Source organism: Manihot esculenta, chromosome 1 (genome assembly GCF_001659605.2).
Source record: "Manihot esculenta cultivar AM560-2 chromosome 1, M.esculenta_v8, whole genome shotgun sequence".
Lineage (NCBI taxonomy): Eukaryota > Viridiplantae > Streptophyta > Magnoliopsida > Malpighiales > Euphorbiaceae > Manihot > Manihot esculenta.
The window spans coordinates 28388264-28452249 of NC_035161.2; the positions used below are offsets into that span (position 1 = coordinate 28388264).

Below are 63986 nucleotides of genomic sequence, written 5' to 3' on the forward strand. Positions count from 1 at the left end.
TCACCAGACAGATAAGTGTGATTTTATTCCAATTTCAATCATCATTGTTCCAATATTGAGCGACCACAGCTTGTTCATATGAACTTGGAAGGGCCTTGATTAAAAACTCCCAATGAGGCCCATTCCCAACTTAGTTATCATTTCAGAAGGGTGTACTTATGCCATTATCTACAGCCATATATAGACCTTTTTGCAATAATGCAGACCTGTTAACAATACCTCTCCAAACAAAAGAGTTAATAGGCGCAACTACATGACCTACACAAAAATGCCACCGTCAACCATCTCCCTCTCCTTGATTGAAGCGAACATTGGAGCCCCCAAAGAGAAAATCTCAAATCTATAAAGAAAAGAATACACAAACCCAAAAATAGAGAGGAAAAAATATTGGTATATCAAAAAAGCTTCCATACAAGGATCATTGTCAACCCAAAGAAAAAACAGCTCCACCTGACAGTGGAGAGGTGACCCACGCCTGACCAAAGGAAGGTTTCCTTCCATCAAATGGGACAAAAAGAAACCTCCAAGCAAGAAACAGAACTAATGTAACCTAGAAAACAAAGAGGTGAAATTCTCACAGAGAAAATCTCCTCAAACAAAATTGTTACTCATATGAAAAAGTAAGATTTCATATCATATTACTATTAGTTTTCTAATAAAATATAAATTAAAATAAATTAAAATTTTAGTTTTCTCAATTTATTTTTTTAACGTGAAAAAAAAAGAGATTTTAAACTTTTATACCTAAATATTTTTACGGGTAAAGATAAAAAAGAATTTAATAACACAAATTTATTTGAGATTTTTTCTTTTTGTTTTTTCACTTTCTTATATTTATGCGTAGTTGTTGGTATTTTCAAATGCTCGAAGAATATAATTTGAAAAATACAAATACGACATTAAAAGTATTCACCACCTTTATGATCCAACCTTTGTTGTTCTTGTTCTGAGCAGCTATCTCATGATTCATATGTTGTAGTTGGTAAATTTTCATTTATATCTATATACTTTTTAAAAATTCTCATTTTGGCTCCCCAATTTTATAAAAATTGTATATATACTTTTATATTTTTCTTTTTTTTTTGTTAATATATATTTAGCCTTTTAAATTTTTTTTTTTGAACTGGAGCCTTTTAAAATTTTGAAATGCTATTTTAAGCATTAACATCATTTAAATTTTTTTATTATTAGATTTAATTATAATCTTTTTAAATTTAATTTTCAATTGACTTGTGAAATTTTTAAAAATTATAGTTATTTGTAATTTTTAAAATTAAACAGCTTTTTAACTTTTTAAATATGTATATTTTTTACTGCCACTATTATTTTTTACCCTTAATTTAAATGTTTTAATTTCAACCTTACTTTAAATCTATTTTTATAATAGTATTATTTTATATCGATTATTAATTATATTTTAAATAAATTAGTTTCATTTAATAACTATTTATGTTTACTCCCTCCCACCTTTCAATTCTGAATTGGTCCCTCTCCATATGTCTCTTTTTGTCATTGGGCCGTGTAATCGGTCAGTTCGGTTTCGAATCAAACCGAACTGAAAAAATTGAAAATCAAATAGTAGAAATATTAAAAATTGAAAAAATCGATTTATGAAAATATAATCAAACCGAATCGAATTGATAAAAATCGGTTCGGTTACTTCAAACGAAAATCTATAATTTTTTTTTTTATTTTCTACTTCTAATTTCAGTAGAATAATTTAATAAACATTTCATATAAATTTACCAATAAATATTATATGAATACATAATAATAACACTTAAAAAATCCGTATAAATACATGTAAAATTTAAAAGTAGTTTTTCATGTATAAAATCGGTTATTCGGTTTATCGGTTATTTAACACGCTTAAACTGAATAAAAAATCGAATAAACTGAAAAATACTAACCAAACTGAACCGAATATTTTGATTAACCGAATCATTAAACAGAAATTAATCGGTTCGATTCGATTTTTCGGTTCAAACCGATATATGCTCTCCCCTATTTGTCATAATTATGAAATGCATGAGTTGCTAGTCTTAATCTTCCTTTCTAATGCTAAATTATCTTAAATAAAACATATAATATATATTGAAAAATCACACATTCACATAAAATTCATAGTTTCAGCATGTAATAGAATTTTGCTCAATTTGATTCCGGAAAGTCTCTATTAAAACCACAGGAAAGCAACCTCTCTCTTTTTTAATTTTCTTTACAAGAGTTGGAAAAAAAATGTATTAGAAAAGCAGGAGCTTATAATTAATATATATACATTACATTTACATTTTCTGAGCTTGGTTTCATGATTCATATTCAGAACAAGACCAGTGAACTGGTCTTCTTGTAGTAAACTTCATAATTCAAATACTTTTCCAGTGTCTTCCCACTTGTTATGAACCTTCTAGTTATAGTGGCCTATCGACGAAACAAAGTACAAATCTATCAGAATAATGACACTGTTAACTTAACAGAGCCTTCTTCGTATCTAACTCACTTTCCCCATCAAGGTATCCTTCTTTCCCCTTCGCCCATAGCACGAAATACAGACCAGTAAACATTAGCAGCATAGCACCTAGGCTGCAATTCATATAACACTTTGCATATGAGTTTTAAGCATTCAAATATTCAAAAATTAATGCAATGGTTGAGTGCCTTGAAAAATACCTAGTTTAAAAACAACATACCCCTAGCGTAATTGTATGAAATTCTAGTGGATCCCATAATGCATATTGAAATTTCATGTGGATTTTTTTATTACGGATCCATGTAGATTCGTAATATAAATATATAAAATTTTATGAGGATTCACTGTGTTTTTTCATTATAGAGTATATATATCCATACATATGTAACCATAGTGTAAATGTATGAAATTTCAAGCGGATTTCGTCAAATATTTTTACTAATGAATCCAACTTAGATAAGTATTACTGAGTTATTAGTAGAAATAGATAAAAATGAGAGCTCAAGCTCTTATGAAATTTCAAGTGGATTCCGTCAAATATTTTTATTATGAATCGATATGAACAAAACTTAGATAAGTATTATCGAGTTATTAGTAGAAATAGGTAAAGAGTAAAGGGAGCTCTAAGATCCAATGAGAATGAGCTCGCTACCGGAGATTACAGGGTAATTTACGTACCTTCCTATTGCAATGCTTTCGCCGAAGGTAATAACAGAGAGAATAACTGAGATGACTGTTCCAATGGGACTAAACATGGAGACTAGAACTGGTCCTCTCTTCTTCATTGCCCATCCATTGAAGCTCACACATGCTCCAGACAGACCCCCTGACTGTGCATAATCATTTAGTAATATACTTTAGATTTATACATTGCGAAAAGCAAATGAAGGACTGCAGTTCGGACCCAAGAGAAGCCGATTAACTAAAATACATTAATAATTACCAGTAAGGAGTAGCCAATGAGGTCCCCAAATTTCATGAAAGGCCAAGTAATTCTAAAATTGGGATCTTGAAACCACTGAACAATTGCAGTTATAATAACACCAATCAAGGATGTTATAGCACACAGAGACATTGGAGCAGGAAAATCACCCAAAGTAGAAGCCTGCAACAACAGCTTAAACCATTCAATCAATATGCAATTGTTCAATATTCTTCAGATAATGGTTCAACAGAAAACTTAACCTGCAAAACGACATTGGTGGAAAGAACAAAAACAGCAGCCATGAGATAAAAGCAACCGATCATCTTTTGCTTATCAAAAATCACATCCGATGTGGAAACAAGCAGAAAGTTGGCATCTTTTGTTGATTTAGAGCTGTGCAATAAACTCATTAACACGGCTCCTGCTACACACAGAAATGTGCCTACAATCTTCACTTTGCTGTAAACGCAGCTTAGCCTGATTTTCTCTAGCCTGAATAAGTATTGAATATGATCATTAGAGACAAACAAATCTATGGAATTAATAAGTTAGTGGGGAATTAATTCAGATGTTTAATTAATCAGACCCTGCAGTCCAAGCTATAAGGAAAATAAGTGCTGGAGTAAGGTTTGGCATGGCCGTGGCGAGTGCTGGTGAGGTTAGCTTAATCCCTTTTAGGAATAACGATTGACATAAAGTTACCCTGCAAATGAAAATTCATGGGTTAGTTCTGTTAAATAAATAGTAGAAAAGTTGGAGACAGGAGAAATTATACTATTTGAAAACAGAAACTTTTTATATGGATCCGCGTAAAAACCCGTGCATTTTCACTGTGGGTCCCTGTTTAGATAAGTTGTTTTGCCTGGATGGGATATGGATGCATAGAACTTGGTATTTACAAATTCAAATAACAAACGGAAATCATTAGGTGAACTCATGGGGTTCTCTTTCACCGTGATTAAAAAAATTATATATGGAAATAAGAGGGAGGAAAAAACAACAAAAGAAGAAAAGTTCAGCAAGCAAATGTTCTGTTTATATCTATTCCCAGAATTTGAAACTCATGACGAAAATTCACGTAATTCTTTTTTTACAAAAAATGGAAAATCGAAAGCATATATTTTTCTCAAAAGCACAAGGCTTCGAACTACCCAAAAACATTTATTGGATCCCTCTTTACATATAATTAATGAAGTTTGCTTACCCTGCAAAAGAGATCAAAACAAGCTGGATCATCAACCTGAAACTGAGTTCTTTGGGCCATTTCCTCCTGCAAAATGAACATGCATCAATATTTATCATCAACCTCTCATATAATTGAGAGAGAGAGAGAGAGAGACCTTTCAAAATAAACAGCAAGAGGAGAGGTGATGAGGAAGGTGGCAAAAGTAGAGAAGATAACAATGGTAGAAGGTGTAAAGCCAAGAGACATTAGATAGCTCGAGAAAACTGAATTCCCTGCATACACAAATTGTACCCCTATCAAACCTCCAACAATGGCTAAATCTTCAACCATCTCCTTCTTAATGTACCCAACTATTTTTCTTCTCCAACCAAAAACGATCAAGACCCTCAGATCGGATCAATCTTTAAGCCTTTTCCTTAAAAGTTTATTGTTTTTTCTCCTTTTAAAGATCAGAAAAAGCTTCTCTTTCTCCCCTTGTATTCGTCTGCAACAATCTTTTTTCTTACAGAACAAACAGAAAGGAAGCATAGGTGATGAACCCAGATCCCCCAACACCAAAATAAAAAGTGAAAAGAGAGGAGAAACGTCCAGCAACTGCTGTCTTCAGTTGTTGTTGGGGTTGATGTTTTTTTTTTTTTTTTCTCCCTCCCTCTTTTTGTATTAATCGTTTTTAGTACAAAGCTATCCTTTCGTGAGACTTCCTTTCTCTACCAGTCTTTCGTTCCCGGTTATTCGCTAGAAAGAAAACATTTGTTGTCCTTTTTTAAGGTAAATTGTTGTGTAGACCTAACCCTTTAACAACCTCTCTCACTAGATTTTCTCGACAATATGAAACTATTTTACTTTTCCTGGATTATTTTTCGCATTTTCTTTTTTTCTTCTCTTTTTCTTAATTTCAGCTTTATTCTTTTTAGATATTGTTGAGAGTAGTTTCATCCCATTATATATTTAAGGGTTGTTTATTTATTCCAAAAGTTGATGTATTTATATCTCTGGAGTACCAAATTATACCTTTAATTCAGGTGTTAATATATGATTAGTTAAATGAGAATATCTTTCATGTAGTAGAGTCAATAAAATAATTATATAAATCAAATGCTGAATAGATTTTACTTATATCCAAATGTACATAATACAATACGTGAATTTTATTTTAGATTATGATAAGACATGCATATTAGACATATATGTTGTATTTGTAAAAAAAAAAAATCTTTACTAAATATATTTTTACACTTAATTAAATTTTCTAAATGAATCAGACACTGCTAATTTTGAAAACATTCTATGATATAATTGAAAGTTAGAGCGTGATCTTTTTTCTCATCAATAAATTTCACTAAATTTTTTCTTCGTCTATGGCACGTGGGCTGCCAAACGGACACGAGAGACTAAGATTCATGGAAGAAGTGATTCATAATAGGCTTGGCTCTCTATGGATTACATCTGGTGTTTAGACTTGTTTGACATTACTTGGGAAAATGTCCAAAAAATTTTCACTCATAAATTTTTTAATAAATATATGCCCTATATTTTAGACATTAAAACAATTAAACCCTACCATTAATTGCCGCGTTAAGTGCTAACCTATGTGGCCTCTGGTTGCAATTGATTTTTTTTTTTTACTTTGCTATTTGTTGGTAAATGAAGCTTTAATTCTAAGAGAACAATTAAAAAAAAAACTTCTTGTCATCATCTCCATACATCAAGTCTTCTTGTTATCGACTCTCTATGACACGACGAAGGCACTAGGCTAAAGGAAGAGAGGGACGACGACTGGCTAGCTAGAGAAAGCAGATGCTAAGTGTGGAGATTGGAGATTAACGTAGTAACGTTTTAGGCAATTCAACATATATCAGTAGTATTAAGCAAGGAAATTCTTACGCTAACTTTCTATTTTATGAAGTAAAGTTTACTTTATCAATAACTACGAACAAATTTTAATCTAAGAGGGAAAGAGAACAAGTACAAACAAAAGTAAAATAAAAACAAAAAAACATAAAAGACACTATTAAGCAATTGCAATTAATCGCTCCATCTCAGAAGATAGGTTCTATCCGTCATGAAGAATCAAAATCACCTTCACTCACTGCTTTAAAGGTTCAGCAGCATTTGATAAACTGACAAAAGTCTTCCAATTGAAAAGCTACAAGGCTTTGCTGCTTCGATCATGCCGATGAAATCACCCACCAAAATGAATTCCTCGTAACAGGTCACCTTGGAACTGATAGACCAATCTCTGAAAAAAAAACAAAGAAATAATAATCAGAGAAAAGATGAGCGAAATGCACTCCATAACTAAAGAGTAATACATGGATAACCGTATTCCAGTATAACTTAACAACAGTACTCCTTTTTTCTGCAATCTTCAGCAATCCTGAGAATGCTTTTAACGATAAATGATTCACGGAACTATATTTTTCCCAATGCCACAAACTTGGTTCTAAAATATTGCATCAACGTCTAGAAGCTACAATTAATGACATTAAACCAGTCATGTGGTCAATGTTATTTAAGTAGTTTTCTGCATAGTTGCATGTCATAACTGTATAGTTGATGACAGGACCCACCTCCAAAAAACAATACACATGTTACCTGCCGTCAACTCCATCTGGAAAAAGGAGCAAAGTTGTGACACCATTATCCATTGCCAAAAAAAAAAATTAGTTCAAGTCCAAATATTTGTAATTCAAGGAAAAAAAATAGATGATTAATTATGCCATAGAGCATTGTCTTAATCTCACTCTATCTCCCTTCTTGCTTTATTTATTGTTTTTATATGTACAAGTGTTAAAATAAGAACTGAGAAGGGTTGCAAATAGAAGTGTCAGGACTTGTAGCATAACAGGGGCCATATGTTTATCTGCTATAAAATTTTATGGATCTTAAAAAAAAGACAAAAAAAAAAGGCAATGCATTAGACCTATGGAATAAATTGCCATTTATTGGGGAGGAAAAAGCCAATGAATTACAATAATCCACTCTTTGGAGACAGGTGAGCCACAAATCACAACAGCATATGCAGTGAAGGGAAACAATTGAATTCACAAATTAAAATTTATTGGGCTCACACATATGACACGAACATTGATTCATATGCAGGGCCATTTTTTTTTAACCAACCAAAATATTCATGCTATAGTGATTCTACGATTGAATAATTTTCCTTGAAAACTTTATAATTACTAATCCAGCAGCATAAAACAACTGCTTCCTAAACAAGTCAGCATGATTAATTAACAATGGTTTAGGAACAAAATCATGACACAACATTATACTTCCATTTCCATGCAGCAAATAAATTCTCTCTTGAAACAAATTACTGATAGCAGAGTAGCGTATGAGCATCTAAGTTAATGCCAAACATTAAAACAGAGGTTGTGATTCTGATGTAACCGGTCATTTTTAAGATTACTAAGAAAGCAACTGTAGTTTCATACTTGATAAAGATGCAGTGGGCCATAATTGACAGTCCCCAGTTTATTTCTTTTCAAATTATGTGCCTGCAGGAACCAAATATTCCAGTCAGATGGTGTTAAACCTCATTAAAGCACTCTCCTCCCTCTGAAGTGCCCCAATTTATTTAACCACGGAACGTGAGCTCACTCAACAAAGAGTGAACCAAATAAGATCTATCAAGGAAAAAACTCGATATAGGATCTCAAGTCCACTGCTAAATTCTGACTCTGGCATTGAAAAGTTTAAGCATAACCTTTAAGCTTGCATTAGCTCAAGGGCCAAGGAACCAAGCACATCACTAATGAAAATTCTAAATTGTCTAAGGGCCAACTCCAAAATCACTTTCAAAACTATCTTCTCTTTCTCTGTCGCTACTCTCATGATTACATCAATCGTAATCTTAATAATTCCACTATCTAATTCGAGTTGCTATGCCAGCAAAATATTCAAATAACCAAAGCAAAAAAAAAATAATAATAAAATCAATCCAACAGAAACAGCCAAAATGAAAAATTTTAAATTAAAAAAAAAGAGCAAATTCAACCACTAATAATCGTAAATTCAAGTGCTTGGAACCATAATACGCAGGAATTCAGAGGTACAGTAGAGGAGAAGCGGTTATCGGGGGGAAAAAGCTACTCACACTCTAAAACAGAGTAGTGATAAATTATTAGAGGCCGGGAGAAGTGCAGCAGAGTGTACCCTGTGAGAGCGCTCGGCAACTCCTCGATGTAGTGCTCAAGCATGACATCATCCTTGACGTCGCCACCGCGCTGTGAAGCGGCAAGAGCGACTGCACGCATCCAAGCTCAGATGGAGTCCTTGAAAATAAAAAAAGTCAATCACATATACGAACTACTAAGTTTATGTAGGAACAGGGATAAGAATACGTATGTGCTTGAGCGTACCTATAAGAGAAAGAGAAGCGGCGAAGGGAAGAGGATGGGGAATGAGGAGAAGAAGAGGGAGAAATGGGAGGTCTGGCGATCGGAGATTTTGAAGCGTTGGATCTGATGGCTGATTTGATCGACGATATGGATGATCTGCACATGAATCTGTAACAAGAAGCGGCCATGCTGATCGGAGATGAGGAAAGAAGGGAAGCAGATCCGGAACTAGAAGTGAGGGTTTAGGGTTTGGTTGCAGATTTCGATTTCGGAGGCAAAGTTGCACGGAGGAGGTTTTGGTAGGGCTGGGCTTTCATGGGTTCGTATGGGATTGGGTTTATAGTGGGCAAAGAGTCCAAATTAGCTCATAAATCATATTAAAGTCTAAAATAAGATCCATTTAATTTTCTTTAATAATTAAATTTTTATTTATTTATAAAAAATAATTTATATTTATAAAATATTTAAAAAAAACATTTATCATAATATAACTTAATTTCTATTTTTAATTTTAATTTTAAAAATAAAATATAATAATCAATTTACATATAAATATTTTAATAAAATCTATAAAATATGAAAAATTATTTTATATTTTTTAAAAAAATTATTTTCTTTAAAATGATTTAATTATTTTTTATTAAAAAATATTTTTCATTAATTAAAATTTTTTTATCTTCTAAACATCAGAAAATATAAAATAAATAAAATTTAAAACTCTAAACTTTATTTAAAAGTAAAATAAAATCTGATAAATGAAATATTACTTTTCTAACTATAAAATATTATTTTTATAATTTTAAAATGTTAAAATTTATTTTTTATTATTAATTTAAATAATTAAAGAATACAAAATCCAAAAATAAAATAATATATAAAATTTAAAATTATACTTTATTATTATAAAAAAATAATTCAATAAATCAAGACTTATCCATAAATAAAGTTTATAGTTTATTTAACAAAAAAAATAAATTGAAGTTATTTAATTTTAATAAAAAAAATCAACTGATTTCAACATTTTTCTGTTTATATCATGTTATACATAAATATAAAGCTATGGAGTGGATTGAACTATTCTAGCATCCTCAATTTGGAAAAAAAATTTGTTAATTATATTTTACTTACGCATATTTTAAACTTTTAAGAACCGAATAATTATATTTTATAAAAAATAAAACTTAAATAGTTAAATTTTTATAAAATTTAGACGTTAAAAATTAATAATAAAAAATTAAAATATTGATAAAATTTTTTTTTCTTATTTCATCAAATGGATTTCACATAATGTGATTTTAAAATGAGACATGCAAAATGGAGAAAAAAATCAAAATTTTACTAGAGATATCTTTTAATAAAAATTATTCCATGCTAAAGTTAGATTTAATAAATTTTAAAATAAAAATTTATTTCATACAAATTGCGAAAAAAATAAAAGGAGGAAAAGGAAATAAGGGGTGGAAGAAGATAGATAGAAGAGGACGTGAGCCGGAAAAGTAGAAGGGTACTCTTTTCCACCTATTTTGTTTTTTTTCAGTGATATATGAAAATATATATCCTAATATTTTTAGGAGCTTATTTTTTAATTAAAAAAATATTATAATTTTTATATATTATTAAATATTGACTTATTTTTTAAGTAAAAGTTAGAGATTAAAATTATATATTCAAAGTATATTATAAAAGAAAAAAATGTTAAACAGTGTTTAGCACAACCATATGAGAGGGTGGTAAGACAGTGTTGTGAGACTAAAATAAATTCTATAAATCAATTTTACATAAATTTGTATATAAATATTTAATTAACTGTTATTTTTATTTAAAATTGGGTTTATATTAAATGAATATTAAATATATTATAAATACCATGTTCCCTCTAAGATGGATAATGATAGTGATATGATTTTACTGGTCCCCCTTCTAGCTGTGACGAATAGCAATTAAGCTTAATTGATAAAAACTGCAAAATTAGACGTGGAAACTTTCTAATATTATCTCAGCAATCGCTTTAAAAAATTAATGATCAAGTCCTCACTCAATATCTTAATCAATACCCTATAATTTAATTATTGTTTTAAATCGCATTTATTTTTTATGTGATTGAAAAATAAATTAAAATATAATTAATCAATTTATAAAAAAAATGAGGTCTCGACCTTCGTGAACTATCACTCTAATACTTAAATCAGTAATTTATTAAATATATAAACAGCAATGAATATATTAAATTTAAAATAAGTGTATAAAAATATATATTTTAATTATGTATGTTTTACTTTTATATTATAAAAATATGAAATTAATTATGAAATTTTTTCGTAAACATTATAAAAATATGAAGTTAATTATTAAATTTTCTGTAAATTCGATTGAATTAAGAGATGTTTCAAATTCTATAAAATATTATCAGTGATTTATTTATATATATATTTTAAATGTGACTCATTTATATGTATACTTTAAACAAATATTATAGCGTATCAATTTTCACATAGATTTTTATAATATATATTTATATTTTAATTAGACTATAGTATAGGAAGTAAATTTCAAAACTTTATTTGACTAAATAAAATGAAAAGAAATCAAAGACCGTGTCACTGAGTTAATAGGTTTTTGTTTTTCGGGTGACATGGTAAATATTTTAATCGAAATTTTCAATTTGTAATTTTTTTAAAAAAGGTTGGAGTTGAAATCTTAATTAGTGCTTCTGAAATTCAAGCTAAAAACAAGAGTGCCTAACAGCGCAAAAAGCACTTCGGAATTAACATATACGAAATTAATGCACTGATTTCATTGTGAAAAAAGCAATTTGTTTTCAGAAACTTATTAGAGAATTTATACCTGAATTAAATTATTTATGATCTATTTAAGATTTAAATTAAATTTGACTTTATCAATATAGCTCAAATTTGTAATCAGTGAGATTTAAGTATGATTCGAACTTTAAGAAAAAAATAAAAAGTAAGATAAAAAAATAAACCTATTTAAACCTTACACTTTGTTTGGATAACTTTATGAGGAAAGGAAAATAAACTGTAGAAAATAAGGAAGTAAAATAAAAGTAATAGCAAAGTTATTTTTCTTCCATTATTGGGATGTTAGGAAAGGAAATACAAAAGTTCCCTTTGGACGTTAGGAAAGGAAACAAGAGAGGGAAGTAACTTTTTGAGTAGTAAAATAACTATTTTATTTATTATAATTATAATAAAAATCAAGAGTAGGTGGTTGATTAGATTTAATTTAAATCGAATAAATTGAATATTAAAATTTTAATATTTATAAAAATTAAACTTTAAATAATTATAAAAAGAAATTAATTTGAATTAAATTCATCGTATTCGATTCAATTTTTAATATATTTTTTTATATTTTATTTTAATATTTTAAATTTTAATTGAAATATTTTAATATTGATTATGATCTAATCTTTTCATATTATTAAAAATAATATATTATTATCATTAATCAATATAGTTTGAATTTATTTTTTTTTCGATCAAAACGAATAAAAAAATAATAAAAATTTAAAAAAATTAAATTAAAAAAATAAAAAATTAAATTAAAAATTTGAATTAATTCAATTCGATCAATTTTTTATTTAAATCAAATAATACTGAATCCTAATAAAAATAAATAATTCTAAGGATAAAAAAAATAATTACTTTTATTTTTCACCTACTCTCTCTAATTCAGATTGAAAGTGAATAATAAATTAATTGATTATTTTCTACCTTTATTTTTTTTCATCCTTATTTTTCTTCATCCAAACAATATAAGGGGAAAACATTTTTTGATTTTCCTTCTTATTTTCCTCCTATCCAAACACAGCATTAATGAATTATTGAACTATATGGCCGTTATTTGATTTAGTTGTGAAGACTGATAGCTAATTATTGTTATTTTAACTAATTTTTAGACTTTATATATTTTTTTTTCAAATATAATCCGATGTTAAGATGCTAATGCAATGGCCATGTTAGCATGGAATGTTAATTCAATTGAAGTAGTTGGTACAATCGAATTATAATTGATCAATCTGCAAAAGAAAAAATATGAGATGTCGGTGTATATAGACAGTCATTTTAATATTTAAGTCAATAAACTAGCAAAATGAGTGAATGTAATTAACTGTTTTGAACTTATATTGATTGTGTAAAAATATGTACATTGATCTCTTCGCATATTAATTTTTATATGGAGTTTATTATCAAATTTTTTGAAAATTTAACTGATAAATAAGAGATTCTGTAATTATAGATATAGTGAGAATTTATTGAATTATAATCGTACGATAATTTTTGTGAATCATCTTGTTTAAAAAAATGTAAGTTTTGGTGAAGAATCAAGTGTATGATGTTTGGGTCTTCCATTAAAAAAGACCACATATCATATTAGTTTATCAAATCTTTTTCATATTATTCTGTCTTACAATGACAACTCATAAATTATTTTCTATGATTATTATATCGCATCAAATATAATCGCAAATTTTAAACTTCACAAGTTAATTGGTAATTTTTTTAATAAAATTTAGAGTAAAAAAAAAAATTTTGATGTTGGGAGTTTTCTTAGTCATTTTCCCATAATGTTTGGCAGGAAAAATTTTCCTCAAAATGAAATTTACTGGTCTTTTCATATTATAAAGATAAATAATTTTTCATGATTAATTTATTATAAATTAACTTTTTTATAAACTTATTTTATTTTATTAATAACTTAGAGATAACAATTTGTCCCAATTTCATCCTATTCTAGCCATTTTCTTAATATTATTTTTTTAACGAATCAAATATAATATTTCTTCAAGATTCATAGAGCTAAATGGTAAAAAGAGATAAAAATTACACTAAAGGTTCAATTCAAACAAAAAAAATATAAAATTCAAAAAATAAAATATATCAAACCGAATGAAATAAAACCAATATAAATAAAATCAAACCAAAACACTAACAATGAAAAACACCGCTCCACCTATTACATACCGCTATCAGAACCAAAGACAGTGCTTATTTATGGGTTGGGTTGATTCTGTATATAAGCTGCTTCTCCTCTTGCTTGTTGCATCCGGCGTTAGTATGGTGATTGTTGCTTGTGGAACTGAGTCTTAAAAAATGTGAATGGATGATTGCAGATCACATCTCCATCCCCTTTATTCGCGTGTACTGATGCGATTTTCAAAGTTATCTGCTTTCGCGATGGTACCATCTCGACTGGCAGTTAGAGTTTCTTTGTTTATGCTCTAGATCTTTGCTTTCGGGGTTTTTATTTGCACGTGTCCCTTTCACTCTCTTTGAGCTCCAATAAGTTATTTTATTGCCTTTTAAGACTAACGTTGATGGAGTTCTCGACAACACCACTTTGATGCTTCATGGCTGTCAGATCGGATCCAAGTCAAGGCTGACTTCTAATGTTGGGCTTTATTTGGTTTTTATTTTCTTGGGCCTAAAAATTTTTATTTGTAATCCGTAGGTTTTTTCGGCCCTCTTCAATAAAATATTAACTTTGGTAAAAAATTATAATTAATTTTAAATAAATTAATATTATTCTTTACTTAAAAAAAAATCCATCAATTCAATTAAAATGAAGAAAAGACTAAAATGTACTTGGATAATTATATATGTCTATATATATGTATATTGTTTTTTTTCAGAAACAGAAAAACCACATCGGAGGACTTCAGAGTGATAGCCAGTCATTCATAATAAAAGGCTTTTGGAAGGGTGAATCAAAATTTAAAAAAAAAAAAAAAAAAAAAAAAAACTTCTCGCCTCTTCTGATAAGTTCCACTCTCGTCTCTCTTCTTCAACAGTGATTCCACAACACCCCCCCCACCCCCCGATTTTTTAGGGTTTTCAAATTAATTTCAGCATTCTCATTATTTACTCATTTGCATCTCTCTGACACTGTTTTTGTTTCAGTCTCTGATTTGAGAAAGTTTGAAAAGGGAGCGAGAGCTCCCTGCATTTTCTGTTTTCTCGGCCGTCGAGTATTGAGGTGCGGTGGTTGCATTTTCACTAAATAAAGGATGATAAAAGGGGCAGGATTGGGAATCTATGGGAGTGGCCAAAGCGTGGAGTTTTAGCGAGATATCGGCGAACCTGGCACTTTTACACCAACAAAACGGTAACCAAAGCCCCAGCAGAATCGCCGGAGGCGAGAGCAAGCATCACCACCACCATCACTACCGCCATCATAGACATAATGACTGGTGGCGGAGGTGGAGATCCCTTGCCACGCAGCAACGCAAGAAGATCCCGTGGTCGCTAGTTTGCGGGTTAATGCTGTTCATTTTGGGATTGATTTCGCTTTTCGCTGGACATGTGGCCTCTGATCTTGAGTGGTACTCTCAAAGATTGGTCACACACAGCTTGGGCCGACTGGTAGACTTTAGGAACTTCTTCTCATTACTGTTCCAAAATCCTTCTTTTTATTTATTTATTTTTTTTTGTAGTGACCTTTTTTAAGTGAAAAAAAGTTAAGATTTGAACTCTTAGTTGACATGTGAAAATAAATATTCGCTTGAGGTATAGTATCTATCATTGCAAATCTGATATTTGCAGGGTGGGAATCGGCGTGAACCGATTGATATATGGAAATCGAAGTACTCTAAGTTCTTCTATGGATGCAGTGAAAGAGGACGTAATTTTGCTCGTAAGTTAACTCATATATAATCACTATTTTCTTTTATTGCTACGGATTATGCAATGGATGCTTGCTCATTTCCCCCCCTCTCTCTTCGTTCTGTTTTGCTGACAACAAAGACATAACTAGAAAGAGAAAATGTTTTTCTTTTGTTTTTCTGCTAAGCAGTAGCTGCTAGACCAAATGTTTCATAGGGAGGTTGTGTAATATGGAGACTAGGGTGACGACAAAGAGTAGCATTATGCTCTTGCTCTCACTTTTTCTCTGCTAGTCTGGGTCTCAAAAAGTCTTTTATATGACTAAGCATGGATGCTATTCTTTTCATCAAGCTATTTATTTGCGACTTCTGTAGTAGGACTGTACAATTAGCCGCATTTGTTGATTATGTAAAATATGAAAATCATCTTCCTAAGCCTACAAATTGCAGAAGCATTATTCATTCAGTGTTTTTTTTTTTTTTTTTAATTTTCATTTGGCCTATTGGATAAAGAATACCACAACTTTATAGATTCACATTTATACCCAAAACTTTTAATTTTGGATCAAAAAGTTCAACTTTCAAATTTGTTGTAATTGTAATAACTTTTTAAATTAATTTTGACCGGATTTAAATTAACTCGGATGGCATACTACATTTCATTATTTTTACCATATAAGTATAAGTTGATTAACTTAAATTAAACTTTACTTAAGACTTTAAGTCACTAATTACCTAAAATCCTCAAATAAGATTTTTATTTAAGAGAATTAAGTATTTCACTTATATAATTTGAGAATTTCATATAATTAAGAGTTTAGGATCTTAACTATCAAGTTGCATATGTGATAAAAATAATGATATGTAGCATACTGTGTAAGTTAATTTAAATATGGTTTAAATTAATTTAAGAAGTTGCTACAATTACAACAAATTCGGAAGTTGGGGATTTTTAATCCAAAATTAAAAATTTTGGCTATAAATGTGAAAAATCGCGAAGTTGTGGTCTTTTTGAGCCAATAAGCCTTTTCATTTTAATGTTGTTTTTCCTGTCTAGTTCTTCTCTTGAGGAATGAGTATATCCCCTTATTTGGTGTTTTGGCATCTGGAATCTGACCTATTCACAATGGTTGGCTAGTTTTGCTCGTGTATATTTGTGATTCGTGAGTACTTCTGTTGCAATAATTTATAATGTGATGTTTGAAGGTTTTACTGTCTTCAAGTTTGCCTGTAGTTTTTTCTTGAGAATAATGGTGATAAAGAATTTTGAGTTTTCCTTGAAAGAGTTGTTGCAATAGAAGAACTATCGAAATTGATATTGGTAACAATGATGGTGCTGATTTGATTTTGTTAAACCTTTATAAGTCCAATTGACCTAAAAAAGCCAAACCTTTGCGAGTTATTGCGATTTTATCCCAATGTTTTAATTTTAGCAATTTTAGCCAAAATTAAAAGTTTTGCAAAAATTTTATTCTTGATTTGGGGGGCATGTGTCATTACTAACTTTTATTGTTAAAAGTGGGTCCCATCAGGACACATAAGCAGACCTTGGTTACTTATTAACCATAAGATACATAGGTAATTTCCATTATGGTTAAAAGAAATTCTAAATTAAAACAGTTGAAACCAAAGGTATTTTGACTTCACTGCTGATGTTTCCTTTCCCCAACAACTGCTGCTGGTGATGATTCAATCTTCTGCAATGTGTGCGCCGAGGTTATTAGGGTAGAGAGAAATATAGAGACTGAGGCAAGTATAAATCAGATTTAAGAATCAGCAGCCACGCCCTCTCCTCCTAAACAGTTAAAACAGACAATTTTCTTCCCTTCCTTTCCTTTTCTTTTCTTTTCTTATCTCTCTTAATTAATTTGTAATCACAGCTGCCATGATTTTCCCTGCAATCAATCATCCAAGGTTTAGCGGTCCCCAATCAGATGTGAACACATCACGTTCAATGCACAGGAGAACACCAGAGATCACCAATCTCTTCTGCATGAATATTTTTTTTTTCTTCTTTTTTTTCCCTACCATATTCTTGATAATAATGACAGTTTATTAATTACCATTCTTGAAAGAACTCACTGTAAAAATGAGTTAAACTTGAGAAGAAGCTGTTCTTTCTCAGCAGGAGCAGTGGGGTCAGTTGCTGAATTTTCCATCTTGAGATTTTGTTGGTGATACACTTGCCTTGGTCTTTCTATTTCTCTCTTCAGTACTATCCTCGCAACTTGGTTGTGTGCGAGGTTATTACGGTAGAGAAAGATCTGAAATTTGATTACAATTGAATTTTCCATCTTGAGATTTTGTAAAACTTTCAATTTTGGCGTAAATTGCCAAGATTGAAACGTAAGGATAAAATAGCAACACCTCCCAAAGGTTTGGCTTTTTCAAGTCAATTGGCCTTTTTATAAACATGGCTGCTGCTTCAGTTTTTTGTGGTCAGAGACATTTTCTATTCATTGCATCATCTGAGCTGGTAACTTCTTTTTTTTTTTTCTTTTAATTTATTTTATGAGATATTGTTCTCTATAGGCTTTATTTAAGGGTAGGGAAAAAAATGCATGTTTATACCCATTTGGGTTTTGTTTTCCTTTTTTCTTATTTTTATTTATTTATGTCTTATCTTGAGCAAGATATGAGTTTAAATTCATGGATGGAAATCTAACACTTGTAATTTCTCCATCTAGCTGCCAAACGTGAGCAGTCATCAAATGGCTATTTGCTTATTGCGGCAAGTGGAGGGCTGAACCAACAAAGAACAGGAGTAAGTGAAACTTAATTTGGTGGAAGCATTTGTGTATGAATTAGTGATATTAGATGCAGAATCAGTGCTATTAAATGCAGTTATGTACATGTCATCTGTACTCATTATGTTTGTTTGGACCAAGAACAAGCTTTACTAGTGTTAGTCTGATTAAAGAAGGTTTCTGTGGGATTTTGACTTCTGGTCTTCTTATTATTTTCACGGAAAGATAAATGCATCCTGCTTCCTGAAAATAACAATCACCTTCTGGACTCAGATAATTGATGCTGTAGTTGTTGCACGGATTCTTAATGCTACATTAGTTGTGCCAGAGTTGGATCACCACTCCTATTGGAAAGATGATAGGTAAGTTGATATTTTTTTGGTCAATTGGCAGTAATATTTAATTTGAATTATCTTCTTTTCTTTTCACATTTGCCTGATTTATGGATTCTTCTTAAATGTTATGTTACCTTGCATGCAGTGACTTCGTCAACATTTTCGATGTTAATTGGTTCATTTCCTACCTTGCAAAAGATGTGACCATTGTCAAAAGAGTTCCTGATAAAGTCATGCGATCAATGGAAAAACCTCCATATACAATGCGTGTTCCAAGAAAATCACCCTCTGAATATTATCTAGATCAAGTTCTGCCTATACTATTAAGGAGACGAGTAAGACAATTTGCATACTCGGTGATGTTTTCTTTTTATTTCTAACCGCATTCTGTTTGCTGTCATTTTTGGTGTCCATACTTGGTTTTCTTTTAATTTATGACAGGCCGAGTCCTTTTATTGATTTTGTTCCTAGTTTGCAGTCAGTCAATTAACTATGTATTTCACAGGTTGTGCAATTGACCAAGTTCGATTACAGGCTTGCAAATGACCTTGATGATGAAAATCTTCAAAAGTTGCGTTGCCAAGTTAATTATCATGCTTTAAGATTTGCAAAACCCATACAAGATATTGGTCAAAGACTTGTTATGAAAATGAGAAAGATGGCAAAACGATTTATTGCAATTCACTTGAGGTATGTCTTTCATTTAAATTGTAATTGATTATTGATAAGAAAATAGACTTGGATCTTTAAGGGGAAAGATTGTACAAGTCTTTATAAAAGTAAATTATCCTTGCATTTAATTAAGTAGGATACTTAACACACTCCCTTCACGCATAGGGCTAACACTTGAAGCGTAAAACACTTATAGGAGGCCCAACATTGGTTAGAGAGGTCTAAACTAATACCATGTTAAGAGAATGAACCCAAGCTTAACTCACTCCCAAAAGCTAACTTAAGAAGGGACTGTCTAATTCTTTACAAGGGACACATCAGCTGCATACTTAGCTGATGTGTTATACTTAACAGTAACAATGATTAATGTTTAAAAGTTAATTTAATTGCCAAAAGATGTATGTTTTTTATTACAATGTTAGCTTTGTGTTGAATTCATGTCTATTGCTGTAACATTCAGGGATTATTTTGATGTATCTTTTCGTCTTAAAATTAAGAAGTTTAGTATTGAGAAAATTTAATTAGGATGTAATATTTTAATTGTTTAGGAATCTTATTATGTAGAATTTCCTAGTTAGTGTTTGTAGTGGGTTAATATTTTCTTACTCTGGGATTGCTAATACTAGTGCTATTAGGACTAATTATTATACTATAAATACTAAACCAGTAAACTGACACTAATTAGGAGAAGAACCACAACAAACACTTGGAGGAAGGAAAAAAGAGTGAACTATTAAATTCAATTAGTTCTCAATTGTTTAGCATCAATAACCATAGATCTATCAAAATGCCAGATGATGTGTGTTTTTATAGTATGACAACTAGTCCTATTACTACTAAGATTAGGAATCCCAAAAGAAAAAAAATACTAAATCGATACTGGTTAGGAATATAAAACCAAGACCAATTAGAAATTCTACACAATAAAGTTTCTAGATAAATAAAATACTATTCCTAATTATTTTTTAAATAATAGAAACCTAAAACTTCTAAATTTTAAGATGAAAAATTATATCAAAACGTTCTTTAACTGCATCATCTTCAAGCTTTACATTCTTAGGAAGGACATTTTTCATACCCTAGGTTGTGTAATTCTTTCACTGTTTCAGCCGAAAGTAAATGGAATCATACTTTTCTTGAATGTGAATCCCATGATATCAAAACATTTTAACAGTCTCTTCCTTGTGTTGGATGCTTATTCTCATAATATGAAGTTGTGGAATCTAGTAATGAGAATGTGGGCTCCGATCTACGTTTATACCTTCTCTCTTATCCATTAAACATCTAGGGGATGTGAAAAATTTTGAGAGGAATTTTTTATTCTATTCCAATTGAATTGATCTTTACAAGGTTTGAGTATTATACACAAGAAATCAATATAAATTAAAAATATTTATAATAAGAATAAAATTTCTATAATCAAGCCTAATTAGGGTCCCAAAGATCTTAATGGCAAGCCTAATTAGGATCCCAAAAATCTGGATCCACCTAATTAGGAACCTTTTATGTTGGTCAACGCTCCCCTCTTAAGTTGGTGCATAGATATTACACATGCCCAACTTGCAAACCTAGTGTGATAGATCTTGTTGCTGAGCCCTTTGATAAACACATCAGCTAGTTGTTCATCGGAGGAGTTATTTCACTTTATTGTCCATCAATTTCTATGTGCTTCGTTCGATTGTTAAATCGGATTGTGAGCTATACTGATAGCATCTTTATTGTCACAATACAAGAGTTTGTCCCTCTCTAACAATTTCAATTCCTCTAACAATTTCTGTAACCATAGGAATTCACAAACACTTTGTGCCGTTGCTCTATATTTTGTCTCAGCTTTTGATCGAGCAACAACACTTTGTTTTTTGCTTCTCCAAGTGGCAAGGTTTCCTCCTACAAGTGTGCGGTAACCACTAGTCGACTTCTTATCATCAAAGGATCCAGTCCAATCTGCATTTGTGTATGCGGAGATGACCGTGTTTAGAGAATAGGAGACTTTTTCCAAGAGCAGATTTCAAGTATCGCAAAATGCGGAAAACAACTTGCATGTGACTCACAAGGATCGTGCATAAATTGACTGTCTAAGCTGACTGACTGCATATGCTATGTCTAGTCGAGTATGCGAAAGATAAATCAGATTGCTTACCAACCTCTTTGATATTTGCCAATATTCACTAATTTACCTATTCACTAATTTACCAATTCCTGCTTGTAGTTTGTGATTGCTCTTAATGGGAGTTTGTACTGGTTTGCAACCTAATATACCAGTTTCATTCAATAGATCCAAAATATATTTCCTCGATCCGGCAATCTCGATTCTCAAAAAATATTGAAGTTTTTCTAAATCTTTAATTTCAAACTCATGAGCCAAAATCTTTTTCAGCTGACTCATCTCTTTAGTGTCATTCCCTGTTATTACTATGTCATCAATATAGATTATGAGAAGGGATCCCCTGTCATTACTATGTCATCAACATAGATTATGAGAAGAGTAATTTTGCGCTTGTGATGTCTGATAAATAGAGTATGGTCAGTATTATTCTGTTGATAGCCAAAGGAATTCATAACTTTGTTGAATCTATCAAATCAAGCTCTAAGTGACTGCTTCAATTCATACAAAGCCTTTTTTAATATGTACACCTTTTCTTGTATTTTTTCATCAGCAAATCCAGGAGAGATTTTCATATACACTTCCTTCTCCAAGTCTACGTGGAGGAATGCATTTTTCACATCAAATTGTTATAGGTTCCCGTCAAGATTGACAGTACTCTGATTGAGCTTATTTTAGCAATAAGGCAAATGTCTCCTGGTGCAAATGTCTCTTGGTAATCCATTCTATAGATTTGAGTGTATCTCTTGACAACTAGTCTAGTCTTGAATTTTTCAATTGATCCATCTGCTTTGTGTTTCGCAGTGAATATCCATTTACGGTCAACTAGTTTTTTTTTTTTTTTTTTTTTTTTTTTTTTTTTTTTTTTTCAGATGGAAGAGACATTAACTCTTAGGTCACATTTTTAGCCAAGACTTTCATTTCTTCAATCATTGCTTCATTCCAATTAGAATCTTTGAGAGCTTCCTTCCATAGACATAGAGGAAATAGATAAGGCAAAGACTCTATAGGATGGAGACAAAGCATCATAAGAGAACAAGTTAGAAATAGAGGTCTTTGTGCAAGACCTAACTTCTTTTCTTTGAGCAATTGGTTTATTTAGATCATCAATGGGCTCAGAGTTTAGGAATGACTCACCGGATGGAGAAGAGAAAGATTCATGACACTGAGTAGGCTGCACAATAGCTTCTTCTGCTTCTGTTGTGTCTCTTCTTGAGTATTTCCTTAAATTTAATTTATCCAAATATCTAATTATTATCTTTTCCTGATCACTATTAGTCTCTCCTTGTATAGTAGTCTCCTCTAGAGTAAAACGCTTTATAACTAAAACGCTTTAAAGTTATAGGACTAGAAATCACTTTTTCTCTCTCGTTCTTCTTCCTTTGAAGAGGTGATGGAGTAGTAATGAAGTAAGGTTGTCTCTCAGTCTCTCTAAACGTAACATTCATACTGATAAAATATTTTCAAGATAGAGGGTAGTAACATTTGTAACTATCCTGTATGGGAGAGCACTCAACAAACACACATTTAAGAGCACTCGGATTGAGCTTTCCACCTGTCTTAGTATGAACAAAACACATGTATGCAAACAACTTTGGTGGAATAGCAACCCCATTTTGGCACTAATGTAAGGACAATTAGTTTGATGCAGTATCCCATTAGACTCCAAATAAGCAGAAAAATATCCATCCATGTACTTTGTGTTATTATCAGTTCTCAAAACTTTTATTTAGTGTCAAATTGAGTATAAACCATCTTGTGAAAAGATTGAAAATAAAAAAACACATCACTCTTTGCCTTTATTAAATAAACCTAAATCATATGAGTGCAACAATCAATAAAAATAACAAACAACGATTACTAGATAGTGAGACTGTTTGAGGAGGTCTCCAAACGTCAGAATGGATGGTCATAAAAGAGATCGTACTCCTATTATTACCGGAGGGATAAGAGGTTCTTATATGCTTGGCATACTCACAAGCATTACAAATCAAAGAACCACATTGAGTCTTGAAAAATAAACAAAGATAAAGATCAAATTTCTCTAAAACAAAGAAGGATGGATGTCTTAACCGTCGATGCCACTGTATAATTTTCTAGTTGACATTCTAATTTCTTTCAAAAAGAGCCTGAAGTGAATTTAAATCTATATTCCCTTCTAATATATATAAGCCATCGTGCAGGCTACCATAACCAATCCTCTTTCCAGTTTGAAGGTTATGAGTAACACAATAATCAGAAAAAAATTCAATTTTAGAGTTAAAGGGATTTGGTGGAAGTACTGACGGATAAAAGATTAATAAGAAAGTGAGGAACATGGAGAACAGATGATAGCTTAATATTGGAAGAATAAACAATCGATCCGGATTCAGAGACAAGAATAAAGGAGTCATTTGTAGACACAAAAAGTAATTAAGGAAGTTTTTAGAGTAACATGTCATGTGTCTATTTGCACCAAAATCAATAATCCATGGAGCAGGACCAAAAACACTACATCACCTCCATTAGTGCCTTTCTTATTTGACATTTTAAAGGTAAAAAGGCGCCAGCAACACAAAGAGACAGAAATGATCTAAGTTACTGTTAAAATACCTTGAAAAACCCAAAGGAGAATCCGATCACGGAACAGGGCTGGTTAGAGACGCGACATGCTGGAAAGAGGGCCAATAAGGAGCGTTGACGGGAAAGGATGCTGGAGGAAGGCTCATGCGCCGGCGCGTGGAAGGAGATGTGGAAGCTGTGGCGGGATGTGAGGATATGCTCATGTTCAAACCGGTGTCGCGTGTCGCCTGTTGGTATCGGATTCAAAGGATTAGTGCAAAGTTCAAGGCAACATCAGAACATTCCTTTGAAAACCAATAAGAAGAATTTATTCGAGGGGGAATTTAGCCGGGGATCGGCTGGAAATTTGATAGGCTTTCCTTCGGTACAGGTGGTGTCGAACAACCCCTCGATATAGTCGCCTAGAAGCTTAACCTATTAGTTAGCCCTAACTTTTTGTGACAGATTTGAAACTTATGTCAATTAAAGTAGCAAGACTCTGATATCGTGAAAAATTTTGGAAGAAATTTTTTATTCTATTCCAATTGAATTGATCTTTACAAAGTTTGAGTATTGTTATACAAAGAATCAATATAAATTAGAAATATTTACAATAAGAATAAAATCTCTATAATTAAGCCCTGTAATTAAGTCTAATTAGGATTCCAAAGATCTGAATGGCAAGTCTAATTAGGATCCTAAAGATCTTAATCCTCCTAATTAGGAACTTTTGATGTTGATCAACAGGATGCATACTATAGGTTTGCTATAGTACTTTGTTTTCTTCATTAAGTGTAGTTTAATGTGTTTGGGTTATATTATCTCAATATATTTGTAATTCATTAAGAACGTGCATTTCATATGTAACGTACACAAAATTACATGTATGAATATTTGTTTGAACTTTCGCTCGCATGTTTTGATTTTCTTTTGTATTCCAACTCCTATGGATCACAGGTTTGAACCTGATATGCTTGCATTCTCTGGATGTTATTATGGTGGGGGTGAAAAGGAGAAATTTGAGCTTGGTGAAATAAGAAAGAGATGGAAAACGTTACCAGTGAGATTGCTGTCCTTTATGACGTTGACTTTTAAGTTATTATGACTTGCATAAGAACTACACAAGAATTAAGAACTCTTAAATGATCATGCTGTGTGCATTTGCTTTGAATGCCACATGTCATAATTCTCTTCCAGCTGGCAGGAGAAATGCTTATTGAGATGGATTCCAAGAATTAATTCTGCCTGTAATTCTACATAAATTTTGTGCTTGTGCATGATTGTTCAGGACTTGAGTGCAAAGGAAGAGCGAGCTAGAGGGAAATGCCCGCTTACCCCTTATGAAGTGGGATTAATGCTGCGTGCTCTTGGATTTACTAATGACACATATATCTATGTTGCATCTGGAGAAATATATGGTGGAGAAGATACCCTGCGGCCACTTAGAGAACTCTTCCCAAACTTCTACACAAAGGAGATGCTTGCTAATGAAGAATTGGAACACTTTCTTCCATTTTCTTCCCGCTTGGCAGCCATTGACTACATTGTCTGCGATGAAAGTGATGTTTTTGTCACCAATAATAATGGAAACATGGCCAAGATTCTTGCAGGTCAAAGGTGAGAAATTTGGTTCATTGTTCTCAGTTTTGCTTTATATGGACATTATGAACCAAATTTCAATTTAATAATGAATCTCGATGTTATCATGCAACTCAAATCATAATATTATCGATGTAAACAAATATTGCTAGATTAGTATGTTACTCCAACTCTTCTTATCTTTGGACACTCCTCATTAACTTTTGTTTTTGTATCAATGGATCAAAGGAGGTATGCAGGGCATAAGAGGACCATCAGACCAAATGCGAAGAGGCTCAGTGCATTGTTAATGAAAAGGGATAAGATGGACTGGGATACATTTGCCAAAAAAGTGAAATCATGCCAGAAAGGATTCATGGGGGAGCCGGATGAGATGAAACCTGGACGAGGTGAGTTCCATGAATATCCATCTCCTTGCATCTGTGAGAGGCCATTGGTTGATGAAGGAAGCAACCATGATGAGGATCATCTATTAGAGCAAGTTCCTGTGAAATCCAAGGCAAAAGTACCATCAAAAGTATATGAAGGAGAATAGTGAGAAAAGCATTGGAAAGTCTAAGAACAGAAGCATGGGAAAAGCTTCAATATATTCTAAAGAGATACCTAGGATGATGAAAGCCTTCCATAGGTCAACAGAAGACATAAGCCCAGGATATGGTGGAAGAATTTATTCCATATGGATAAAATTTTCTGAGATAATTATGGCTATACCAACCCTCGGATGTGGTGAAATTTTTACACTCAAATACGGTGAATGAGTTCTGTTCAGTTTCTCTGGCTGGATCAATGTAGAGAAGGAAGGATCTTTGGTGAGTTGCAATTGTTCATAAAATAGTTTTGCTAGGTACATTGTTTTAGGTAAACAAAAGTTAAACGCTGGCTCTTTTTTTTTTTCTCTTCCACGCTGTGGTTTCAATTCGGATGTGGCGACTGTAATGCTAACGTCGCCAAAAGTTCAATTATTTCCAAGTGTCACATTCTTTTATCTTATTTTTACAAAAATATACTTTCTCACGTTAGACAGGATACGCTCATATTATGCCAATTTTAGGAGGTCCTGTTTTTGCCGCTCCTAAGTTGTACGCCGTCTCTTTTATGCCTCCTCCCCTATTTGAAGTAGGTTTCTCCTTCCTTTTTTGGATGGGTCGTGAAATATTTTGTGTTTCAGAGTACTGTAAGGGAGGTTTAATTTTTAAATATGCTTTTATTGTTTGTATAGATTGTTGCATGCAAGGATTCTTGCAGTAAGGAAAATCTGGAGCCTTCCTGCTTCTATAGCATGTAGATCTGGCAAAGGAGTCTTGGTCATTTTGAGACACTTACAACGACTATTCTGGCTGGAGCTATATTTACTCTCTTCTTGTCGGTTTTGGAAAAGGTAGATCAATGGTTTTTCCTTTGTTTAAGTTCGGTGAAAGACAGAGAAAAGTCATGTCCTGTTGGTGTTATTCTCGCAAGGATCCTTGAAGGCCTGAAAGGCAAGTGAGACGCTGAGAGTCTTACCACCTCCATCTTTTGCTGACGATTGGTAGATCCATGGTTGTTAAAATTGGATTGAATTTATTGGTCGGATCAGTTTAATTAAGAACTGGATCATGGTTTGATTCGGTTTAAATAATAAACCCTCTTTTCAAGAAAATCAGTAAAAATCAAAGTGATCGATATAGAAATCCTGACAATTTTTTGAATCTGGCTGCATTTACTGATCAAAACTCAAAAAGAATGCTCGGGATGAAGCTAAAAGAACTTACCATTTTGCAATAATGTTGTGCTAGTTGTTCCTAATTAAATTTCTTTGTAATTTAAAAAAATATTATTAATAATAATTTATTTCATTAAATGAGATAAATTATTAAGTTATTTTATTTTATTATCTCTTAAAAATTAAAACATACATTAATTTAGTATGTATTAGTTTATATAATTTTAATATAGTTATATTTATTTTTCATTTCTTATTATAAAATTTCAATTTTAAGTTTTTCTTATTAGATACAGTTATATTATTATTTAAAATTATTAAATTTAATTAGATTTATTTTAATAATTATTTATACAAATATATAAAAACATTAATTATAATAAAAACATTATTATTAATTTTATTATATTTGTTCAGTAATATACTGGTTCGATCACGGTTGAACCTTAAACTCTTAATAGTGCTCTCACTAATTCATTGACTGAGCTGAGTTTAAAAACATTGAGTAGATCTATGGATTTCTCTATGGCTTTAGTTTTTTATGGATTTTAGGCCGGTTTTGGATCTCTTTTATTTTGGTGTTGCATGCTAGTCCTTTTTCTAACTTAATTATTTTGAGAAGTTTGGCAGCGCTGCTGCCTTGTATCGCTCTATCTATAGCTAAGGTTTCTATTTTAGGCTTGGGCCTATTTGTAGGGATGGGTTGGACTTAGTTTTCTTTTTAGCCATGACATGTTTATTTTAGATCCCATGTCTCTTTTATGAAGGATAAATTGCACTTTAATTTCTCTAATTTAATAAAATATATATTTTAATTTTTATGCTTTTAAAAGCTTATGATTTAGTTTTTCATATTTAAAAAAATTACAATTTAGTTTATACTGTTAGAATTAGAATTAACTTATCGTTAATTTTTTTAAAAAGAACTAAAATACTCTTAATCTCTATCGCCCGTAGAGAGAAAATATGAGAGATTAAACTGTTAATTTATTGAACATTGCAGAGTTGGTCCAACGTCGCAGCTACCATGAGAAGGTTCAGTATTGATCTGCGACGGACAACGCCACAAGCCTAGTGGTGAAACATGCCTATCTTTGGTAAAGACAGATGTCGTGCGTGGTGATTGCACGTTAAATCTAGTTACTTCGAGATTGCGGGAGATGACTGCTGTCTGATTTTAGTAAATAGTGCATGTCTTCATGATGTCGTTGATTTCAAGGCTTACACGTCCCTTCACCGTAGTGTCACTGTCATCGGTGATACCCGTAAAAGATGATGTTGTCAACTCACGGGATGGATACCCATTATGACAGGCAATGAAACTGAAAGAAATTAGTTTTCTCTCGATTTTCGTTGAGAAAGAAGGCAATGGTTGTCAATGGAAAAGCAAGGGTTGCTCGAGCTTCGATATCCGCTAATACCAAATTAAGCCATGCTTTCGATGGTCGCATGGTGACAGCACAATCGACATGGTCCACCATCGGGTCTGGTCGAGTTTAGTCCCTCTAGTTTTCTCTAATTCTAATGGTGGCAACTAAGATTATTTTGATCATTTTTATGAAAATTGACGACAAGTTAATTTTAATTTTAATGATACAGACTAAATTGTAGTTTTTTCAATTATCAATGATTAAATTGTAGGTTTTTAAAAATAGAGAAATTAAATAGACATTTTATTAAATTAGAGAGATTAAATTGTGATTTACTCTTTATTTAATTGTTTATCTTTGAAAAAAAAACCTCTGAAAGGAGAATGCTCTGGTAGTTGTTTTATGTTAATAGTGTTTATATTTTTCAGGAGAATTATCCTTAAGTGCTTAAGGTGTTTAAGTATTTGTCAAATCACCTGTATTTTAACAATTACATTAGTCCCTTTGACTAAATTACCCTTTTAAAATTTTGTACTTCTCTACTATCCCACTCATTCTACTCTTCCTCCGCCCTTGTTGCTTTGTCCTCTCCCTCCTCCGTCCTTCAAGGTCTCATTCTTGTTGCCTGTACACTCCCTCTCTTGAAGCTCTCAGAAACTTGAGATAAAAGAATGGCCATAAGGAAAATAAAATAAGAACATATAGCCAATCAAGAAGCAACAGCGCTTCGGCTTTATTAATGCATACAGTGTTGAGGTCTATGATAAAAAAAAAATGGTGTTTGTCTTAGTTTGAGCCCTGAAAAAAATAAATTGTAGTGATTATAAGCTATTTGACTAAGCAAATTATTATGTTTTTTTTATTTAATTTTAAAACTTCACTATATATCTTATTTGATATATTTTCCTTTCAGTAATTTTAATAATAAATGTATTTATGAGTTACTTATTAACAAATATTTTAAAAGCTTATTTATTATTTATAACCATTTTAACCAAACACATAATTTTTATAATTACTCAAAATTTTAAATATTTATAAGTTTCAAATGGTTTATAAACACAATATTTATAAGCTAATTTTTATAAACCAAACAAATCCAGGGTGGTAATTAGAAGGGTTAGGCCGCCCAACCTATTTGGGTGGATGCAGACACATGGCTTGAATGGTAATGAGAGCAAGAGAGATATAACGATTCAGGCGGAGAACAGAGCTGCATGCAAATTGTGGATGAGTTGCATTAAAGAAAATGGAATAAGAGCGAGAAGGGGAAGGGGAAACTGAAAGGAAAATCAAGGCTGGTCCTACAGCAAGGACTAAAGCATAAGTTTAGAAGCAGAACAGCTACTGTAAGAAGCATATGATGAAGGAATTCTTCACAATTATTTTCTCAGCAAATGCAATCTTTTTTTAAGTTGAGTGTTGGACAGCAAAACTTATACGTTTAGTTTTGATGCTCGTCCGATATGATGGATAGATTTCACACGTTTTTGCCGTTCAATTGGTGGAAGCATTTTCAAAAATGAAAAAAAGAAGGGTCTTACCCAAGTCGCTTGCCACTGGAATTAAAACTAAACGTATGTAAGTTGAGAAAGAGTTAATGCGCTTCAAGAAAAGCGATGAATTGAGAGGAAGTAACATAGAAATACAGTGGTGTGGTCAAAATTGTGAATGAACAAGGTTTCATGCGTAAGAGGAAGAAAAGAAAATTTAAATGATCTTTTCATAATGACTTAACGGCCACACATTTAAACTAGAATGGAGGTTTAACTTATTTAACAGAAATAAAAATTGAAGTTTTTTTTTTAATACAATCATCAAACTCTAAAGACCTTAACGCCGACTAAATGAAAATAACAAAAAATAGAAAAGGAAAAACAATAACAAAAATCAAGGACATGTCAACTTGCTTTTGGTGCATGAAGAATGCAGTTCTCTTCTTATTTCTCCCAAATAAAAATATATGAACCAGTGAGAAATTATTATTGATTACGGTAATGACCCAACTAAAATGAAAATTTAAAAAAGGTTTAATTCCAACGGTTGATGGTCATCTGCAAAAGCTTCCTGCAATTTCAACCCAAACAAGATGGAGAATTTTCCATATACAACCTATTAAGGCAAAAAGCCTTATAAAATTAAATCATAATTGTGATAATACACTAAAATTGATATGAACATCTACCAACTAACATCTCATAATTAAACCCAAGGAAGCAAGAATTTCCATTTCTAGCTATCTCCTCTATTCAAGTATACACAAACTACTCAACTGTGTTCCGGTGACCATCCAACTCTTCCCTGCGTCTTTCAACCGTTGTTATTCCCTGCTACAATCAACCAGTCAGTTTTGCTCATGCACAAAACAACATTAATGTGTGAAAGAGAAAATTGAGATCTCACCTCTAGAAGCATTCCTGCTTTTATGGCTTTTATCATGTGATGCAGATGGAATTTTTGAGACCATCAATGAGCTTTGTAGCCCTTCTAATAGCTGTGGACAACACGAACATAAAGCTCGTCAGGACATTATTTGAAAGCATGCAGATGCCAATGCTGAAAACCAGTCAACTATTCAACGCCCAGGATTATATTACGACAGGTTCTCATAAAGCCTCCGCCAAATTGTCCATAATAGTAACAATGAAATAAAAGAAACCATAGGGAATGGCAAGAATCCAATCCTTGTTCTCTCTTTTATTTTTTATGGGTTCATACCTTTCCATCTCCATCCAATAGGTCAATATGCAGGTTAAGTTGTCACCAATATGCATGGATTATAGAAATTGATGCTTTAAGAATATTAAAGGGGAGCTGGACCATGCAATGTCAGATGGAAACCAATGAAACTAGGATAAGTACGTTAAAAGGAAGCAGTATTGAATTAGATTAGCAGAAATCAATCTGCAAAAGGGGACAAGTAGGAAACCATGATGGCCTGTTTAGATGGGAAACATAATCACCACATCCATAAGACTTACCCGCAAAAAAGTCACATCGCGAAAGGCAATAATTTTTTAAAATCTAAGCACTTACTCTTGATGTTGGCTGAATTCTGCGATTAGATCTCCGTGGCTCAACAGGATCAGAAGTTGATTTTGTAGAATTGCCATTCAATGGCTTGTCCTCCTCAATTTTACTCAACTTTCCACCAGCAGGGGCAAGTTTTCCTTTACTCATCCGTTCAGGTTTAGTATTAGACGTGTACATTTTCTTAGAAGAAACACTATCCGATGGAAGAGCAAGTGCAGAAAATAAGACTGGGCCCTCTATCGCCCCATCAGATACAGAAAATGATTGAAAGCCCATCAGGTTCTGCTTTTCTAAAGTGTTTTCACCATGGTTTAAAGAATCCTTGGCCTTTGTAGTATTATATGCAACAGCACCATCATCAGGAGGGGCAACCACAGCGCTCGTGGGGTTGTCCTTCTGAGGAATTGTTCTAACAGAAACATTCTGTGGTTTTGCAGACTTAACAACCTTGGGCTTTGGAATGGCTGTTCGTCTTTCATTTGATTCAGCCTTTGTATTTTTCCATCCCCGGGATCCAGCTCCTTGAGGCATCAAATGCTTTGTTGATTTAACTGAATCATTTGCTTCATTGAGTTGACTACTCCGATCTGCAACGTAATGCTTACTAACTTCCATAAATTTCCTTTTCTTTCCAGGCTTAGGTACACCAAATATTACTCTAGATCCTTGCTTCTGCAATCCAGTCCTTGTCATTCTCATTGAACCAGGCCTGTTCTCAACTTTAGTGCTTTTACCAATGTTGAATAGTTTTTCATCAGCTGATAAATCTAATAATGTTGGATCATCAGATTTATCAGATTCCATTGCATCAATACTTCTTGAGGCCTTACCCTTTCCCTTGGCCTCCACAACAGGGCTACGCACCCTTGGTCGCTTCACTTGTGGGGTATCAACCTGAACACACGTATAGGTTAGTGCAACCAAGCACAAAAAAGTTAACCAGGGAGAAAACAAATGGTAATTAAATGCAAATAATCACCCCATGAGAAGAGTGCCTCTTCTCTCCTGAATTTGACCATTCAATCCATTCCTCATCTTTCCATATGAGAGAAGGCCGAAGTTCCCACGGTTTAAGTACTGCTGTTTCTCCTTGAGCTGCAAGGGCAGAAATTCACCTATGATTATCAACTAAAACAGAAAATTTTGGGTGGTCATTGAACTAGACCATCATTCACACACCTGGAAAATTGACAGTTACCATTGGCTGATCTTTCTTACTCTGTTCAGTTACCACTCCTTCCCACCAGCTGAAAGAATAAAAAAGCAAAATTATCATAGTTATTAAAGGCACCTAGAGTTCCGGAAGCCTAGGTGAGAGGTGCATTGGTGAGCCCGAGTGAGGTCTGGTGCACAAGAAATAACAAATACTACTTGTATCAATAACATATAACAACTAAAATTCCAGCACTAATCTTTTTGAAATTAAAAATAGGTAAATAAATAATAAATAAATATGAGATGTTAGAAAGTGTTAAACCACAAGTTCCTACTAGAAAAGCAATAACCTATAAGACTAGTAATGTAGTTGATGGAAAACCAAATAGAATAAGAGACATTGAGGGGCGAGAAAAGAAAACCAACAAACAAGAGCATCCATAAAGAGATAGGACACAAGACCCAACTATATATGGAGAGACCAAAGAGAGGTAAGAAAAGAAAGAAAAAGGATACAATCAGTAGTGATAGAGTCGAAATAATAACCAAAAAATGGAAGTCAGCTTATGTCAACCAAGCACAGGAAATTTATAAATTGGAAAGTGGAAAGTGAGTCTCCTGATCAAATAACATGATCTTAGCCTATTTCCTTGCAAGAGCTATATCCCATGGTGAGAAACCTCCAACATGAACTAGAAAATCAGCCTTTCTCTAGTAACTAGGGTTTGAAAATTTTGCTACAATATTTCTATGCATTCACTGTACAAGGGGGAAAAATGAAATGCAAAGATACTAGTCCAGAAGGGCGTTTCCATAGTTCCATCAATTTCTTTAAAAGAAAAAAACTTGGGATATGGCTTTGTGCACCATCAAGCAAAGCTAAAGAATTTCATGAATCCCTTCACTCCTCCACTCTCCAAAAGCTAATTAACACCATCATATTAAACTTAGGAACCTTAGTATCATTAACTCTTATCACAACCATACATCAATGATATATACATGCATACCTATCTTGTATCCATGCATCAACTCTATCACCAACAGACCAATTATAGTCCCCAATTGCAGCTCTCCTCCTCTTCCTTGTTCCTTCAAACGGCATGGCAGTATGAGGACGGGCCACACGTATTTTGGGTGCCTCATCCCCTTCACCTTTGAGTGGAACCCACTCCTTTAGCTTTTCTGAGGCTGCCGAATAAAATCAAACAGATAAATAACTGAATTATCAATTTCAATACATGCACACAATAAAAGCAACAAATTCCAATACTATTAGATTCCCCCTTTTTCTATTTTTCTAATCCTCCTTGTATGAGGACAAACTTTAGGGGAAAAGTAGTTGCAACTAAGCAGTGCCAAAATTAATAATGAAATTGACTAGATATATCCTTATACTCTCTCTTCAAAGCACAACAGCTATACACATCTGAGTTGCAGGCAAACATGACAAATACGCTTCACTGAAGACACTACTGGATCCTATCTATATCACAATACTGTAGGAAAATGCCATGGCTAGCTTGTCCTCCACCCTTTCATATTTTTTTCCTCCATCAGCAAGTGAAAATTGCATAACTATGAAGTGTTATAAATCATGGGCCCAGAAGTGTGGTGTATCAAACAGACATGCGTCCATGCTGAACAGGGATTCCCATGACTAAATTGGCTTAGGCCATTTTGGTTCAATTTGCCTTAACTTATATGCTCTTTATTTTTTTTTCACACTTTGCCATCGTTAGACTTGTTCCTACAAGCCATAATCCAACAAAATAATTTGGCAACAATCATAGTTGTTAAAAACTTAAAATCGCCAGTCGACTCATAGAAATTTACCCTTTTTTTTAGGTTTGATTTTTCAAGTTAGAATCACTAAAATGAATCAAACATATGTAAAATCAGAATAAACTAAAATCACAATTCTAAATAGTGAGAACTGAATTTAACAAAATAACACAATTTTACAGGTCTTTGTATATTTGAAATTTTAAAATTTTATATTATAATTTACCAAAAATTGTCATTTTCTTAAACATCATTTCTAGATTTCTTTCAGTTATTAAATATAGCAATAACTATTGTTTATGCAACTGCAATCATCATGCAAGATTATAATCTTTTTATATTAATCAAATATTTCTATTCTTCGCATTTCAATATGTTAAAATTGCAAACTTGGAAATATGCTTTCAAATGTAAAGAGTGTGTGTGTCATAATATTAAATTATTAAATAACTCACCCTCAAATTGTTAACTTGGTGAAGAAAATATTATATCTAAAATTAAATAATTTGAATATTACACTTAACGATATATTAAAAAGATTTTTTTTCTCTTCATAACTTTTATGCTTAAAAAGTATACGAAACTGTTGACCAACATAGAAGATTCCTAATTAGGAGGATTCAAATCTTTGAGATTCTAATTAAACTTGATTTAAGAGATTTTATTCTTATTAAAAATATTCGTAATTTAGGTTATTCTTTGAGTATAAATACTCAAAACTTGTAAAGATCAAGTTAATCAAAATAGCATCAAAAATTCCTCTCAAATTCTACGTGGTATCAGAGCCTTCCACTGATATTGGACCTCCCATGAATGTGTCATGCTCCGGTGTAGTCCTGAGGAGGTGTGTTGAATTCCACATCGTTTGGGAAGGGGTAATGTGCCCCTTATGTGAGCCATGGGAACTACCCCCTTAAACTAACTTTTGAGGTGAGTTAGACCTGATCCAAATTTGACATGGTATTAAAACCAGATTCTTAAATCTGTAGCTTCGGTCTGTCGATTTAAAATTTATTTTACAACAGCTTCTTGGGTCCAAATCTGTCGTCTCTAAATCACCTGTTTAGGGTGAGTTGTTTGTATCACCACCCCCTACTGATCAAAATCGCAACCCGAGATAGGCCTCTTGTCCAATTTCAGCGACAAGACGAAGTGTGTGTAGCCCACACGCGCCTTCCTCTCTTCGCTCCAAAGCCACGTGTCGGAGCGTGTGACCTTTTCCGGCAAGATCCGGCAGCTTCATCTCCTCTTCTAGCATCGATTCAGCTTGGATATTGCAGAATTGGGTGATGTTTTGAGGTTTCGTACTCCGATTAAAGTGATTATCCTTAGTAGCTTTGGATTTGGCTTTGGCAGCTACTGTTTGGATATTCTATCACTTAGAAATTGTCTCTTGATCTACTAATTCCATTGGTACTCTAGTGGTTTTTTCCGGCAGTGATCCTTTCCGGCAGACTCGCCTTCAAGTCGCACCTCTGATCTGCTGGACCCGTGCATTTTTCACCTATGAACAGTAATTCTTTCTTAATAATAATTTTTCACTTTTTTTGATAGAAAAAGAGAGGTGTTTTCTTGAAATGGCAGTAACTTGTGAAGATAATGTAAGGACTTTGATAATGCTTTTGTTTCGTCTCTTGATTCTGCTATATGGATTATTGATTCTGGTGCAAATAGACATATGAAAGACTCCCCTGAAAGCTTCCTTAATTACCTTCCATGTCCACAAAAAGACACTGTCAGAATTGCATATAGTTCTTCCAATCCTGTGTCTAGAACTCGTTCTATTGTTTGTACTCCAAATATCAAACTATCCCCTTGAGCCCTTTAATGATCTAAATAAACCAATTGCTAAAAAAAAATGAATTAGATCTTGCACAAAACACTCTATTTCTAACTCTCTCTTGTGATTCTTTATCTCAATCCTATAGAGCCTTTGCCTTTCTATTTCCTCTGTGTCTATTCTATAGGATTAGAAGGAAGCTCTTACAGATCCTAAGTGGAAATGAGCAATGATTGAAGAGATGAAAACATTGGCAAAAAATGAGACCTAGGAGCTTATCACTCTCCCATCTGAAAAGAAATTTATTGGCTACAAATGAGTGTTCATTGTGAAACACAAAGCAGATAGATCAATAGAAAGATTCAAGGCTAGACTAGTGGTCAAGGGATACACTCAAACCTATGGAGCGAATTACCAAGAGACATTTGTCCATGTTGCCAAAATGACCTCAATTAGAGTATTGCTATCTTGCGCTGTCAACCTTGACCGAGATCTCCATCAACTTAATGTGAAAAAAGCATTTCTCCATGGAGACTTGGAGAAGGAAATATATATGAAAATCCTCCTAGATTTGCAAATGAAAAAAACATAAGATGTGAAAAAAGCATTTCTCTATGGAGACTTGGAGAAGGAAATATATATGAAAATCCTCCTAGATTTGCAAATGAAAAAAACATAAGGAAAAGTGTGCAGGTTAAAGAAGGCCTTGCATGAGTTGAAGCAGTCACCCAGAGCTTAGTTTGATCAATTCAGTAGAGTTATGATTTCCTTCGGCTATTAGTAGAGCAATGTTGACCATACCCTATTTATCAGACATCACAAGGGTAAAATTACTCTCCTTATAGTCTATGTTGATAACATAGTAATGACAGGAGATAATACTGAAAAGATGACTCGACTGAAAAAATTGGCCCAGGAGTTCAAAACTAAAAATCTAGAAAAATTGCAATATTTTCTGAGAATGGAGGTTGCCAAGTCAAAAAAGAGAATCTTTATTTCTCAGAGAAAATACATTCTGGACCTTTTAGAAAAAACCGGTATGTTAGATGGCAAACCAGCAGAAACTTCCATTGAGAGCAATCACAAGCTACACGGAGAAATCGGTGAATCAGTAGATATGGGCAGATATCAGAGATTGGTAGGCAGATTGATTTATCTTTCGCATACTCCACCAGACACAGATATAGTATATGCAGTCAGCTTAGTCAGTCAATTTATGCATGATCCTCGTGAATCTCACATGCAAGCTGTTTTTCGCATTTTGCAATACTTGAAGTCTACTTCTGAAAAAGATCTATTCTCTAAACACGGTCATTTTCGCATACATTCATTCATAGATGCAAATTGGGCTGGATACCTTGATGATAAAAAGACGACTAGTGGTTACTGTACACTTGTGGGAGGAAACCTTGTCGCTTGGAGAAGTAAAAAGCAAAGTGTTGTTACTCGATCAAGTGCTGAGACGAAATATAGAGCAATGGCACAAAGGCGTTTGTGAACTCTTATGATTGCAGAGATTGTAGAAGGAATTGAAATTCTTGGAGAGAGACAAACTCCCCCTGTACTTTGACAACAAAGCTGTCATCAGTATAGTTTACAATCCGGTTCAACATAACCGAATAAAGTACATAGAAATTGATCGATATTTTATTAAAGAGAAGTTAATAAATGGTGTCTTGAGGTTATATCATATAACTTCCGATGACCAGCTAGCTAATGTGTTTACCAAAGGGCTACCTATCAGACCTTGATTTGCAAGTGGGGTATGTGCGATATCAATGCATCAACTTGAGGGGGAGTGTTGACCAACATAAAAGGTTCCTAATTAAAAGGATTAAAATCTTTGGGATTCTAATTAGGTTTGATTTAAGGAATTTTATTCTTATTGTAAATATTTCTAATTTAGTTTGATTCTTTGTATATAAATACTCAAATCTTATAAAAATTAATTTAATCAGAATAAAATAAAAAATTCCTCTCAAAGTCTACAAAAACTCATTTACCTAATTAAATAAATATAACTGTATTTTTTAAAAAGGTAGTTTAAACAAATTGTAAAACCTTAAGATTTAAGCATTTGATCCTACAATATGATTTTACAGCCCTTCCACTGATACTAGGTTGAAAAAGCGAGTTTGACAACCTTGGCAATAATGCAACAATCAGCCAATTTAAGATTCCAGTTTTAGAGGGTATATACAATCAGGACGAAAATCAAATTCCTGCTATGACCACATGGCATTACCCTTAACAGTCATGCATGCAAAGCAGAGTTTCTACACTCATCAGAAGGATTCTCCAAAGATTTTTACATGCACAGATGCCAACATTGCGTTGATCCATTAATCATGCACCTCCACCAGTTTTTCAGTGAAGAAAATATTACCTTCACCAGATGCAAGCTCCGTGTAACTCACATAAGCCTTTCCCTCCTTTAAACTCAAAACTTTGGCTGGGAACCAGGCGGCCTTAAATCCACTCCCATCTTTGAAAACCTTTCAATAATAGTAACAACAAAATAAAAGGCTTAAAATGTTAACACCAGCCAAAAAAAAAAAGAGGAAGAAGAGAAACCAGATAAGACATTAAGAAGGAACAATGTTTCAAATCCACATCAGCACAAAACACAATTTACTGCAATAGAAAGTGAAAAATGCAATTGTGCAAAGTTAGAAATTTCAAACCTCGACAATGGAACTCTCCTTAATGCTATTCTCTTTTAGAGTTTCTCCCTTTCCATACTCATTCTGAACAGTGGAATATATAGCTCCTTTCTCTGATTCAGGGACCACACCGATGGTTTTGGTTAAATCAGAAGCCTTGCGGCCCTTTTGCCCTTTGGCATCCTTTGCAGTGATTGCACAAGAGCCAGAGACACCATCTAATAATCTCCCATGTTCCTCACTAGATACAACTCTAGAAGTAGGTGACTTCCCAATGTCAGAGATCTGATTTCCTTTCTCGTCTGATGCAACCTCTTTTAACTGCCTGGTAGAAGTATCTGGACCTCCACCACTGCCCACGTTCATATTTCCTCCACCTATGTCATTTGATTTAGAAACCAGCTCAGAAGTCACTTGTCCTACTTTCCAATAACCCCCTGGGCCAGCAGCTACAAGCTCACTCAATGATAAAGGATCACCCATAGCTACTATTTTACCAGCTTGAGACACAGCTTCTGCTGCCAACTCAGCAGCTTTTACTATGGCATCCATATTTTCAGCTCGTTTTGATGCAGCCAAAGTGGTTTCAACATTCCTTCTAGCAGCCTCCTTTGCAGCAACAAGAATTGAACTGGAACTGTTTGTTCCATCACCTCCCTGCAAAATAGATGCAGGTGTAGCCTTACCCATAATTTTCATGCCATCAGATAGAGATATTACATTGAGCTGACTAGGGTTGTGGTGACCACAAGAAACTACTGCTTCTTCAGCCATCAGTTTAGCTTGCATTGCAGCATCTGATGCAACCTTGGCAGCTGCAGCTGCCGCCTTTGCAACAGCAGCAGCAGCTGCTATTGCAACAGCTGCAGAAGCTAGCTTGGTTTCAACATCTGGTAACAATCCTGAATTTTTCTGCCTATCTAACTGATCCCATATTTCCTGGCTATGAGTAGCAGCAGAAGCAGCAAGAGCAGCAGCATCCTCTGCCTGCAGCCTAGCCTCCTTTATCTTACCAAGGGTATCCTCGGACGAAATTGCCCTTGTTTCCACATTCTGGACCCCCAACATCAGATCTGAAGATGTAGGAGTTACAGATGTAATAAATTTCTCTGTGGGGGCTTTAGGAAAAAACCCAACAGGAGTTGTGCTGGCAATAGGAGTAGACACCGGATTTGCAACAACAGAAGCAATAATTGGTTCCACATGAGGAGGTGGTAAAACATTCTGTCCAGGATTCTCAGAAACTGAAGTCTTTTTTCTTTTTCTAGGCTTTGGATCAGCAGAAGTTTGATTGGCTGCTGCTGTTACCATTTTCGCATCAAGCACAGAAACACCAGCAGAAGTTGCACTCTGAACCATGGGAACAGTAGGCTTTGCACCAGATGAGTGGGGCACAGATGATTCTTTTACAGGTGTCAATTGAACTGTCTCAGTGATAGGCAATTGCACAGAAAAACGACCACTTGTGTCAAGAGCAGAAGCCTGTGGAGATGCAACCCAAGGGCCGCCAAAAGGAGCCTGAGATAGCCAAGAAGGTCCATGCCCAACAAAATTCCTGATAACAGGACCTTGATGAGGATGCAGAGGAGAAAGTGCTCGTTGATAATCCATAACTGGACTCCTTGGCATGCCACTTGTTTGCAAAGTGTCACCAGGAGTAGGCATGCTCCAAAGTGGTGAAGAGGGAGGTACAATGGGATTCACTATTGTAGCACCCTTGCTGCTGCCACGAACAGCAGGTGAGGAGACCATACTTTGAAGCGCGCTTTGTTTACTTGATTGCTCAGGAGCTCTAGCACCTGTAAATCTCAATTTTGAAACACTTGCTCTGGACCAAACTCAAATCATAACTAATAAGCTTTAAACCAGACAGATACCTGACCGAGATTGCAGAGGCGTCTCAGGGGTAATGAGATGAGACTTTTGACTATGAAGCCTTTCTATACACAAGCGCCATGCCTTCTCCCAAATGCTCCTACTGCCATCTACAGGTCCACAACAGCAGAAAATTCCAACATCAAATGTCAAGGGCCATCAGAGAGAGAGAAAGATAAAGAGGGAGGAAGAAGAACGCTTACCAGGTCCTCCAAATGCAGATATCATATATGCTTCATCAGGAGGTGTTCCTTGTCTGCACGAATAATATCAAACACCGTAGAATCATAATCATAAAACCAGAAATCTTTTTGAAGAAAAAACAATAAGACAAACGCCACCTAATCCCTTATCTTTTCTTTTTTCATCATATTTTGTCTGGGATGGGTGCAGATGGAGGTGCAAGTGTATCACCAAAGACATCCAAAAGCACCTCGATCACATTTATAATGTTAATTTAGCCAGCTCCAACATTATCTATGCTAATGTGTTGTTAGCAACAATATAAAAAAAATAAAAAATAAAAGAATGGAACCCACATCAAAGCTCCATAAACAAAGATCTGAGCACGCAATTGCACTTGCTGTACATCTGTGAAAGGTTGCTGAAACGCTGCAGCTAAAATGGAAGAATTCAAATCCGGCAGACCAGAAGTTGATGTTGCAAGAACAAATGGTGGTTTTACATTACTGGAATCCACATGTCCATGGTGCTGCATCTCACTGGATTGCACAAGTTGAGAAACACCAGATGGGCTCAGGGACACATGGGTTGTTTTGTCTCCTCTTTCTGATCTCACAGATGATGCTACTTTAACAGGATTTCCCTTCTTAGCAGTTTCTTTTGCTGTTGCCTTACCTGAAGCACGTCTTGTTTTACGCTCAGAGCTACCTTTTGAAGCACCACGTGCAACAGCTACATCAGGAACCTTTGGACTTCCATGAGTAATACCTTGAGCAATTTTGGGATCTAATTGGCCAAAACCAGAACTCGAAGTAGATCCATCCACAATCTTTAGAAAGGACAGAAAGGAAAACAAATTAGTACAGGATCATATTGATTGTTAGGTGTTATCTCACAGTACATATACCTACAGATTACAGTTGACACAGAAAGGACATATATCAGAAAACATAAGTAATCTAAGTATGAAAGTTATAGGATCAGGGTAAACATGATAAACTCACCGGGGATGCTTTGCCACCTTCTGTATTTGAAAAGGGCCGCCATTTCTGGGAATCCCTCCGAGGCAAATCTGCCATTGGACTGACCTCAAAGGTAAAACTATTCTCATCTTTAGAGGCATCATGTTGACTTGGAGGATCCTTAGAAGCAGACTGTATTTTGGTGACATCACCATCAGTTACCTCAGAAACTGAAACACTCTGATCTGACGATCTTTGGAGTTCCTCCTTGTTACTCTCATCACGAGAAAGGTCAGTAGTTCTAATAACAGTAGGGGAACCACCAGCTGCCTTGTCAAGATCAGCACTACTTCCATGTTCTACTGCACAAAGCATATCTTGGGATTCAGAAAATACAGAAGAGAAGGCATCCTCCTGAATTTCATAGTAATTAAAACATATACAAACTAAGATGGCAAACAGAAATAACAGTAAATGTAAATCTTAACCAACAAATGATATTAACTGGTCTACCATTAGAGCTTTGAACAGCAGGTTGCTGAAAACTATTATCTCTAGGTACCACGGCACTATGCTCCTCCTGTCCTTTCTGATTACTATCCGGGCAAGACTCCTTTAAGGCCGAGGGTCCAAGCATCTCACTGTCTACAGTTGGTTCTGTATAAAAGCAGAAGTTCAAATGACAAAAATACACCAACTTTCAGTATGAGAAATGACAAAATATCTCGCAAATAGAAAAAGGGAAAAAGAAACCCATTGTTAAAATTTCAAACATGAATGCATTAATCCAATATCTATATTCCATATATAACTAAAAAGGTTCAAAAAGGTTCAACTGCATGTTGAATTAGCAAAAAAGGCCAATTTAATCCAACCTGAAGCATCTGATTACTGGTTTTTCTATTGAACAGAAAAAGACAACAATTGCAATGTTTTCTACGTTTGAACACTAAATTTCACAAAAGAATAGTTCACACACACACACACACAGCCAAAAAAAAAAAGAAACAAAAAACTATCAACACATAAAACAAGAGAGAGAGCGCTCATGTACAATCAAATTGCAAGCTGAGGTTACACAGTTGGCATTACTGGCACACAGCCTTATGAATAAGCTACAGAGAAAACTAGACAACTAGAATTAGCACTAGCACACCAAGCTCCATATGTTAAGGAATTACATGTAATTCCAAGAATAACAAAAAATAATTAATTCACAAGTCTTCATGCACTTGTTATGCAGATTACAGATGCTCACCTGAAACATTTCTAGCTTTCTTGTCATCATTTTCTTCTACTAGTGCTTCAATGCTATCTCCCTCGTTTGCAGTTGAATCACAAGGAGCTGGACACAATTCTTTATCCTTAGTGCAGTCCTGGCTGACCTTTTCAATTACTACATCAAGAGGTTCTATTTGTCTTTCTGTTTTACAAGCATTCTCCGCTGCCACAGAATTATCAACTGGCTCACACATCATCTGCTCAGCAGCAGTAGACAATTCTTGCTCAGGTTCAGAAACAGTTGTTACTTGATAAGATGCCTTATGATCAGATAAACTTGCTTCGGAAGAAATCTTGGCAACATTTTCGTCCTCTCTATCTGAGCAAGCAAGCACCAGAGGTAAATATGATACGTTAACATCCTTGTGATCAATAACCGCATCTGTACTATTGCCATTCTTGGAAGACTCAGGTACATCATCCAGTGTATTACAGGACAAATCAGCACTTTTGGAGGTGAAATCTAAAGCTGCAAAAGATAAGAGAAAAAGAGTTCCACAATAACTCAATTGTGCAAGCTTCATGGCTAAGAGTCAGCAAAGTAAGAATTCAACATTTACCTGATTCGTTTCCAGCAGTAGATTCTGATTGAGGTTTAGAAACTAGCAACTCATTTTCTGTGCTACTGCTACCCTCAGATGTCCCAACCTCTTTATCGGTTATTTTATTGCTTTCACTAACATCAGCTTCCAAATGCATGCTCTCTTTTTGCTCAGTAACAGGAACATCTTTATCACATTTGTCAACATCACATTGTTTGGGGACCTCATTTTCTTCACACATTTGCATGCAGTCAACAATTGCAGGTAATGAAACATGGCACTCAGCATGTGTCTCATTAATGAACTCAGCCGAATAACAGACTTCAGGCAAACTATAATTAACAGCTGCATGGCCACTGCTTTCATCCACTTTATCTTCAGCGCATATAATGTCGGATGGATCTGACTTCTCAATTTCATGCCTTTCAACTGTAGTATTTCCTTCAACCACCAAGAGTGGCACTACAGAATGTACATGCATTTCTAAGCCAGAATCCTCCTTGGGTGTTACATTAGGTTCTTCCACATTGCCCATGTTATTTTCAATTTCAGTTGCTTCTTCCATAGATTCCTCTGAGGTCATGCAAAGAGGATTGTTCAAATGAGAAGTGTCCCTTTCATCCACTTCTGCATTCAAAACCAGAGCATGCATTTGAAGTCCTTGACTTAACACACCCCCTTCCTCCAGGTGCTCACGCATATCTGTTCCTGAAACATCTTCATTTTTATCAGCAACCTCATTTATATGATTTGACAAACCTTCATTAATCAATCCATCATTGCTCGTAATGATGACTTCTGCAGTAGCAAATGTATTATTAGTTTGTTTCACAGGAGAAGAACCTTCTTGTGTCCGGTTATCAAAAGATTCATTAATAACAGTATCGACTTCCTTTTCATTCACATCATTACATTTATCATCACTGAAATGACTCCCCTCAGCACTGGCTAACCTGACCTCTACACTAATAGCAGTTAGGTCACCTAAACATGGATCACCAGATGCATTGGCTTGATGAATCTGTGAACTATCCTCAACCTGAGGCTGCTGTCCGCCATCATCATTTAACACAGAAAATTTTTCTGGAATTTCACCTGGCTGTAAAGTGGGCTGTAAACTTGTAATACCTACCACTCTAGCTGGTATACTAGTATCCTGTTTTGAGCTGGGCTCCATTTGTTTTACTATGCAACCCAGTTCATCACAGCCATCTGATTCCTTCGTATTAATTTGTGCAGGAATATGTTCTTCCAGGCCAACAGATTTTAATAACATCTCAACAGATTCTGAGGAGGTTGCCTCAGACCAGACATTGTTGCACCTTGAAATTGAGCAAGACTCTGCAGCACCTGGACTGAACTGTATCCCACTACTACCCCGAGAGAAATCTTCAATCCACTGGCTATCTTCGTTATTTTCAATGCCCAGAAAAACCTCAGTTTCAACCAAACTATCAAACCTTAAAGTTCCATGAAGACTGTCATCAAAATCAAACTTTGGAAGAGCATACGGCTGTAAAACAGGAGGAAATTTATTGCTCCCTTCACCAGCTAAATGAAAACTCTGGCTTTGAAGATCATTGTCATCATAATCCATGGGTGTATTCCTAACAAAGTAAAATAGTGAGCGAGAGAAAAGAGGGGGAGAGATATGTGATCAAGATACAAATGATACAGAGATATTTCACCAAGTTATAAAACATATAATTTGCGAGAAATGTGCATTAACCAAGTAATTAATAACTAATGAAACATCTTTCAATAACCATTTCAGCAGAAAATGTGAAACAACTTTCACATTACTACTACATCATACTCCTACACTCTTACAGACTCTGCTACTTTTTCATTTTGTCGAACAATTCACCAATAAGCAAAATGGCAAATAACCTCCTAGCCATTTTCCTGATTATACGTGGTCATAAACTAAATAAAATCATAGAATTTAAAAGCTTATGGATGGGAGGTTACAACAAATATGTTATGTGAACAGCTTACAAGGTTGTTAGTTAGATGTTTCTTTTTTTATTTTTGCCTCTCTAACTCACATGGTGCCATTCCCTCAGCCACAGCAATCAAATTGGCCTCCTTGATACAACCATAAAATTTTATTTGAATGAAGAGTTTGAGTTTGCATACAGAAAAGTCTAGTTGTTGATTGATACAATAAAGTGCAACTGTTAGAGAAGAGAAAAAGTTCCTTTTTGGAGAGAGAATGGCTTCCAGACAGGATATAGGAAAGAGTTTATAAAAGTGGAGCTTAAGGGGAAAAAAGAATAGCCACTACAGGTTTCTATTGCGCCTAGGTGGAAGTGAGGCCTAGAAATGGCACCAGAAATATAGGAGATAATTTACTAACAGTTTGGAAATATGATGAAAAAGGGAGGGACAGATGAGAAGAAAATGAAAACTTACAATCTAATCAATCCACAATGTGTTTGTTAATGAGAGAGAAAGTTGACCTGCATGGTTACACCATTTTCAAGAGAAAATGTTAGAAGCAGCCCAGAAAAAGGGTCCAGAAGAATTAAGCCCAGGAACAAAACCACTAAGGGTTTACCACCGAAAGAATATTTAGGGGAGAGAAGGATCCGGAATGGACAGCTGTAGAAAAGACAAAGGAAGAGGTTTTGCCATTGAGAAGATCCCCTGAATTCATGAAGAGGAAATATTGGGTTGTTATTCCATCCTGTTACATAAATAAGGTCTGCCTCATGTAAGAGGACATCTTTATTTTTTTTTTTCCTTTTAGAAACATTTCTTTCAGCTTGAGCTGAGCTAGCTGAGCTAGACGGGAGAATACTCCTGGATGTATTCTCTTTGTTTGTTCTTTGTACAAGAGAGTAGTGATATTTCCTGATTAAGAAATCTATAACAGCAGCCTTGTTCTTAAATTCTTGTTAATCTCTCCCTCTGTGTTCCTAACTCTACCAGAAAACTAGCAGACATTCACTGCATAGTCTGCATGATGATAGAAATACACCCTAAACTCAATTAAATATCCAAGAATAACAATATAAATAGTCATCCAGATTGCCTAGCCAATTTACAAAGACACTAAGGTCTAACTTTTAATGATATTCAGGGAAATCAACCTTGATTCTATTTGTAATATCTCCAAAACCCTCACAATCATACCTAGGAGGTTCCGGTGACCCTGTTATGTCTGTCTGGCGCCCTAGCATGGAGTCCAAATGGCCTAGGATTAAATCCTACTTGACTGCTGAGGATTGGATTTCTATGGGTCCTGCCTATTGCTGAGCCCTAGGGATCAGCTGAACAAGCTCCAATATGACTAGCAGAAGGACAAACAAATAATGAATCAAGAAATTTTGCTGCACATCAGAACAAGTATCTATTCTACATGGCTGTGCTGTTCCAATCAATACAAATTAACAGAGAAAATCAAGATAAAAATAAAAAAAGCAAAAAAGATATTAGAATTATAATAAAAAATTAATTCAATCTCCTGATAAACTACTAATTACTAGATATCAGCACAAACTTTGCGAATTATATATATGCACTAGTGTGCACACAAATGTCACATGACATGGCTTAGAGAAAAGTAAACAAATGTCACAAATTTCTGCTCACTACTCTCTCTGTGAACTCATCAATCAATTCCATTCAGCTAGCAATACACAGAACCCTAGTTCAAGCTTCTTAAACATTTAATAACATCAACAAATAAAATAGCCGCTTCCTAGCCCCATAACTAAGTATTTTTTAGATATTTTTTTGGACGGGGGAGAGAGAGAGTCTCGAGGCTTTAAACTTAAATTCACCATTTCTAAGCCAAAAACATAAACAATATTCCGTTTTCCACTTGCACTCGTTATCATAACAAGAACAAAAAGCCTAACCTTATTTTCTGTTTTACTAGAAAAAAAATAAAGTAGGAAATGAACAGTACCAGAACAAGTAAGTCTAGAGACGCTACCTCCCTCCATTCGGTGACGAAATCCAGGCCGGTTGATCCTCAACTCTTCCCCAATCGTAAGCTCATCTATCGTTCCACAATAACCACGATGAAAAAGCTGAAATTAGCCTCCCTCACTCCTAAATTCGCTCACTTTCAGCTAAAAGTAAAACCTAATCAAGTGACACAAAACTACCAAACACAAACAATTTCTGCTCACTAAAGACCGTATACTCACCGGAATCTTTAATTCGCCGGCGGATCGAGCTAGGGTTTCGGATAATCGAAAGACCAAAAGGCCAAGCAGGTGAGTTAGAGAAAAAGAGAGTATAGATTTTTCTTCTAGGTAAACGAAAACGGGCTCGTTCGATAGGGGAGAGTGAACAAGTGAAGGTGATCGAATTTGAAAAAAGTGGGGTACTCCGTATTCCGAGTTAGACATGATCCAACGGATGCAAACGGAATGGAACATTACACGTGGCAAGTTTGCACACGTCTGATAAAGTGTAAAGAGCAATATCATTGCAGTGATGGAACTTGTGACAGCAGGCCTGGTAGCCGTCCGATTAATGAGGGGGGGAAGGTTTAAACGGTGATAAAGGGTTCTGTGAGAGAGAGATGGTAACCGAAGAGTGGGTTGACCGTGGATTTTGTGAAATCCAAAGTGATATCTTGTGGAGGATACGTGGCAGGGGAAGCCTAGGTTGGGTTGGGTCAGAGGAGGCTATGGCTCTTAATTAGGAGTAAAACTGTGGAGTGCTGTGGATAAATTTCTGAGCCGTTGGATTAGATGACTTTTCTCTTGGTCTTCTGGATCACATTGTAATTGGCAATCCCCAGATGAATAATATTCTTCACGTGGTGTTTAAGAAATATGTAAAATGAATAAATGAGAAACATTGTTTCTGTCTAAACACTGTTCTTTAAACTTTTTTTCTCAGGGAAAATTAATGTTTCCTTATGTTCTTTAAACTTTAGAAAAAAAAAAGATCATCAATGCAAATAATGCAATAGCCTCAATTCGAGGTTAAAAACGGTTAATGATTTAAAGAATTTAATTTTATAAAATATAAAATCTTTTTAATTGATTGATTATAAAGTAAGAATAAGCTAATAATTTTTTTAAAAATTCAGAGGATTTCATGATAATTGTCTAGAAAAAGACAATAAACATAATTAAATTGAAAAATGAAGTAACTTATAGAGTTCTGCTAATTTATCTAAATAATTTAGGTAGATTCATTATTTGTGGTTTTCTGATTTTTATTTTTTATTTGATAAAAAAACATATAATTTGTTCATTTGTTAGTATTGCATTTTTTTTCACTTATTAGAAAATATTTTTGAACTCAAAAAATAAAAAAAACCTATAAATATTCATTTTCTTTTTACATATTTTATTAAATTATTATTTTTATGTGTACCTTTTATTAGATTACAATTAAGAATTTCAAGATTTTATTTATATCAATTAAATTTATTTCTTTATTTTTAAATACATATTTATTCAATTAATTTACAAAATATATTTTTATTTTATTGTCATAAAGTAGTTTTTTCAATTTTAAAAAATAAATTAAAATATCCTAAAGTTTTAAAAAAATTACTAATTAATTTTTTTATTAATTTTAATTATTAAATATTTTATTATTTAGTTATTATGAAATGAAAAAACTCATTAATTAATATTTTAATTTTGTAAATATACTTACTAATTAATTTCTTTATATCTAGCGTATTTTAGATTTTGTGTAATAAAAATATACTATTTAGTTCTTATAATATGAATAAATTCATTAATTAGTTTTAAATTTTAAAAAATATATTAAAATATTATTGAGTTATTAAAAATATGCTAATTAATTTTTTTATTAGTTTCAGTCGTTAAATATTTTTATTAGTCTCTATGGCAAGAGAAAATTTATTAATTAGTCTCTCAATTTTATAAATATTTATATTAATTAATTTTTTAGTATCGAGCGAATTTTAAATTTTTTTATAATATTTAACAGTAAATTGATAGTGAAATTAATTAATATATTTTTTAAAATTTTATGAACTTTTTAATGTAATTTTTAAAATTAGTGGATTATTTAATAAATTTTTTTATATTACGTAAATTAAGTAGCAACGTTAAAATTAATTGACTAGATTTTTAAAATATGAGGAATTAATATATTTTTTAAAATTGATATGCTAACTAATAAATTTTTCAATATTAAAGTAATTTTATTTATTATAATATTATATATTTTATAAAAATAATTTATTACTTACTTTTATTTATAATCATTTATAAAATTATATATATTCTTATTTTATTATTAAATATCATACTTAAAAAAATATTTTTCTTTTTATTTTTATATCAAAATTTATAACCTTATTTTTACATAAATAATTTCCACAAAGTTTTTAAAAAGTAAATAATAAAAATAAAAAACGGTTTATAATTATAAAAAAAACAATAAAAATCCTACTGTGCTACTAAATTCACCCTTAGTCTTTTAAATTTTACTTTTTATAACAATTTAGTCATTTTAATTTTAATGATTTGTAATGATTTAATCTTATAATTTTAATATTTATAATAATTTAGTCTATTTAATTTAAATTGATTCTTTAATTAACAATTAATTATCTATAAATTTAATAAAAAGATTATTTAATTAATAAAGTAAAAACTCAGAAATTATTATTAGTTTAACACTGAATTTTAATAAAAATACTATTTTATTAACTAAATTAATTCTCATTAAAATAGTAAAACTGTATTGTAAATTTTGTTAAATATCATAGACTATATTATGAATTACTCTTACATAATTAGGTGTCAACCCATACTTTTGCTTTTTTTTAGGTGTAAGCATTTGCCTTAAATAGATTATCTAATAACACGTGTAAACTTTTGAAGGAGTAGCAAGCAAACTCACATCTTGGGGAGAGCATAAATCGGTCTGAATCGAAAAATCGAATCGAACCGATAAATTTTGGTTTAATAGTTTGGTTAATTAAAAGGTTCAGTTCGGTTCGATTAGTATTTTCCAATTTATTCAGTTTTCGGTTCGGTTCGATTTAAACGTGTTAAATAACCGAACCGACAGATTGCATCAGGCCTATATATATATATTTTAAAAAAAAAAGGACACAAGTCAATTCTAGATGGGAAGTTACAACAATGTTGTTCTAAACCAAATTAAAAAAAAAAAAAGAAAAGAAAAGAAAAGAAAATCCAACCAAACATTTGTTGGAGGAATTTAAAAATTCATGGGCTACAAAGTGGCATCTAAAATAGGCAAAGATCAGATGGACAATAAATGTAGATCATAACAAGCTCATATCCACCGTGGCTTCTCTGTCAAATCCTTTGAGAATACATACTGAAACCTTGAGCTGTAAGGCAACCACTCTATGACCTGTGAAGCCTTTTTGCTTGATTTCCTATCAATGCATTTCTGAATTGAATCATGGAGTTTGGTATCCACATTTTCTATTAACCACTTGAGAAGATCATCTGAGTTGATAGAGGCTTCCTTTGCAAATCTTTCAAGCAATTTGGGTAGAAACACTTTCCTTGACTTCTTCACAACTATGTTTGTTTGAAGAAACTCTCTTTTTGCAACCTCCAATTCCTCTTTAACATTTGATGCTGTATAGACTTTTAGCTACAAATATATAAAGGGAAAGCTCTCATTAACTTCGCATAATTAAAGATCAGTGTGGGCTTGAAAGCAAGACTAAAAACAAACGATACTGTAACTGGACTTAATTTAAGAAAGGAGAAAGCATAAAAAAGTAGTTTGTACTTTTATTCATTTTCACTTCAACATATATAATTTAATTTGTGTCAAAATAATATCTCATAATATCACATTCGTTAGCAAACAATAATAAATTCCATACACCGTTAAAAAACACTGATATAACAAGTAAAATATAGTTATTAATTAAAAGGATAAAGTACTATATAGTTTCGCACATTTATTTTTATTTTCTCTCTAGTATATATGGTTTAATTTGTATTAAAGTAATATATTGTGATATGATTTTTATGTCAGAATTTCTGACAGCCTCTGAAAATTATTACAGTATTTGCTAACGAGCAGATGCCACAAAATATTATTTTGACACAAATTGAAACATAAATCTTGAAGTAAAAAACCGATAGGGTGCTTTTTTTTTTCCTTACTTTTCCCTTTTATGAAAAGACCTATTGCTAATATGCACGAAAGCATGGATTTTAAAATGATTTAAATTGCATCTTATGTCAAAGAAGAAATGGCATCGATAAATTACCACAGGATCAGAAAGAGCTCCAGTACAGAGCCCAAAGCAGACTAGGGGTTGAGCATCTGAGAGGCCAAACTTGGAACTAATAAGTTTCCTTTCTTCACTGGATCTTTTCCGCAAGGTAGTGGAAAAGATTGTCTCAAGCCACTGCAATTTGTACGAAACCATGAAAAAGAATCATGTTTAGGAAATGTAGAATTTGACTTCTTTCAATCAAGTCTAAATATTTCAGTTCAAGCATTAACTATAATGCCCTTGTACTTCTTTCAAATGACTAGAAAGAATAGATGCTTCCAAGAAAAATCTAAATGCAATCTCCAAATACATTTGTCGTAATAATTTTCATTTGATTACAAGATTATGATTGCATTCACATCATATTCATACAGCCAAAAAGCGCTTGCAGAATGATTGCATTGCATTGCTGATAATACTAAAGAAGATGAGAATCAGACCGTTCCAACTCGGGGTGTGCGGAAGCAAAAGATTGACTGCTCTATAGCATTTGCACTAATGATGTGGCCACCAATGTTATAAGCAGCCTGCACTACACAGAAAATCCCATCAATTCTTATTCTCCATAGAATGCATATGAAGAGTTACCAAAGAGAAACTAAGTATAAATCCACCAGAGGCTACAGACTTGAACCCACAAAACTCTTTGTAGTTTAGCTCTTCATATCCTCAATTATTTAGCCAAATTAGTCATAGTTCTTCAGCAGATTTAGTTTAAAAAGATGTGTCATGACGATTTATTCCTATGGATATAGTGGATAAGGAAATGTGAAAAACAAATTCCTCATCATCCCACAGAAATTATCGACAATTTTTGGGGCCAGAGAAGCTACTCCAAAGAATGTTTGAACAAACCCATGGATAAAATTAGAAATACAATCTTAAGCTCAGGAATTCAATGAGCATGCTAATGGACATCTGAGTAATATTCTCAAGGAAATAATGCCAATCTAATGTTAGTGTGGCTAGATAGACAGAACAAGGAAGTGTAATACCTTATGAAACAAGGCTAACCTCCTCAGAGAGCTGTGGGGGATTCCATATGCTAAATATGCCTGGCCAATACAATATTATATCTTGTCAATTGATAAATCCATAACAAAATAGATAAATAAGTAAATTCTGGTAGTGTGATCTTTTACATGCATAACAAGGGCATTATACACATTCATCCAAAATGCAGTTTGAGCATTGTTTTCCATCTGACTAACATTCACCCCTTCCAGTTGCTCAACAAGAACTCTGAAATTGGAAAAGACGAAATGTGTGTTACAAAAGAGTCATCCACTGAATACATACAAGCAAGCATTGGGGTATTTGCAAAGCAGTTAGAAAGTTACATGTCATTTCATCCTTTCCCTTAAACAGATTTATGCTGAAATTTATTCAGATTGCGAAACTAATGCCAAAATTAATTCTCAAGGGAACAACCCAGCATATGCAGAGACAAGACAGAACTCCATACTTTTTGTTCAAGTTCTTCCTCGTCTTCTTCTTCTTCATTTCCTCACTTTTTTTTCAGTGACGGGTTTGAATTTGAAACTTACCTATAGTTATTAATGGCATAGGATGCACGAGAGAACTGGCTTTTATCAGTTGATATCAGAGATATTTCTTCCATGGATTTGCAAGACCAACCTCGGTCCTCGCCTATACCATGCCGGGGAAGTACAACGTTAGTGGATGATCTTGACAAAGTAGGTGATCTATTTTTTCCAGAAACAGATGTGCTACGAAGCCAGAAGTATACTGCAGCCATACACCTGACCATTTCCTCAGACAACATGCTTGGGCACTGGCAGAGATGATTTTTTAGAGTTCTCAGTATTGGACTTTTCTCCATGTCTGGAATCTTTTCATGAGCCTAAAAAATAACAGCAAGAAATCAAGTCAATAATAATTGGTTATATTCTTGCATATAAAATTTTCACTTTTTGATATGGTATCTTTTCATACACATTACACAAAATACCTAAAAGGAACCAAAAGTAAGAAATTTTTTTATCAATGCTACATGAAATGGAAAATAACAGAATAATAAATATCTTTAAATGACCGATCAATGTAGTAGTAGGTTTGATTTCTTAGTAAAAGAAAGAATAATATTCTCTGTGCAAACATGCTGCCTCTTGGAAGGCCTATTCTTAACTGAAGGCTTGTTTCAGGAGTCAACCCAGCATGACTATTCAACCACTGTTCACAAAGGAAACTTCAAAAAGCCTGTGGGCAGTTGCTACAAAACTTTTGGCATCAACCCATCTAAGATTATACAATTCAGAGCAGAAGGCCAGGATAAAATTCAGATACTCTCCATACTTGCAATACTAATGATACAAGTGATAGGACTGTGAAAATCTATACATGCTAACCTTTCACTCTCCCTGACAAGTTCTTTAAATCAGTTTCTATTGGAACAACAAGAAATTTGATTCATAAAACATATACACCTTTGAATCAAATGGACATTTTGAACGGAAAAGTCTCGTAAGTTTTGCCAATTGATAAAACTAAAATAATTTTCATTCCATGAAGAACAATATAGAAACAGATGGAATTCTTTCAAGTAATTCATCTGCTGAAAGAAACTGAAGAATAGATACATATCCTACCATGATATGGTCAAAACAAATCTTCTCAAATTGAATGTCGCTTTTCTTGATGAACGATGGAGCATCGCTAGCCTTGGAGGATTTTTTTCCTGACTCGCTGGTAAAAACTAAAGCTTGCAGAGGACGGAAAGGGAACTTTTTTGAGGAGCAGAAAGCACTTGAAATAATACTTGGGTGTTTCCTGGATACTTGCTTTGTATGGGCAGGAGAAGTGACCCCTGAATTTTGCTCTGAAGGAGCACGACTAACACAATGTTCAAAAATACTCCTATACAGAGAGAGTACATGCTGCTCTCGGTTTGCGACCTCTTCCTCCAGTAACTCAATCTCTGCAATCAACTCCTTTGTCTGACATCAAGCAATGACTTGAAGGTTACTCACTTACTCTAAACTTGCCATCTCATGAGAAATAATAAGAATAGCCATAAGTACACCAAGCGAACTTAGACATCATGCCACTGCATTTTGCTCCTTAGAGGACAATTGGTATGAGCAAAAAAAAGAAGCAATACAAAAAATTGAAGTGACCAACTCACAAGCTCAGAACAACTAATTTGTTGTTAACTTTAGTGCATAAAATGGCTCCCATCCCATGTATCAAAGCTTTACCATCCCAAAAGCAAGGGCCATAGCCCATTAGCAGGAAAGAAAGGGATGTCGGTTCCATAACAGAAAAGAGAGTAGAAGTGGTTAATTTAGAGTATCGATTAACAAGAAAACAACCGTGGCTGTCAGATGATAGTATTAAGTGCTCTGAACATTCAAATGAAAAACATTATAAAAATTACTAACGTTTTAGTTAGGATTAAACAAGATTGTTTAAGCTTTTGTACAACTATGTTTTACATCACTATGTTTGTTACTTCAAAGCATGAAGAGAAAAAAAGCTACTGCTATAATGGGTCAGCAAGGAAACATTTCAAGCACCACAACAGAAGCCCCAGATTGACTTGTGCTCGCTAACACGCCAAAAAACAAAATCCTTATAGGAATTCAAACACTTCATTATAAAGATACCTGAGTAGCAAAATGCCTATGTCCAGGAGATAAAGTACTTGAAACTCGGCCCATTGCTCTCTCGAGCATCATGCGCATAGATTTCTCTTCTTGCAACCGTAATTGCAGCAGCTCAATCTGTAAGGCAGTTTTGAGAATAAAATTCAGATTCAACCTTGCATATTAAAGCAAGGAAAGTAGTTCTGATGCTTACATCTTGTTCTAAGGAAGCTCGATGGTCTGATGAAATATTTTTATTTGTACAAGTAGGATAGTCATGGAGTGGACTTTGTGTCCTATAAGCCCTTGATGACAGCGGTGACATCTGCTCAATTCAGGGGGAAAAACCCAGTGGTCAGTTTACTTATTCTTAGTTATGCTCTTTATCAAAAGAGTTTTAACCTTGCAGGGCTTGCAAGTTGCAAGTAAAATGGGCAACATGAAATTAATCCAAAATTGACATGAATGAAATTTGTAGTCTAACATTGGTTCCATTATGGTCCTTCTTTGTGGAGTGCAATATTCCACCTCTTGAAACTTCCAATTTCCGGCCAAATGCACTGAAATGAAAAGAAAAGCTGTAAGGTAAAAAAAGAATATGCATCTAATGTTTGCAACATATCTCTTTTTTTGTGGGCAAAAAACACAACTACTCATCTACCCAGGTTTACATTTTTGAATTGCTTGCAAAAGCCATGGACTTGAACATCATTTATCAAATCATATTTCCTATATCTTTCACTTCATAATACAATCAAGGAAAGTTGAATAAACACTTTCAACTGAAAAGTGAGAATATTAGAGCTAAAAGATTATCCTATTAACACAAAGTTGGAATCTGTCTCAGCGTTACCAATCTTGAAATTCTATTTGCAGGAGTATAATAATCTCAAGGTAGCATTTGATTCTATCAGTTACCTTTTCAAGTTTTACTTGCTTCTCATTAGCTCATCACCCTACAACTTCCAAAACTTGCATTGACTTTCTCAACCAAGCTTAATTCATTACACCTACTGGTCCTACTCACAACTATATGAGGTTTTCTAGAGTTTTTTTTAAATCATGTACAAAACAAAAAAAAATTAAAAATTATTTTTGCCAAAAAATATTTACAGACCCAGAGTGTTTGATTTTTTGTTTGTACAACTGGAAGGTTCGACAGTAAAACTATCGCCAACTTTACAAAAAAAAAAAAAAAAGAAACAAATTATGGGACTTGCATGCAGGAATCTTCCTGCATGCAAAGTATTATTTATAAAAAATATTAAGAATAGTTTTTTTAAAAGTGTATAAAAAATAATTAATAATTAAAATTATTATTAAAAATAGATAAATTTATTGTTTCAAAATTATTTTTTATTTTTAAATAGATATAAATATGAAAAAAAATATTTAAACAAATAATTATTTAAGAAAAATTACATAAAATTGTTTTTTTTTTAAATAGAAATCGGAGATTGGGGGAATAGAACTTAAAATCTCTCAGATTTACCCGGATGCACTTACTATCAGTTATATAAAATTGTTATAATGGAATTATATATTTTTGAAATTTTTATTAATTATTTTATTAAATTGTGAGTTAAAAAATTTAGAATTTCAATGATAGTAAAAAACAAGTTGAAATTTCAGAACATTATATTTGTGAGAATTTTAAAAAGATATGTTGAAAAATATAAAAAAAAAATTGTATAAAAATTATATATTTTAGACTTTGTTTATTTTATAGAAAATATTTTTTATATTTTTTTAGCATGCACTTTTTTTTTTATCCTAAATGGTATAATATATATTTTATATATTTCTCTCGATCCCATATTATATCCATTTTTCTATACTATTTTTCTATACTAAATAGAACCTTACTTTATTTATTTTAGTATCTCATCAAAGTTGAAATTTTAGAAAGATTAGTCAACTAATACTTTAAATATTTTAAAATTTTTTATTTAAAATATTTATTCTTTTCTTATTTATATATATCTAATTTTTTTTCAACTTCCACAGTTTTAACATCGCAGTTAAATATAATGACTATAGAATAAAAGTTCAAAACATTCTGGATTTGAAAAGAAAATATTTATGGAGCAAACATAATTTTCAATTTTTCTTTTTATTTTGTGTATGATTTGAAAAAAAGCTCGATATTCTACTTTATTAATTATGCACCAGTACTCAAGTCATAGATCCATAATATTCATTTCATAAAAGAATATTCAACTTCACAGTTCCACAATCACTTCAACCAAAACAAAGGATCCAAAAGTCTCTCTTTCCTCAAATTCAAAACTAAAAAAAAAATAAAAACAAAGAATACTCATAGCTATATCTCACAGCAATAATTCAATTCAAAAGCCATAAATTGATGCAAATGGAAGGACCAAAGAAGAGCAAAGCAAGAGCCTTCAAATAATTTTATTTTCCATGTTAGATGATTTCCCACTTTGAATCAACATGCCATTAACAACAATAAATAATCATAACTCAAAGCAACAGCAGCAACAAGAATTACCAAATTTAGTTTATAAAACACACCTCTTGGAACGTCTGTGTTGGACATGAGTATGTAGATGTGGCCAAGAAATCCCATTCTCTCTCTTCTTAGGTGCATCTTCATTCTCGTCTACACTGAAACCATCCATTTCACTGTTCCTCATAAACACCAAAGAGGCAGTACCAAAGCTCACATATCTTTTAAGCATTCAATGATATAAGACTACGCAGACCAACTTTAAATACAACACCCATCAGAAATTATAAAAAGGGTATTAAAGAAAGGAGGAAATGTTATTAATATGAGTATGTTATAATTGAAATGAGAGAGTTTTTGGAAGCATATTTGAAAAGTGAATTTATTCAGAAAAGAAGAATTTGAAGTAGAAACACGATAGTTACCACAAAGAAATGGGACCATGTAGTAGTAGCTGCTGATAGAGAATTGAATATCGCCACTCTTGGGTTGTTGGGTGCATTCAATGCTTGGATTAATTTCATCTGATCAATCTCTCTCTCTCTCCCTGCACAGTGAAAGATAGAATAGAGCAGTAAAGACATGAAAACTAGATTTTTGAAATTAAACTTTGCGAGCAGGCGACCCCGCCAAAATCCTGTCTGCTTCGGCTGCAGGAGGATAAACGGCCGAAGATAATAAACACAACAAGAATTTTCTCTTTTTCCCATTTTTTTTCCTCGCCATCGGCGAGGTACCACCAATAGCAGAGCTCTTCTTTCTTGGATCATGCTCCATTAAAATTATTTAGTGCGGTAGCCCTGTTAATTCTGATTAGCGATGATGAAAGAAAAATGAAAGAAATAAAGTCTGCGCTTGCAGCAAAGGAGTTTGAGTTTTGCAAAAATATTTGCAGTGTCCTGTAGGTAACGGAAGCAACGGGGAAGATGGGAAATTATTAGGTGTATCTAGACCGTTGTGTATCTAAGACCCATAGAATATGGGTTCCTGTGATTTATTTCATGTAGGACCCATGTTTAGGTGTCTTGAATTTTACTAGACCCAGTTTAAGCTGAGGTTTTTTTATAAATAATGTGTTGTACAGAGAGCTGATTAGAGATTTTATTTTTGTCAATAAATCAATATATTGAAAAAAGCTCTAAAGCCCAAATAAATATATTTAAAATTACAAGTATATGTATATATTTTATCATTGTTTTTCAAAATTTAAGGATAAATTTTAATTTCATCATTTAAAAACCTATTTTTTTAATATTTTCCTCCTTAAATACAATTAAAAAAATTTATTTTTTTCTTAAACATTATCTTCTTTTATTTTCTTTTAATTATTTTCCTTCATCATATCTGTGAGCTTTTATTTTGTGAGGGTATTAAAAAACCTATTTGAGTAGCTCCTCGAAGCTCCCTGAGGCTTTACATGTTCTCCATCTATGGTGCTTCTTATCAGGGTGAGCATTCGGTCGGTTCGGTTCAAAATTAAACCGAATCGAATAAATCGAAAATTGAAATTTTAGTGTTTATGAAAATCGAATCGAACCGATTTTGATCAGAAATCGAATCGAATTGAACCGGTCTGATTCGATTCGATTCGATTCAGTTTGATCGATTTTGATTTTTAATTATTTTTTTTATTTTTTACACTTTATTTTTAATATTTTAAAATTTAATTAAAATATTTTAATCTTAATATGATTTAATTTCTCTGTATTATTGAAAAAATATATTATTATCACTAATCGATTCGGTTTGATTTTTTCAGTTTTTTTTTATCAAAACCGAACCGAATCGAAATAACTGAAATTTCTGAAATTAAAAATCGAACCGAACCGAAATATATAAAAAACAAAACTAAATTTTTAAATTAATTTAATTCGATCGATTTTTTCGATTTGAACCGAATACTGCTCACCCATCAAATGAGATTTATTAGTTCTAGGAACATTCACAACGCCACTTTATTTTGAATTTAAAAAAATAATATTCCTCCGTTTTATAAAAATTTATTATATAAAGAGTTTAAATTTAAAATCCCTCAATAATTAATTTAATAGATTTATCGCTAAACCAAATTGATGAATGTTTTATTTATTAATTAATGGATGCATTCATATTTTAAACATTAAAAGTTAAATTATTGATTTTTCAATTTAAAAAATTATTAAAAGATCAGGGGGACATTTTCAACTAATAGAAAACTATAAATTTTTTATGGGTCATACAAAAATCAATTTCCCTTTGTGTTGTAATCATTGATTGTCCCAATTAGACTATTAAATTTTTCAGAATTTAGGCTCAATTTATTATTTAAAAAAAAAACTTCATATTGTTTATTTTCAATATTAAAAGATAAATGATATTAATAAATATATGCATAAAAATTTTAATAGTATTAAAAAAAGATAAATTTACTTATGTAATTCATACGTATTATTATTATTAATAAATCAATCATTATATTTAAAAAATTTATTAAAAAATTATTATCTGTCTGCCGTCTATTTTTATCATAAACAATATAACGTAAAAATAAATTATTCCCTTCGTCTCCGACTCTTTCTCCTTTTTATTATTCTACTCTTTCTCCTTTTTATTATTCTATTTTTTTTTATTATTCTTCTTTCATTTTTATTTTTATTTCGTTAACGACGGAGATAAAAAATAATGACATTTTAATAAATTTGAGAAAATATAAAAATATTTTAATAAATTTTTAAAAATATAAAATTATTTATTAATAAAGACAATATTCATATACTAAATAAGATATTCTGTTTGAACGTAAAATTAGATTTTAAAAATATTTTTTTCTTAATTGGTGAAAATGAAGAGAAATTACTATTTTATTGTCGATGGAAATAAAAAATAAAAAAAATATTTTAATATATTTAAGAATATAAAAATATTTTAATAAATTTTTAAAAATATAGATAAAATTGGATTTTAAATTTTTTTTTTATTTTTTTTTTATTTTTAACAGAAAACAGAATGGAAATATTATTTTTTTATAAAAAAATAAAAATATTTTAATAAATTTTTAAAAATATAAAAATTAATTTATTAATAATGATAATATTTAAGAATTAAATAGTGAATATCCTAAAACGTAAAAAAACGTAAACTTAGTGAATAGAAAGGAGAAAAGGCAGATTTCCTTGCAGTGACAGCATTTACAGTTACGTTCATGCTTTGAATAATTGAAACACACCAGACATGGTTATGGGCCAGCTCATGGCAAAAGCATGAAACCTTAAATTATTTGAAAAAGTTTTTTTCATCAAAATAATATTTTTGATAAATAAACGGTACTTTAATTTAAAAAATAAAATATATAAATGAATTTATATGTTGAGGTATTAATAAAATTTTTAAAATATAAAAAATATCTCATATTTTATAAAGAGAATTTCTCGGAAATGATTTAATTTTTAGTTTAAATGAGAAAATATTTTTTTAATTAATTTTTTCTAAATATTTCAAATAACAAGAAAATATGAAAAAACATTTTTACAAAATCAACGTAGTTAACTTTTTTTTTGTCAAAAAAATTACAATTAGTTATTTGGTTATAATAAATGAAAACAGAGAGTTACCCTAGCTAGTAATTAAAAATTTACAATCTCTTATAGCTTCATTTATTTTTGCATAACTTATTTGAAAGAAAAAAAACACCGTAATTGCCTTCAATTTTTCTAAGTAGAATTAAAAAATTAATAAAAAAAATATTTTTTAATAAACGTATAAAAATAAAATAGACAAAAATTATAAAACAAATGAAGTATTAAAATGATAAAAACTAGTCTATAAATTTATTAAATTTTTCAGACTATGATGATTTGAGATCCAAAGAATAAGATTTTTGTGTGTATAAGCTTGTCTCACCAACAAGAAGGTGTGCCTCATTCTTTATGCTCTCTTCTCGCTTGTCCGCTAGCGACGTGTAACGGCCTCTCTTCTACCGAACCACCTCTCCTGTTACATGGGTCCGTACGTACAGATACTTCAGAGGCTCTCTCCATGTCAAGCGACCATTTAATTCATTTCGGCGGGCGCGAGTGGATAGGGCTGCGAAATGATTGGACCTGCTGTTTTTCCTCTTGTCAGAGTACCAAGCCGAGCTTCAGCTTTCTAGGCTTGGGCTTTCGGGCAGCTCCGCCCATCATTTGTATTGGAATTTGGACTGAATCAGCTAGACAGATCTGTCGAGGGGCGCTTCAAACTCGAGACTTGATAGGCTCTTACGGACCTCGATTCGACTCAAAGAGATGCAAGGCTTGACGGTTATCAGACTATATTATAAATTATTTTTTTTTAACAAGTGATATTTTTAACCTATTGCATTAATACTAAATTTTTTGCATCAAATTAGCCCATTAAATAATAAAATATTCTCATTATATATTTATTTTTATTTATAAAAATAAATATTTTAATTTTATTTAAATAAAATAAATATCAAATTACTCAATTTAACACGTGGTTAAATATAATAATTTTTGAACATTATAAAGGGAAGACCCAAATAAATGCGATTGTGTTGAATGGTAGGTAATTGGAAATAGATTGATGGGATGCATTCACCTTTCATTTAATGCACATACACCAACTTTAGAGGCAAACGTACTTCATTGCTTTATTGAGATGGGCTCTCTCTTTCTTTTTTTTTCTTCAAGTTTTTGACATATTCAGTAAATTTAATTAAAAGAAATTCATCTATAAATTTTAAAAATCTTATTAATATTGTTACACTCTGTATACAATAAATATAATTAAAAATTAACAATTACAACTAAACAATACAAAATAAATTACTTTGTTGAATAAAAACTTACTTTTCAAATATTATTCACATATAAATTGTGGCAAAATAATGGAGGCTAATTCATTAAAATGAAATATGAAAATTAAATAACCTAATTAATATATATATATTTTTTGACTCATAATTTTTATTTATTTTATTTTTTCACACATATTAAAAAAAACAACATTTTTATTATTTTTTAGTTATATTCATTTTAAAAATATTTAATTTTATTTAATTTTTTTATATATAAGATATTAAAATTTAATAAATAGAGAGATTAATTTATAATATTATATTAAAGACCAATCTATAAAAATTATATGGATTAAATTTAATTAAAAATGTAAAATTTAAATCAAGAAATTATTTTATTGATTAAATAAAATTTACAGGATTAAATTTAAAAATATTGAGACTATAATATAAATTTTATTAAATATTACAGAACAAATTATATTTTATTAATAAAATTTAACTGTGTTAGATAAAAAAATCTCAAATTATTAATAGATTCACTCAAATTGCATCAATTAAAATGATAATCAAAATTAAGAAAATGATCCTCTAAAATTCAGGCAACGATCATTCTCATTTCTATGAGTTCTTCAACCCTCAATTTTAATCTAAAATTACCAAGTGCATATTTAATTTTATATTATTTATTATTTTAAATTTATTAATTCGATTAATCCAAATTCATTCCCACACAGCAAAACAATTTCTTTATAAATTTAAAAGCCACTCTGTCATTAACTAATAGTTAAAAGAGGATGAGATTCTATCTTCTCATCTCACTTATTAAAATTTAACATGAACATATTTTAATAAATATTTTTTTTATTAATCGGACAATTATTATTTAAATTGAGTTAATAGGAATGTATAATATAAATAAATAAAATTTTATATGAATTTAATATTATTTTATACTACATAAGTGTTTTTCTTTTAAATCAATGGTTATTAAAAAAAATAAAATCAATGATTTAAAAAAATTAATAT

At 32.4% G+C, this 63986-nt stretch overlaps 5 protein-coding genes across 19 annotated transcripts; 1 reads left to right on the plus strand and 4 right to left on the minus strand.

The window, feature by feature from the left end:
- Window positions 1-2105: 2105 nt before the first annotated feature.
- On the minus strand, window positions 2106-6292 carry LOC110629897 (WAT1-related protein At5g47470). The gene is made up of 7 exons (XM_021777102.2): window positions 4736-6292; window positions 4600-4665; window positions 3982-4098; window positions 3656-3887; window positions 3414-3575; window positions 3149-3300; window positions 2106-2583 (listed from the first exon to the last, which is right to left on the minus strand). Exons 1-7 carry the CDS (start codon window positions 4909-4911, stop codon window positions 2466-2468), a joined length of 1023 nt encoding a protein of 340 aa, XP_021632794.1. The 5' UTR covers window positions 4912-6292; the 3' UTR covers window positions 2106-2465.
- Window positions 6293-6448: 156 nt separating this feature from the next.
- LOC110616849 (protein NONRESPONDING TO OXYLIPINS 2, mitochondrial) lies at window positions 6449-9253 on the minus strand. 6 transcript variants are annotated; one of them, XR_002488278.2, is made up of 5 exons: window positions 8949-9253; window positions 8743-8861; window positions 8022-8084; window positions 7152-7192; window positions 6449-6820 (listed from the first exon to the last, which is right to left on the minus strand). XR_002488278.2 is itself a non-coding variant. In XM_021759368.2 (3 exons), exons 1-3 carry the CDS (start codon window positions 9113-9115, stop codon window positions 6795-6797), a joined length of 312 nt encoding a protein of 103 aa, XP_021615060.1. In that variant the 5' UTR covers window positions 9116-9253; the 3' UTR covers window positions 6449-6794. The 6 variants fall into 6 exon arrangements, 2 of the variants coding, with proteins under 2 accessions (XP_021615060.1, XP_021615045.1); XR_002488276.2 differs by having other exon boundaries at window positions 8684-8861; XR_002488277.2 differs by lacking the exon at window positions 7152-7192.
- A 5415-nt stretch (window positions 9254-14668) lies between these two features.
- Window positions 14669-26763, plus strand: LOC110609537 (O-fucosyltransferase 29). Of its 2 annotated transcripts, XR_006350613.1 has the most exons (10): window positions 14669-15310; window positions 15491-15581; window positions 18237-18313; window positions 18570-18658; window positions 18777-18966; window positions 19137-19321; window positions 24906-25008; window positions 25237-25565; window positions 25776-26356; window positions 26568-26763. XR_006350613.1 is itself a non-coding variant. In XM_043956372.1 (9 exons), exons 1-9 carry the CDS (start codon window positions 14984-14986, stop codon window positions 26080-26082), a joined length of 1698 nt encoding a protein of 565 aa, XP_043812307.1. In that variant the 5' UTR covers window positions 14669-14983; the 3' UTR covers window positions 26083-26530. The 2 variants fall into 2 exon arrangements, 1 of the variants encoding a protein (XP_043812307.1); XM_043956372.1 differs by lacking the exon at window positions 26568-26763 and having other exon boundaries at window positions 25776-26530.
- Window positions 26764-30674: 3911 nt separating this feature from the next.
- On the minus strand, window positions 30675-48192 carry LOC110629101. 6 transcript variants are annotated; one of them, XM_043956383.1, is made up of 18 exons: window positions 48039-48192; window positions 47822-47887; window positions 47017-47173; window positions 43897-45485; window positions 43314-43805; window positions 42569-42712; window positions 42098-42417; window positions 41450-41922; window positions 41114-41166; window positions 40913-41020; window positions 39057-40834; window positions 38759-38867; window positions 33818-33998; window positions 32832-32899; window positions 32632-32747; window positions 31656-32546; window positions 31023-31113; window positions 30675-30949 (listed from the first exon to the last, which is right to left on the minus strand). In XM_043956383.1, exons 3-18 carry the CDS (start codon window positions 47061-47063, stop codon window positions 30930-30932), a joined length of 6480 nt encoding a protein of 2159 aa, XP_043812318.1. In that variant the 5' UTR covers window positions 47064-47173; window positions 47822-47887; window positions 48039-48192; the 3' UTR covers window positions 30675-30929. The 6 variants fall into 6 exon arrangements, with proteins under 6 accessions (XP_043812318.1, XP_021631720.1, XP_021631705.1 ...); XM_021776028.2 differs by lacking the exon at window positions 47017-47173; XM_021776013.2 differs by lacking the exon at window positions 47017-47173 and having other exon boundaries at window positions 47795-48184.
- A 2815-nt stretch (window positions 48193-51007) lies between these two features.
- On the minus strand, window positions 51008-59122 carry LOC110629125. 4 transcript variants are annotated; one of them, XM_021776046.2, is made up of 12 exons: window positions 58606-59119; window positions 58246-58338; window positions 56195-56270; window positions 55925-56035; window positions 55732-55848; window positions 54715-55062; window positions 53653-53969; window positions 53248-53347; window positions 53101-53160; window positions 52546-52632; window positions 52097-52237; window positions 51008-51465 (listed from the first exon to the last, which is right to left on the minus strand). In XM_021776046.2, the coding sequence occupies exons 1-12, from the start codon at window positions 58680-58682 to the stop codon at window positions 51136-51138; spliced, it is 1857 nt and encodes a 618-aa protein (XP_021631738.1). In that variant the 5' UTR covers window positions 58683-59119; the 3' UTR covers window positions 51008-51135. The 4 variants fall into 4 exon arrangements, with proteins under 4 accessions (XP_021631738.1, XP_021631730.1, XP_021631745.1 ...); XM_021776038.2 differs by having other exon boundaries at window positions 58246-58356; XM_021776053.2 differs by having other exon boundaries at window positions 58246-58333; window positions 58606-58766.
- Window positions 59123-63986: the final 4864 nt, after the last annotated feature.

Excerpts from the sequence above, each read along its gene's own strand:
- LOC110629101 (XM_043956383.1), bottom strand. The coding sequence starts at position 47,063 with ATGCTAGGGCGCCAGACAGACATAACAGGGTCACCGGAACCTCCTAG. Across the intron at positions 43,806-43,896 it reads TACTGCTGGAAACGAATCAG|CTTTAGATTTCACCTCCAAA; the intron begins GTAAATGTTGAA and ends TATCTTTTGCAG. Across the intron at positions 33,999-38,758 it reads GGAGCTTGCATCTGGTGAAG|CCTCAGAAAAGCTAAAGGAG; the intron begins GTAATATTTTCT and ends TTTATTCGGCAG.
- LOC110616849 (XM_021759353.2), bottom strand. The coding sequence starts at position 9,115 with ATGGCCGCTTCTTGTTACAGATTCATGTGCAGATCATCCATATCGTCG. Across the intron at positions 8,862-8,948 it reads CGCTTCTCTTTCTCTTATAG|GACTCCATCTGAGCTTGGAT; the intron begins GTACGCTCAAGC and ends TTTATTTTCAAG.
- LOC110629897 (XM_021777102.2), bottom strand. The coding sequence starts at position 4,911 with ATGGTTGAAGATTTAGCCATTGTTGGAGGTTTGATAGGGGTACAATTT. Across the intron at positions 4,666-4,735 it reads CTTGCTGTTTATTTTGAAAG|GAGGAAATGGCCCAAAGAAC; the intron begins GTCTCTCTCTCT and ends TTCATTTTGCAG. Across the intron at positions 3,301-3,413 it reads TCATTGGCTACTCCTTACTG|TCAGGGGGTCTGTCTGGAGC; the intron begins GTAATTATTAAT and ends GATTATGCACAG.
- LOC110629125 (XM_021776038.2), bottom strand. The coding sequence starts at position 58,682 with ATGCACCCAACAACCCAAGAGTGGCGATATTCAATTCTCTATCAGCAG. Across the intron at positions 56,036-56,194 it reads AGGACCATAATGGAACCAAT|ATGTCACCGCTGTCATCAAG; the intron begins GTTAGACTACAA and ends TGAATTGAGCAG. Across the intron at positions 53,970-54,714 it reads TTTGTTTTGACCATATCATG|GCTCATGAAAAGATTCCAGA; the intron begins GTAGGATATGTA and ends GTTATTTTTTAG.
- LOC110609537 (XM_043956372.1), top strand. The coding sequence starts at position 14,984 with ATGGGAGTGGCCAAAGCGTGGAGTTTTAGCGAGATATCGGCGAACCTG. Across the intron at positions 15,311-15,490 it reads CACACAGCTTGGGCCGACTG|GGTGGGAATCGGCGTGAACC; the intron begins GTAGACTTTAGG and ends TGATATTTGCAG. Across the intron at positions 18,967-19,136 it reads CTATACTATTAAGGAGACGA|GTTGTGCAATTGACCAAGTT; the intron begins GTAAGACAATTT and ends TGTATTTCACAG.